The sequence below is a fragment of the Hirundo rustica genome, chromosome 5, assembly GCF_015227805.2.
Source record: "Hirundo rustica isolate bHirRus1 chromosome 5, bHirRus1.pri.v3, whole genome shotgun sequence".
Classification (NCBI taxonomy): Eukaryota; Metazoa; Chordata; class Aves; order Passeriformes; family Hirundinidae; genus Hirundo; species Hirundo rustica.
The window spans coordinates 26,390,044-26,445,060 of NC_053454.1; the positions used below are offsets into that span (position 1 = coordinate 26,390,044).

General features: G+C 38.2%; 1 protein-coding gene across 1 annotated transcript; it reads right to left on the reverse strand.

Annotated features, from left to right (window-relative positions):
- Positions 1-18,563: 18,563 nt before the first annotated feature.
- USP46 (ubiquitin specific peptidase 46) lies at positions 18,564-52,981 on the reverse strand. The gene is made up of 9 exons (XM_040064395.2): positions 52,473-52,981; positions 39,270-39,350; positions 38,299-38,512; positions 35,837-36,066; positions 32,381-32,457; positions 27,109-27,192; positions 26,630-26,827; positions 25,927-26,005; positions 18,564-25,011 (listed from the first exon to the last, which is right to left on the reverse strand). Exons 1-9 carry the CDS (start codon positions 52,506-52,508, stop codon positions 24,910-24,912), a joined length of 1,101 nt encoding a protein of 366 aa, XP_039920329.1. The 5' UTR covers positions 52,509-52,981; the 3' UTR covers positions 18,564-24,909.
- Between the last annotated feature and the right edge of the window lie 2,036 nt (positions 52,982-55,017).

Consider the following 55,017-nt stretch of genomic DNA (forward strand, 5'->3'; position numbering starts at 1 on the left):
TACATGTTTCCTGAAGAAAAATGTATACTACATGTTAACTATCACTCTCCATCTAAATAATGAAAATTTGTTCCAGAACTCTGAAAATAACATCAGACTACTTTAATAGAGAAGTGGTGTCTGTTTCTTGTGTATTACTATCCATTGTATAGACACTGTGATTACTTCCTCCATTCCATTTTGTGACAGTAATGTTTTATTTTGCTAGATAGATTTTTCTTTTTAATTTAAGTATTTCTTTTTAATTTGAGTATTTCTTTTATCTAGCTGTTTTTGAAAATCAAGTGTTATTTTTGTGATTCATGACAGAGAAAGAGTTCAACTTCAGAGAAAATGTCAGTAAAAATGTATAAATGATGTTAAAGTTCTCATGTAGAAAAGCAACAGTAAGCCCAGGAGATATGATAAATTCATGAAACTGGGAGAAACCAAAACCCAGATCAGATTGTCAAGAATCAAGCATAGCCCTGAAATTTTTACTCTGAGTAGCAAAGAGAAGATGAGAAATAGCTAAAAGTGGATTTGAAGGTGATACCAAGCCATGACATCTCTGTTGCAACATTTTCATGTTTCATCTCGTGTGTTATGATTTGCTACAAATGAGATATAATGATCTGGGTAAGACTGAATAAACAGAGGATGGTTCTCACTTCAGCACATATCAGCACATACAGCCCAAAAAATAGCTTGTCAGGGTGGGTGTTTCAGTTCAAAATCAAACACATGGTACAGTAAGAACAAAGATGTATATAAAGTTATTTGTGAATATGTAATGTAATGTGGAAGATGAACTTTTCATATGGAGACAGATGAGTGTTTAAAAATGGGCCTGGTATTTGACATCTTTGGCTGTAAGGAATATATAGCGTGTATGATATACAACACCTTTTTGCAGTGCACCTTGTGACCCTACCATTTGGGTGTCCTGATTATGAAACTCTTCACATAGCCCAGACCAGGCATCTGAAGCTTTTCATGAGAGCTCAGCTGTGGACTGCAGTTCGTGGTGTACAAAGGAGGATGATTTCTGTATTCTGTGAGGAATACAAAGTTGAAAGGAAGAAGGAGTTTTTATTTAAGCTCTGTTACGTGTGGTATGTTTGTTCACCAAAGTCTGGAGTATATTTTTATGCAGTCAAGCAACAGTCACGAGGAGTAGGATCCAAAGATATGAGCTGGACACAACTATACTCTTGTATACTTGTATACTCTTAATTTTTTTTTGGTTTGGTCTTGTGTTTGTTTGGGGTTTTTTGTTTGTTTGTTTTTGTGGTTTGTTTTGTTTTGGTTTTCCCTCTTGGACAAAGTTTAAGACTCTAACATCAAAGCACTGGGAGAAAATGGACAATCATGATGACACTGAAAGCTGTAAAACATCTCTAACCACTGTCTCTGGGAACAAAAAGCATGCTATGACACACTGAAAACAAAGATAGTTCATGATAAGACTAAGAGTGGTGCTTGAGGCCACTTGCGTTAGAAAGTGTATCCCTGCAAATAAAAAAAGTTTGATACACTCTGGTCTTACCCTGCCATCAGCCACAAGCACTTTGCAATGTAACAAACTGTCGGTGACAGCTGAAAAACTAAGGCGTGATTGAAAGTCCAAATTTAGGCATCTGAAAATAAAAATGTCGCAGCACAAGAACAGTGGCTTAGCAGTAAAATTATGCCAGGTGTCCTGTAACATGCCATGTGTGGCTTGCACTAATCTACACTTCCAACTAACTATCACCTGATTGCCCTTGTGGTGCAGAAGCTCAAGAGTTTGATTGCTGTAGTCTAGGATCTCCTGCTTATGGAAACAATCACTACTTGTCTGATTTTAATCTGATCAGATGTCTGTGGCTGCTAGTCAGTGCATTTCCAGTGGAGAAGAAAGTCTGAATGATAAACATCTCCCCTCAGCTTACACTGGGTTATTGCTGGGACTTGACTGCCTCAGCTCCTCCATCTACGCAGACCTGGACCAGGATTTTGTGACTAGGTGTGCTGTGCCCCTGGATGTAACAATTATGTGCCTCAAGGAACCTTTCTTCATTTTATACCCAACCCCTTTTCATGTTTTTTACCTAGCAGGGTTGACCTGCAGTCATTCCATTTACAGTGGAAGGTATTGACTATTTCAGTGTCTAATCAGGCAGCAAGTCATGCTAATACGTTGCCTGTTTGGGACTTAGAGGATTCTTTTTCCTTATCCTGGCTCTCGTGTGGCCTCACTACTGCAATGCTTTATTTTATGAGGCTAATAAATTAAAACTTTTTTTCCATGTTCTGTAAAAAGACAAGAAGTCGTTACTTGTCTTGCAAAACCACATTAAAGAGAAAGCAACAGCAACTGGAGTATTGCTGTCATTGCTTAATGAAAACCAGAGCATTGCAGTGGAAAACATGCTGGGAAGGACAGCTTCAATTAGAGGAAAGAGGAGATTAAAGACCTCTCTTTTATACAACCTAGGGAAGGAATGTGAGAGAATGAGTTTGAAGAAGGCTCTAATTGAAGGATAAATGGAAAAGGTAAACGGCTTGTGATAAGATCAGTAAGCAGAGACAGTGAAGCCAGTATTGCTAGGAATATAAGTAGAAGTTCATAAACCCCTCAAAACCCAATTCAGTGTGGAACAGGCAGATACAGAGGAAATACCCCAGGAATTGTAAGTATGTAGAAATCCTATTGGACAGGGACAATAAGTTTGAAAGGGAAGAATGTAAACAGTTTGAAAAACAATCTAGTGCTATTTGCATTAAAAAATTATTCACTGAAATAAAAGGTGAGTCAGGAAGATCAAAGTCTTTTCCTGAAGGAGGAATGAAAGAAATTTGATGACAATTATGCACTGAAGATATCCCTGTAATCACAGAAAATTGGTCTTCTCAACAGGGAAAATCTGCATAGTCGTAAAGGTAAAATCTCTTAAACTTGAATCTAATATAACAATGTGCAATATTTCTTCTTAACACATGGTATAAAAGAGCTTTGATTCAGACAAGTGTGTTTTTAGTTAATTTGAATCCTTATTTCAGCCAGGCTAGGAACAAGGTGAGGGAGAGAGGAAACCTAGATGAAGGAAATTATTTCAAATTCAAAGAATGTTCAACTGCATTAACATGAGCAAGAGAAATGGGATACCAAGAAGAGATTTTTTGCAAAGAAGTCTTCATTCTCCCTAGCTTGCCTGTAACAGCTAAAAATTTTAGCCTGTTCTTTTGCTGCTTTTCTGATTTTAAGGCAAAGCTAACCAATCTTGTTTTTGCTCCTCTACTGATCCTCTGGAGAGCAGCTCCACCTGGGCAATCTGCCACTTGTATGTGCTGTCTTTTTTTCAGCAATCCCCAGCTGGCACTACAGGTTAAGTGCTGTTACACCTTGTGGTTAGCACTGCCAGCTGATACCACAGACCACTTTGTTTATTCCATCAAGTGTCTGAATGTGTCTGTCCTCTTGAGAGGCCACAGATGTCCCATTTCTTTCTGCTCTTAGCTGCCATTTGCCCTGGCTTCATACCACACACTTGATTTTGCCACTTGGTCCTTTCCACGGTCTGTGCCTGTTCCACCAAGTTTCCTTCTCTCTCAGCTGTTAAAAGCCCTGAGGCTAGCCCAGTATGTGTGCATATGTAGGTATGTATATGCACATATGTATATATTTCACTTATCCAGGCCTTGCCACCTCCCTGATCCTTTGTGAAGGCAGGTGTTTTGGGGACAGTTGCTGGCACATGCAGACATCTGCCATGATGAAAGGGAAGGAATCAGCCCTTGAGAAAAATGGCTGCTGCAGGTCAAGACTTAGGGACATAAGTATGTGAGGAAACTTGGCTGTTCCCTGACTGTACCATATCTAGCTCTTTCCAATGCCCTGGGTCCATTAATTTCATCACTACTTAAAACTTCTTTGAAGTATTTATAATTTTTTATTGGGTGTTTCTAAGAGACACACATAATACTGTTGGTCCAACAGTAAATTTGCTATGATGTGTTTATAAGGCAGGCTTTAGAGTCTCTGGAAAGATTAGTATATTGAATGATGCAGATTTAGACCAAGACAGAAATGTGAACCTGAAAATCTAGGTCATTATGGGAGAGTGTCTATTTTTACCTAGGATAGATGAACATTGACTGGCATTCTTATGAAAAGATGACATTGTTTTACTTTTGACTTATCTTCACTGTGTTTTCCCTTTAGCTTACATTCTGCCCTGGTGAAGCACTAAGGAATGTTCCTGTTGCAGAACCAGGGCTATGTACAGCTGTCCCAGTTTGTCCTGTTATTGAACAAGGTGTTTTATCCCAGGCTGAACAGTACCCTGATGGAACTTTCAACTCAGCTGCTTTGCATCCTAGGCACAGCTCTGTGCCATGTACACAGGTTTGCATTGACAAACATGTTATGCTTGGTGACTGGTACAATTTTTCCCCAGTTATAAGTGACCATCAGGTGTTCACAGTTGGAACTTGTGAGCCTGTGATCCTGGCCATGAAGCAGAAAAGGACCTGGAGCAGCTCTTTATCGACAACCACCTCTGGTCAACTCAGCTTAACAGGGCATGCCATCCCTTACCTCCACTCCAGGCAGGTGACTTTTTTCTCCTTTTATTATTCGGCACACACAGCTTTGTTAGTGTTCAGAAAGGAGAAGTATTGCACTGGATAAAGATGACCAAAATTTAAAATTGCTGCAGTTTCTGCAGTCAGTCTCCATTCAGGTAGACAGGTCCATCTACCACCAAGAAACAGGAATGGGCAAAGGCTGGACTCTTTGTCCACTGCTATGGCTGAGCAAGCCCAGGGAGGTGAACAGCATGTTAGTATGGGCACTAGTGGTAAGATAGGTTATTAGTCTTCCCAAAAACACATTTTGTGCTTTTCTGACTGCATTACAAGCTAGAAAGTCGTCAAAAGTTATTTGTAAAGGAACAGGACAATGCCTCCATTTTAAATTTTCATGGGCTAGAGAAAGCCATTTTGCAGGCAGCTTTAATTAGGAGGATGTCACTGTGGCCTTTCCATCATCTCCATCCTGTCACACCATGCTGCACATCCTAGAGAAGGATGGGTCCATAATGCAAGATCCTGTGTGGGCAAGCACTGTTACTCATGAAACCTGTTTTTCTTGGGACTGGGACTAGGGCCACAAAGTAGTTGCTTAGTGGTGTTCTAATGCCAGCTGCCTCAACCAACTGTGTGGTTGTAGGAAGAGCACTGCCTTGTGCCCATGCTTCTCTGAGAGCGTTTTTCCTTTTTGATGACCTTCAATCACATCCTGCACTTTTCTTGCATATTTTGTGCCGAACTGTCATCAGGTCAAATAAATCTCAAAAATTGCATTCGGCTTTAAGGGAGTTGATCTATTATTCTCTGTTCCTTAATCACAAAGAAGATGCAAATCCAGCAGAAGAGAGACAATAACTACTACTTTATATAATAATATGTGTATATATCTGTGCTTACTAATTTAAAGGGACTGCTCTATCTACCATGAGGAGAAGCTTCATTGTGATAAAAGTTTTATATATATGCCCTTTAGAAATCCCAGTTAGAACATCTGACTTCAAAACTGCAGAAAACCAGATTCTGTGCCTATTTTATGAGATGATCCTTCAGCTTTGCCTTGATTAGACAAAAAACTGCTAAAAGTGCCTTTTGACATAAATCAAAGGCAGTGGAAATGATCGCCTTCAAATGCACCAGGGTCCATTAAAAGAAAAAAAAGAGTTTTGGGTAGGGTATTTACCAGTATGAGTAAGGCTGAACTGGCCCCAGGTATATTTGCTCCTGTGGGTAGCATAGCATGTGAAGTCATTAGCATCACACTAGTTTTTCTATTTTTAATTAATTTAAAGTATATTTAAACAAAACTGAAATTTTTGAAACTTGGTATATTTTTTATGATGTTATAAAATGTAGTCTGAAATTTTAAATAGAGAATAATCTCTGCTTAAGGTGAAAACTAAGTAGAAACCAAGGAAATAAGATGTAATCAGGTGCTAAGAAAAGGAGGAGAATGATTTGTGACATGCATTTTGAGCAGAAGTGGTGGTTTAGGGTAAAGATGACAGTGGCATGTGTGAGTAGTTTATTCCCTAGTGGGGGCAGAATAGCAAAGATATTAAAATCCAAGACTAGTGCAACTCTGGGCCTCCCACAGAGAACCACAGTCCTGCTTTTGAGGAATGAGCAGAAATAAAATCCTGTGAAGCACTATGGCAACCATCACCCGGGAGACCATCACAGATCTCAAACATGTTTATCCAGAGGAATTACAAGTCACAGAGTGAGATGATATACATGGAAATGGTATTTTAAAAGTAAAAACACTGTTACCTGGTAATTGCAGTGGTATGGAAATGTGACACTTTGAGTTCTTAATAAAATAAATCTGTTTTTAAGAGATATTGCAGTGAATATCTCCTAGAAACAGCGAAGGAGTTGTACTCGCAAAATATTTGTACGTGAGAGAACTGGTCATTGTGCAAGAAGGGACAGCAGACCAACAATGTCACTACGGTAGATAGGTAAAGGTCTTTAAACAAGATAGAAGTTAAAAATAAATGAAACAAATAATCAAAAAATATTTTATGGTCCTATGGACAAATACATACTGATATTCAGAGGTGATCATGTTTGTGGGACAAACAAATTCCACTGAGTGCAATGTGGTCCTCATAGATAGGGTTCAGATGGACTTTGCTCAAATTTGGCAAAGATGGAAAGCTCGACCAGTTGTGTGCTCTGTTTTGTTTTAAAGAGGGAAATGGGAATTGTTGCATTCTGGTCCTGGTTATACCACTGATCTATCATACTGGGCAATTCATGTATTTGTTTCAAGTTTCTGTCTTACAAAGGAAGATAGAAGCTTGCTAGAGTGTTATAAAGATGAGCCAGTTACCATTTATGCAGAGGTTTCCATGTATGAAGTGTTGGTTTATAAAATGCTGTATGACTCAATTTGTTGGCATTCTTCACAATTGACCTTTTTTTTCATGTCTTGAAAAATTTTCACCTATGCTGCCCATGAGCCACCTTGTTTTTCCAGGAGTTTTCAATTTCACAAAGTTCTTGCTGGCTTTGTTCACTCACATCTTCTGCAGAGGTATAGAAAGTGTTGCCCATTACTACTGCTGAATTAATGATTGATTCTGTAAGAACAATATCTAATCGTAGCAGTCTGCGTAAACATGTGTTTCTGAGCAAGAGTTTCTAGCTGACAGGCATGGTTTGAATGTGAAGTTAAATTTGCTGGTAGTTAGATGGTTCCAGTCTCCTGTCCCATCTCTCTGGGTATATAAATATCCACAAACCTTTGCAGATGATTCAATTAATAAAAGATAATATTAAAAAAATCCAGTATCCGACAAAGCTCTCAATCTATAGCAGTGATGCCAGCTGGTGCTGCTTAATTACCCCATGGAGGAGGCTGGTGTCCAGGAGCAAGTCTGGGTGTCCCTGATGTGGTATCTCCATGTCTACTTTTACCCTTTGCCACTTGAGAGGGAAATAATCAAGACTGAAATCATCATCCAGAAGATATAAAGCACCCTAAATCAGAAATATATATATAATGTTTGAGACTTGAAGGAAACAAGTAATGCTTTTGTAGCAGGAGCCTGATTCTGATTTTGAATAACAAAAAACTGTTTCTGAGTAACATGAAGGATAAAAGGAAACGATTATCAGAGACATATTCCTTCTTAGTCTCAAAAATAGTCTCATCTCTGTATTTCATTTTGCACTTTTTTTTATGCTGATATTCAGTGCAGTGTTTACCTCCCAATACGACATCAAATAATTTCTCACTGCGTATGTCTTGGCTTATGTCTTAAGAAAGGAGCACTTTGTTCTTCTGCATTCTTTAATATTCTTCTTCACTATTATTGGCAGAAATATATTACTGTCATTCTCACACCGACACAAATTTATTCTTTCAGTGAACATCTTCCCCTGATTAAATTGATCAGTATGCATTTTATTAAAACATTTCAAGACAAAATGAATGAAGTCAGTCAAATAACCAAGAAGTCCAATGATTCATTACAGCTGATATCTTTAGTTATATCAGTACTGTATCTTTAACTTCTTTTAAAGGCAATTCATTTTTCTGCAGCCCTGATTTTCTTACTGCTAAACACATAGGCCTTTATGATTGAATTTTCTTGGAGTGGGGAGCTCTATGACTTTTTTGCCATCTAACTTTTTGTCCTGTTTTCAAGGGTGGGAGAATAGTTGCTTGGTCTGGTGCAGGCTGCAGCCACTGTGTGGGTCACAGAAGCACTCTGGATGGCACCCACATGCTTCCCACTGGGGAAATTGTTTCTTCGCCACTTGTCTCAGCATTTTGTCAGCATTTGCAAACCAAAGGCCACATCCTCATGGATCACTTTATTCTAAGTTTTGAGCCATTCAGGTGGTTTTTTCCCTGGCATATGAAGGCTGAGAAAGATAGTATAGCATCTCTTAATGATTCAGTGTAATATTTTAAAAGGTCAGGGCTTATTTCTAGATGGATGTGGTCATAGTTTTCCCTTTATAGGTGCATATGCCAATTAAAACTAGACTGTAGTGCCGTACGAATCAGAAGTGTCTATGTAGAAATCTGCTGATGGGGGAGTTTCAGGCATTCTTTAGCAAAGGGAAGCTGTGACTCTATCCTAAGCACATTTTGGAGGACAATCTCATGGTCTGTTACAAACAGAAAAAACAACTACTAGCACTAGGTACACAACACAGATACTCTTTGCTTTATCTAACATGAAGAGAGGTAAGACAGAATGTTTTTTCACTTTGTAGGAGTTCCTGCGAGGAAACCACAGAGCTACAGTTACAGGCTTGCTTGCAAAAGTGTAGTTTAGATACTTGGATACTATCTGTTCTTGGCAATTAGATAATCCACTTTTATAGCAAACTATATAGGAAGGGGATTGATAAATTTGCTGTGGTATTATGTATCAAAAATTCTAGGGCTAAGAATTTCATACAGCAGCTCGCCCCTGCCCGCAAGGCTACACATATGAAATCAGAGCCATTTGGTTGAGAAAAGACAGCAACAATTAAGGATGGAGGGTGGTTTCCATGTAGTGAGAATCAGTAAGTTTTCACAGCTGCAGAGAACTTGTCTCCTTAGATTCCTACATGCTTTTTGTCAAAGATGACTGCTCTTGGAGATGCATGCCAGAGTCGGCAAGCTGCTGGGAAGCCCTAGAGCAGAAAACACAAGACTAAAAAATCTCCACACATGTTAATACTGGAGCAAAATCTCAGGTTTTTGAGTGCCTTCTTCCTTACTCTAAGAACTAGATAGCACTGATATAATGCCTATTTTCAAATAGGAATTTGTGAGTGTGTTCGGTATCAGACACTTCTGAATTTAGAGGTTGCTAATGGAATATAAGAGACATAAATTGTCCTGCCTTTAAAAACAGGCTTCAAACAGTGCAATCTACATACAATCTCATAGCTCTCTGATTATTTCATCTCATTATTTGGTTTGATATATTTCCTTTATGATGAGACTGCCAGCTTAAGTACAGTGGGATTGGACTGTTTAATTTAATGGCTTCCATTAGGTTATAAGGTTCCAGCTGAATGGGGAATTGTGAGCAATTTAATTCATGAAGAGCAGCAGTGAGCAAAGACTGAATCTGAACTTACAAGGAACAAGAAATATTTTTATTAACGTTAAACTGCTGTTAAAATCCTCATGAGATCTATGGTTAGTAAAGAAATCTAGAATCTGAACAACTTGATTTTTTTTTTAATTCAATGCTTATTAATTAGTCATAACAGTCTCAGATTTAGAAATGGCTATATTGAAATGTAGTGTTTGAGTAGAGCAACTTTTGGCTAGTACATTAAATTTAGCATCATTTTCATTGAAATAAATGGATGTGTAAGACCAAAGATCATTTTTCTCATTTTCCCATCTCCAGCACTGACCAGGTCCAGATCCTCCACTTTATTAACGCAGCCTTAATTCAAAATCTATTGCATTCAAAGGAAAAATGTCCCTTTGGACTTCAGAAGAAGTAGAAGCAAGCCATATAAGTGGCAATTATATCTCTTTGCCTATTTTCATGTCAAAAATCGGAACAGAATATTTTGAATTTCCACAAAATATGGAAGTATGCTACATAATTCTAAGTTAATACCAAAATAACCAAAAGTTGAAAGAATTATACAAGGCTTGTAAAATCATTCATACTTATTACCATAATATTTGTCTTCCCACTGCTGTGCTTCCCAGGAATCACTTTGGTGATGTTAGTGGTGTTAATTAGCAGAGCTCCAGCCCTTTTCAGAACCACATCACTTGCTGCTCTTTACTGGAACTAGGGCAGATAGTTTACTGGTGGAACAATCAATCTGGGTAAATATCTCAGGGTGGTACAGGTGAGTGGGAAAAAGGACACATTGTCTGGAGTGTGGATGGGTGGCAAGGGCACCCTGGGGGGCCCAGGAAAATGTAGGAATTAGGAGCTCTGGGCTTTATTGCCACACATTATTGGCGTGTTGTGCTGCTCCACTCAAGGACTTTACCTGGATGAACACATATAAAGGGCTTTACAGACTTGCTCCCTCTCTTGTTCCTAAAGGTATAGCAGCCTTCTTGAAGGGAAAAAATAGAGTTAATTAAGTAAATAATGACTACATATTATGTCAGAATCTGTAAAATGTGGGTTTATAACTTAGGTACATGGTAAACTAAAAATGTTTCTTCTTGATGTGTTGCTATAGCAAATCATAAAAAAAGATCTTTGTAGGAGAGATTTTAGACAGCTTAAATGCAAGTGATTTATGTGAAAAGAATAATAAAATAATTAAAGAGTAGATGTCATTTTCAATTTAACTTGTTTTCTCTGATATTGGAGACTGGAAATTTATTTCCACAGAGACAAAATACATAGTGATCAGTGACTCAGGCAGCAAAGAATATTTTTGAATATTTTCTAAGGTTTAGCACATGGCTTTTTTGAATTCTCTTTGCTCCCAATACCAGAGAGAACCCTCTGTCAAACAGGCTCCTGATCAAACAGCCTAGAAGATGTTTTCATTCAAGCTCCTTGTTTACAAGTTGTTCTTATACAAGTTGTCAGTTTAAGCCAGGGACTAAAAGAGAGAAAAAAATACTGGCCTCCAAACCCTGCTGTTCCATGACGAACCACTCTCCTGGAGCTGATGACTTGTCCAGAAACCTGGCTTTTTTGGTTTTTTCTGACTCAGTTTTTTTGGAAATTGTCCTAGAAAGCACAGGAAAAACTGTCAGAAAGCTTAAAACAGTAGGCAATTCATCATGGACTGCTGAGGTTCAAGATCCTCACACTGTGTCTGCAAGCACTGTAACATCCACTCAGTTGAGAGAATTATTATGCACTTTCAATTAACAGACACCTGGTTACTGGCTGTCCTAGACAGCTTTCCAACACAACACAATAAAAACTGCTCCAATTGACTTTAGTGAATGCCCCAAAGCACGCTGAGCTGTAGCATGCAAAAGGCAGGATTTCTTCCCCATCTGTTCATGTGTATCAAATATTGCACAAAAGTAATGATGATAATTCATGCTAGTTGAGGGTTATTTGGATAAAGTGCTTTGTTTTGAGCTCATCTTTTATCAGACCATGTTCATCAGTGCCTGGGTTCATCAATCCACTGGCAGTTGGGGTTTTTCTTGAGATACAGAGGGTTTGCTTTGTTAGGTTTTTTATTAAATTCCAATTATGGAAGGATGGCAGGTAGGATTTAGGAGAAAAAAAAAAAAAAAGTAGTGCTTTTTACAGGAGGAAAATACAGGTCCAGTGTGAATGATTTCAGTGTCAGAATTCATCTGCTGCAAAGGAAACAAATTTTATTTGAGAGATAAAATCATAATTTTCTCCTACTTCAACTTCTGTATTTGGATTAATTTCTGTGCTACAGTCCAGAGGAAACAGCAACTGGAGGAGACGTTTCTGTTGCAAAACAACTTGGTGGAAACACATGGTGTTAAGAATAATGTTTTTTACAAAGTAACAGTGGGATGGTATTTGGTGTTCTCATTAGCAAGGATGCCCATGCCCTGAAGCTTATGCCTGAGGCAGTCATCCATCTCTTCTCCCATCAGTCTCAAACAGATTTCCAACCTGAGCACACAATGTTCTTTGTGTGTGAAATTGTCTTTGACCGGGAAGCAAGTAAAAGGGGGTGATGTTTTAACTGTTTGGAAAAAATCCTTGCTGCTTATATTAGTTATCTAATCTGCTGTGTCACCCAGCAGGAAAGTGGGCACAAGCTAGCCAGCCTTCACCCATGTAAATGGATTTGAACCACATGGCTTGTAAAACACAGAACTGTCCTAACAGTGAGGTTAGTTGGGTGTGCTGCTTCTAGAAAAAAGTATTACTTATGTCTTCACATTAAATCAACCTCAGAACTGGATCTTTGGATTTCCCCAAAATTTGGGAATGCTGAGGTGATTAGTAGACAGTTAAGTAGAAACCAAAGAGTACAGGCAACACTTGGTAAATGTCCCCAAATGAAAGGACTAGGGAGAACAAAACATTTTTGTTCCACGTAGCTGATATGGCTGAAACCAAGGGACAGTGATCTTGTGGTGTAAAGTCCTTGACTTCACTTATTAGTTGTCTGAAGTGTCTCTCAGTCGGGCAGAAAAGCCACCCAAAGACACAGCTTTGCTTATTTGTTCAAAGAAGCTCCAAAGGTTTCGTAGAGTCCCGTCCTGGCTGTGTGCTGGGTGTGGGGAGGAAGCAAAAAGCAAATTATTCTCCTATAGCTGGACAGCATTGTAAAATTAGCATTCAGCTAAATTAAATTTTCCTCTAGAAAAGATCTTACAAGTTTTGCCTTTTCTTGTTTGGTGACCAGTTAAAAGGGTCTGATAGAAATGGACATTGGGAATGAACAGCAGCTTTTTAAACCACCAGCCCATCACAGTGACAGCTGAGGGAGGATGTTCACTTCTGCATATTGCACATTGTTTGTTCCAGACTCAAAACGTGGGTTATTTGATCTGTGTGAGCTCCAAATGCCCATGTGGGCAGGGAATTGCCCTTTATAAAGGGAACATAGCATTTCTTACTCCTCTTCATGGACATTAACCACCTCCTTCCCAGAACATTGCCATGACTTAGCTGACTTCTCTGCTTTGTAGATATGAGAGATAAGATTAAAATGAAGAGCACAAAACCCAAGAGTAAAATAATCAAAGGACAAAGTTCTGGAAAAAAACGCTTCCATAAAAATCTTCACCTTTTTGCTACTTAACTTTATAAAGCAATTAATGGGCTGCTTCTCTTTTTTTTTTTGTTTGTTTTTGTTTGTTGGCTTTTTTGGTTGGCTGGTTGGCTTTTTTGTTATTATCTTATGCTTGCTAGGTCAGTTTTGTTGATATTCATGTATCCATGTAATCACTCCAAGGACCTAAGATAAGTAATAATAAGTAATGCTGTAAATAACAGGATAACATTTTATTATCTAAGGCATACATTGAAAATTATTATGAATAACAAAATATTTTAGAGGGAAATTAGCTAAGCAAATACATGAAGAATGAGGCCATACACAGCACATAACCCATTAGCTTAATTAGTATCTGTAAAAAAAGCAACCATAAACTGAGTAAGCTTGGATAGAAAGATTTTTTCCCTTGTAAACTTCCATTACATTCTAAGGAAGTGATCTTTAATGGGCAAATTATTTCATATGCTGTCTGCAGTAGATTTTTCTCCCCTTCCTTTGAAATCACTAGATATGGTCATAGCAAGAGACAGTGAGCTGGACCTGATTTTTCTGCACTGTCATTTGTTGGGCTTATGAGGGGTATGTTGCTTGGAAATAAAATCCAATAGTACTGACCTTTTAAGACAAACTTGGAGCGCATTTGTATCACTGAATTAATTCCTGCCACCTCTGGACGTTTGTTTGTTGTTTTTGTAAAGATCTTCTGTCAAATAGTTAACTACTCTTAACATCTACAAATCTCCCTCCTTGAAAGGATTTGCAATTATTAACTGATGACCCTCTGAAAACAACAACAAAAAAGTGATAACCTAATTATTGTGCATGTAAGAATAATTTAAGTTGTAGCTTCTACTTTCCTGATCTAAGCTCCATAGTTCACTGATATATATATAAACATTGGCTAACTCATTTTCTAATTGAGAAATAGAGGAAGAGAGAGGTTGCATTCTTTGTCCCATGTAATACAATGAGTTCTTAACAGGGATAAGAATGGAAAGCTCAGACTTGAATATCCAATCTACAGCCCTCACTGCTTTCCTGAACATACTCTCCGAAGGATGAGTCCTATGAATGTACCAAATAATACAGGCTAATAAATAGTTGCAAAGTTCACTGAAGTTGGTGGACTGATATTGCAATCCCTTGAAGAAAGAGAAGATAAGTACTCTTCCATTCAAGGAGAGCTGGAATAGTAGATGATACTGTCCAAAATCACAGGAGTAATAGGAAAAATAAAGAAGCCCATACATAATGGCTAATAAGAAAAAAATGCTAACACTCTAATGTAAATGGTACAAAATGTAACTAGAGAACTGCCACTGGAGCAGGACCTGCATCTTGGTAATTTTTTTCATTAAGAAATGGTATAACAAATTAAAATTTAGCACAGATTCATGAAAAAAAAAAGTCACCTGAGAGATATGACTCATTATAATATTACAGGGATTTTGAGTAAAATACCTTTGAATAAAAAAAGTTCAACTGTATTTAGAGCATGGTAAATGAAGTAATTTGTTTTCAGTTTAGTATCTGGAGGTGGGGATTGGTTGCACAAGAGTGAGGGCAAGAGATTCACTATATTAAGGAATCACATTCTCCAGGTACATTACTTTTACAAGTGTCATGACAACTAAACAGAGACACTAAACACTGAACCTTTATTCACAGCTGTTACCACACCAAAGACTGGCGGGGCACAGTCTGTGCTCTGCAGTGCCACTTATTTTGGGGTCAACTAATTGTCTTTCCTCATCCTCTGTAACTGCATTTGGGAATAATAAATAAGTATGAATGTGTAACATTGCCATAAAAGAAAGCTTTTATTAAACATGAACCATGTTGTTTAAGTCATGGTTAAAATACGATTTAATATAAATATTGAATACTACTCTGAAGCATGTTAATACAAAAGTTTGCTTGATTCAATGTTGGTTGAAACAACATGACAGGATAGTGATGCAGTATGCCCAGACATATCCCATAAATGTCAACAGTAGGATTAGCAACCTGTGCTTGAGTATTTAAAAACATCATAGTTGTAAAGGTTAGGGGGAAGAATTCTGTTTACCTTTTGGGCTTTATGTTGTCCTCAAGGCCATATTCTGATGGGCAAGAGAGTGTCATGCTGCTGTCTTAGTCATTACTGGTCTCTGCCTGAACTGCTCATCTTGCAGAATTAAAACTGCCTGTGACTTCACCTCAGAATACTTTTGTTCATCTGAAAATGTGTATCCAGAATGAAGAAAGAGAATTAAACCATAAATAAATGACGTCATCCTTACTTTACCTAATATTTTCTGCTAGTGTGTAATAATTAACGATTATTAAAGGGGCAAAGGAAAACCGATCCATTCCTTGGAGAGTGCTGTAATGACAAACTTCCTGCGGAACCTCGGAGCGTTCCTGCCCCAGTGCATTCCAGGCAAGATGAGCTGTGTCAGAGATAGCAAGGCATCAGGTTATGCTGAAATGATGTGCTACAAGGTCTGCACTTTGAACTGCATCCAGTGATGCCTTAAGTTTTAGCTTTTATATTCTTTAGTGTGGAACTCTAAAACCCCATAGCCTGTCAGCTACTGTTCTCCAATTTTGTTCAGAAAAACCAATTCCTCTCTAGGCCTGAAACTCAAGGATACTTTCCTGCCTCAGGCCCTGAAAAAAATGTAAACCAAAAGTGAATTGGAGGCAGCAAACTGGGGGAATGTGATTACCTTACCTGAAGCTGCAATTGGACAACTAATGTCTGATGTGCAAATAAACAAAACTTACATCTGTCTGAAAAACTTGTGGTTATTGTCCATCTTGGGTGAAGCCTCTGTGAGACTCCTGCACCGCACAAGGTGTACCTTGTGAAGGCCTTTCAGTAAATACCTACCTTTATCCTTTAACTCTGTCTACCCTCTCTTCCAGGTAGCCTCTCCAGGCATCACCAGGGGTCATCAAGGTAGCTACAGAGGAGCTGGTGAAAATGTTCCTACAGTTCAACTGTTCTAGCTGAGTGGGGGCCAGATTCAGCTCGAGTTGAAGTTATCTGAAATACATGTGGACGTTGGCACACATTACCCAACTTCTACCATTTTCACAAATTAGGAGTTGGAAAGTTACTGGATTATCAGGTAAAATGCCTTGAGGATGAAAAATGCTTCATAAATGAGAGTAAGAATTACATGATTAGTGAATAAATAAAAATTTTATTTGTGCTCCTGAAACTTGTTTTCAAAGAGCAGAGATAATCACACCTTCAGTAGTAGTGGTAGTAGTCCTTCTCCAGTGTTTAAGGTGTACCACGCATTACCATGTCTTACAGCAGCACAGAAAACACAGCTCTGCACACCAGAATTTTTGTGAGGATATTATGAGAAACTTTATTCCAGATTCTGTTATTACTAATCCCACTGTAAAGCTGCAAACCTACCTGGAGCTTCTTTACAGCTACAGTGAAGTGATTGATGCTAAAATTTTCTCTCTAAGCATTTGTGATGTCTGGTTTGCAATATTGGGTGACATCTGTATCTTCTCTTTCGACATCTTTGGTTTTGCTCTCTACATGACTTGAATATTTTTTCTCATATGCGTATCAAATGAAATCCAAAGGATCTTTCACTCTGTCTTATTCCAAATTTCATTCAGCATTGACCTCTTTATTTCACCCTTGCAGTGATTTGTAAAAAAGTCTCTATCAGCCTCCACCTCTTGACTTTTATTTGATCCTGGTAGGTCTCTCCATGCTTCCTGGGACAACCTGCAAACTCCAGGGTGTTGACTCCTCTGGTGAGATGAAATGCACTGTTAGCACCAGGTGAAGTGCTTGTGACTCGTTGAACTGCGTGCTGTGCAGTGAGGGTGAGTGAAATTCAACAAGGCAATGGAGTATTCTCCAAGTATTTGTGAAAAAAATTAATTAGAGGAAGTTTTTTTCAGAACAGATAATTAAAATGTTCTGTTACCATATATATGTGTGTGTATGTATATGTATTGAAAATACTTGTCCTATTTTATTTCTTTACTAGAATTTTACTAGATTTTTAAGTTGCACACAAGCATTCAAGGAAATCGATATCTTCAGAAATGTGGAACGTGGTTTTCCATGCCATGTATTTAGTCATGTCTAATAAAAATTGTTTGAAGCCTGGTGAGTACATTTAAATGAGTAACCTTAAAATTTTCTCCTACCATACCTGACTTTTCAGTTCAGATTAAATTATATTTTGTGCATTTCTCCGGTTATCTGGTGCACAGAACATAACTCAGTCTAATGTAAAATGACTGATCAAATTCATACAAAAGAGTAAAGAACAGAGATACAGCTTCTAGCAAAGTGCATTTCTGAAGTGAGAGAAATTCTAGTGGAGTCCATGTACAGTGATTACGAATACTGCCACTGGAAACTTTTTCTTAGTTTATTTGTACACTGTAAATTCTATTTCTTAAAAACATTTTAAAAGAATGGATTTGTGATTATTTATTTCAGCCATCTCCTGTGTTTTAAATTTCTGTCTTGATCCTGCAGTCAAATGCTTATGTCCTAATAACCCAGGAATACATTTGAAGGTACTTCAAATATTTTTGAGAGGAAATATGCCCTGTAAGATATGAAGTGTTTTTCAACCCAGTCCTTTGATAATCTGATGTGCCATATATCTTACAGTGTGTTAGCTATAAATATAACATGCAGTTTGACAGCTATGTTTGATTCCAGTTCCCTAATGTTCCCTGAATGATTCTGAAGGAATAAAGAGAATCCATTTAGGAGCAAGAAACTCCAGCCTTTTATTTACCTCACTTTTGAGAATGTTAATTGTGTTTGTTAATGAACAACTAAAGGAAAATCAGCAGACAACAGGAATCTTTCAACTCTTTGACAAAATTTTAGACCTCATTAGCAAAATCCTTTCCCACTCCATTAGTCACAGGTAAAATCCCAGGCTAAAAGGGCTCATTGTTCCCTGATGCAGAAGGCAGTTCAATTCTGGCTGATTTTTATTCTCTTCAGTTTTAGCTGAAACATTGAAGCTCAGAAACACAGACAAGGTCAGTGGTGTGTTTTAACTGGGTACAGCTCAGTCATGCAATTGTATATTCTACCAAGACAACTCAAACTACTTGCAAAATTTGTTCTCTTAAGACACTTCAGAGGTAGTCAGCCCACATGGTGTAATATTCTCTGAAGTCACTTAAAATGTGATGATCACATTAAATTAAATAAAAAGCAAACACCAGTTGTCTTGTCATCTGTAAGAACACGGGCATCTGACATTCAGATGTTGTGTAACAACCACCACCAATACTCAGCCTTAGTATGGCTTCAGCTGAAGTCAAAGCAAATTGAATGGAAGCGAGATCAGCCAGGGAGTTTATTTTATGTAAAATATAAACATGTTAACAGGAGAAAATACTGTTTTCTTATGTTACAACCTTAATAACCAACAAGATTTTTATCTTACAGTTCTGCAGGTGGCGCAGGGTTCAATTACATGTACATGATGATTAAAAAGAGCAGATATTCATCTGTACACACACACCGAGTATTGTACGCTGTACTAGAAATCCAGTATTTGTTTGTGTCCCCAATTGTGTGCCTCATAATTTTGCTACCTCTTATTCAATTTAAAAAACTAGCAGAAAATTAAAGTAGTTTTATTATGATTGCATTGACAAGGTTGAGAGAGAATGTATATTTACAAACAGATACACGTATTCAAAACCTCTGAGAAAAACCAATCCCTTTTATATTTCATCCTCTTCTCTTTCTTCCTCCTCTTATCCTACATTCATATTCATACAGGATGTGGTGTCTTTACTCCTAAAGCGTTATGATAAGTTCTGGAGCTTGTGTTAGGTCTTTTTTAATGAAAGCCACTGAGACTAGAAAATTGTCTCCAGGAAAAGCACTGGCAGCTGTAACATAGCTGCCCTGACGTTGCTCTTGCTGTTAGAATCAGAGTTGAAAGAGAACTACAAAACAATTTAGTATGTGGCCAGAGTCTGCTGTGGGACATTTCAAACATGAACACCATTGCAAATACAAAGCTGAGGTTTAAGTTCAGCCTCTTCAAGGAATGTATACCTATTAATAAGATCCTGGGGAGTGGGGAGAAAGGGGTTGAAAATACTCATTAATTATCTACTGCAGCAAGCAACATGTTTTGGTGAACTGCAAGATGTCTTCACGAAGGACAGTCCTGCCACTTTGGAACCCTATGAGAAGGGTCAGGATTGCCTAGAGGGAGGTTAGGAAGCTGCATGTCAGTCCAGCTTCTCCTACAGACCTATTGTGCTATCACAGAAAAGTTAGTTACTCTTTCATATTCTTACATACAGCGAAGTTGCTGCCTGAAACAGCCTTCATCAGAAGCATTAGGCTGTTAAATCGACTGCTGTGAATGGCACACACAAGTTAATTTATTTTACATAGTACAACAGTCCCAGCCTTGATAACCAAATGGAACATAATTTATTAAAGAATTATAGCAACTCTGAGACCATGAATAAAGGGAGTTATCTGCAGTTTCATATGAAATCAGTCAGGCACAGCCAGCAAGCAAACCTCCTAGAGGGTTAAGAACCAATAGTATCTAAAATGGTGTGGGTTTAGCCAGATGGTCCCATCAGGTGGGCCCATACCTCCTGATAGGTGTTATTTGACCCTGTATGCAAAAGAACTGTGTTGTCTGAATAGATCTTGTAGACAGGTTCAAGCAATCTCTTTAAAGTAATGTGTATTAACCAGAAAGAAATTAAATGGGTGTCTATCGAGGCTTGCCAAGGGCTATTTACATAGTAAGGGCCATGTTAAATTGAGAAGAAACACCTAAGTATCAGAACAGATGCTACAGGAAAATGTTCTGGCCTTTTCATTCATCAAAGAGAATACAATATCTAAAGCATTAGGAATAACCCTTGCATTAACAACGCAGAAAGTCAGTGACTTTCTGATACGGACACCACAGATGCTGTCCTCTAAAAACCATCATTTTACACAAGCACTTATCTTACTTCATTATCTCATTGCCTAATGTTGGCCCAAGTGAAGAGAAGAAAGTTGCAAAAATTTTCTGTCCTTGCCAGAATGCACGCAGCAGCCAAGAATGATTGTGGCTTGTCAGATTATTCACAGTTGAGACTGAACAGAGCACTGACAAAATGGCAAAGACAGCAATACCTCTATTATCAACTGATTGACAGCTGACTCTGTGTCTGGTAAAAGAGAATTCTCCTGTAAGAATCGGAACTTTTCTAAATTCTAGTCATTGCTAACTGTGTCACAAATGGAAGTGTTACAGTCATCCTCAGATGGGTTAGCCAGCAGAGAACACAAGAGGCTGTGAAATGTGCAGAGGGTGCAGCTCGTCAGGTACACACTGACGTACGTAGCAGACACGTGGCGAGTGCTCTGTCCTTTTGGTACATGAACAAATATGTACGAAAATGCTTGGGCCTTCCAATTTTACAAATTTGCAGTTCAACCAAGCTAGAACTGCAAGCCTAAAAATGGAAATTGAGCTGTAACTAAAGACATTGGATCACAAGCAAACAGCTGCAAAAGCAGTAAGACAAAGAAAAAATATTAAGCTGATTGGAATTTCACAAGATTGACATTGTTGCTTAAAGTGCTTGGATTGATTACATCTAAAAAAACCAAACAAAATACATAAAAATTAAAGCAAAACAAATAGTATTAACCAAATAAATTATGATACAAATAGAGTAACAGACCAAAAAAGAAAAATAAATTAGAACAAACCCTTCTAGAAGATACCAGTAAAGAACAGATACACAGCTAAAACTTATTAAAATTTCTAGTATTCATTCAGCTGTAAGACACTGCTCACAACTATCAGCCACATGCAGCAAAAAAAGAGATAAACCAAGAAGGGTCTGCTGTTGAGAGGCATCAAATCACTGGCAGCTGCAAGTTGTCAGTGCAGGTGTCAACTACATGATGTTGGAACAAATGAGGGACTGAAATGTAACGTCTGAAAGATAAAAGGTTGTGGTAGCACTTTAGGACCCATGGTGTAAGGTGAATTTCAGTTTAATTTTGCTAGGTCTTTAATATTTTTATTAAACTTGATATGAAGGAAACTCATATTGCTTTGTTTTCTTTATTCCATCTGCTAAAGGAACAAGACTTTTCATACATAATCTAGTACTCTGGGGTAACTAAATTGTTAAAATAGAATTGACAGGAGTAATTTTGGGACCTAATTTCCAAAGGGTGTTCTGTTTCATTGGTATGGCTTTTCCATCACTCCACTCTTCTGCCACCCTCTGCTATGTCACCAAATTAGAAATTCCATAAATCCTGACAGTCTATTCTTGGAAATATAAAAGGTGAGTTCTGAGCTCATCCTCTAAGGTAACTGATTCACCAGCACTGTAGTGGTGTGGAAACACAGCACAAGACAATTTGGTTTTTTTCTTCTAAGTAGAGAACATAGTATTTATAAATAAACAATGCATCTCAGCAACAGCATAGGAAACAATCGGAAAACTTCAGTTGCTGTTAGACCTAATATACCTAGAACCTGACACCATAAAATATAGTCATTTTAGGGAAGCACAGACTAGTATTACAGATCTGCGCTAGCATTTTGTTTTCTAGCTGCTAGCTGAAAAGCTTTCATGGTTTTAGGCATTTTTCCATTCTTTCATAAGGGACTGGCAATCTGTGCATAAGTATAAGAGAAAAGGGATTAGGCTTTATTTAATCAACTAAAATACTTTACACAATATGATCATTCCTGCGGGGATCCCAATCCTGCAAAATTTGAGTGTGCTTAATTTGACAAAGATCTCCTCTGCCTAGACCGGCACTATTCATACAGCTGTGACAGACAGCTTTTGGACTGGAGTTAAGACATTCGGCACACTGGAGGACTGGATCCAATTTACAGAATTGTGACTGCAACTTTGCAACTTTGCTAATCAAAAGAAAATGCTCCCCAGTTTAGCTAGTGTTAATATGAAGTGTGTATTCCACAATGTTTCAGAGCTGATGTCAGACTCCTGATGCTGGACTGGTGTGATACTAGTGCTGTGATCTTTTCATGAACTAGCATGAATTAAAAATGCTTTTTCATACTTTATGAAACAGTTAATTCTAGTAATTTTACTCTCGGTAACTTACTGCAATGATCTGCGTTTTACAATCTAAAGCTGTCTTGCAGTGGAGAAAACCAGATAGCATAAACCTGTTGTTTAGCACTTCAACATTAATTCAAACTATTAACATTTTAAAAACCAAATTTCACATAAGTCTATTGAAATAAGAAATGTTTCCTAAAATAGAACTGATTTAAAAATTATTTTTATGAAAAATTACTTTCCATATCAACATGAGCCCTGAAGATTCAAATGATACCTTAAGAATATCTGTTTTGCTGAATCTTTTAAAACTAAAGAATGCTGTAAGAATGTTTAGTAGTAAACTGCAAAATACAGATCTTTGGACCAGCATTGATTAATGCTGATCTAGAAAGTGATTTCATTCACAGTGAAGAAACCCTTTCCATTTTAAAAGGCCAGTAATTTTTACATTTTACTACAGAAATTCTGAACGTTTATAAAGAAATCAATTAAAGAGGGATTTGCAGGTTTAGCTTTTCAGTGGAAAAGCTCCTGGGTCTCAGTAGGAGTTGAAGTCTGCTGTTAGATGTCTATCTTCTGTGTAAGAGACAGAACATTTCATTCTAACATCAATAAAAGAGTTAAGAGCTGCATCCTAATTATGGTTGTCTTGAGCCTGCATACATGTGAGTGATCTCTGTAGACACTACTATCATTCACTTAAGCCCCCTAAGGTTACATTCTACGTCTGTTTTCTTGCATCAGTATAATATCATGATAAATCACAAATAATCTTAGCTGAAAAGTCCACTTCTGTTTCTCATTCAGCGTAAAGTGCTACATTGCCTTAGTTTACAAAATGGCCATGGATAAATCCAACAGAACTTCAGATGATGTTACAGTAGAAGCTACTTCATCTTCACCAATATTTCACAAAAGATATTTCACGTTCACAGTAGAGTACAATGAAAAACATTATTATCTTTTCTACAGAAGATTAAAATATGAGATGTAGCTGCACTTCAAAAGCCATTTCTTAAAACGGAGTGCTGGCCATAAAGTGTCAGGCAGGCTTCTTAAAGAAAAGGACAAAAAGCAACATTGTCTGATAAATATATAATGAGTGAATCAAATATAACAGGTAGAAATATATTTTGTGAGATGAGAATATGTCCTAATAAATACTAGAACCAAGTGTCAGTCCCCATGAAGACAAGAAGAGTGTTTTTGGTGTTGATGTCATTGGAATAGGACTTTGGCTATAGAAGTTTAAGAATTGTATAATGGAGTGAAAGTGTCAAACTGAACAAGGCAGTTACCCAGCATTACCACTGACTCAAGCCACTATCAATCCCTTCTCAAACCCTATTGATACTTTCTTCAACATTTATTCTTTGCCAAATTCAGGTATTCAGGTGAATTCAGAAATTTTATTAGCCAGTACATGGCAAGTGCCAGCCAAATTCACCCAGAAAAATCAGAAACTAAGCCTTTTACTGTACTAATTTTGAAATCAAGCACTCCAGATCCCTATCTGTTTCTGTGGTGACAAAACTCTGTCAAATATGACCAAAATGTTAAGGATGGTATATAGATGATAGTGTGTACACTAGTGGTTGCTATGTATTATGTTTCTCAGAAATAGACTACATCTTGAGAAGTGAAAATGGGACCTACATATATTTAGAAAATTTCAGGATCAAGCCATGTCTTACGCTTATTTAAGTGGACTGGATAATTTCATTTCTGATGGATATGTTACATGTGAGCAGTGTTGCAATCTTTGCAAACTCAATCAAAGTAAACAATCTATGATATCATTTTAACAAAAAGATCAGCCTTTACAAAAGCAATTTATCTCTGTATCATATGTGTGATCTTTCTTTATTCCAGTGCTCTGTAAGTTCTGAAATCTCACCTCATCTGTACTATCTCATGACAAAGTGACTGAACATACAGAATTACTTAATTCCAGTGTAATTTAAATACCCCTATGTGAATTTTAGGTCCGTGGTTATACACTCAAAGTTTTGTACAACCAAAATTGAAATGATTTTGGAAGAATATCTTTTCTGCAACAGAGTAACATGTTAAAAAATCCCCTATACAGCCACAACTCAAATCATCATGAAATTGATTTTCTTCCTTAGACTCTAAAGGGGTAAGCATATGTCAGGATGTATTTAAAGGAATGCTTTGTAAATCAACACACTCCAAAACCATCTAGAAAATTTTAAATAATTTTGCCCTAAATGTAATGAACACTTTCATATAAAATACTACTCTAGCTGGATAGGGTTTAACAGTTGACATCCAAATCTTATTATCTGTAAATGTTAGTCTGTATAAATTCCACTAAAATCTGACTTCAATTAGCTCTTCAATCAGCCTTAAAAACTACAAACCACCCACCCCCCACCCCCCAAACCAAAGTTCTGAATGTGAAAAATGGACGGTTAGAGTCAACATCACATGGACCACTGAATAGGAGACAGTGTACTGTTGTTCAACCATCCGAGATGGGGTCTGCGTAAAAGTCAGTTCAGGGGAGCCATCACCTTCTTTTGTGTGCAGCATCCTTGTGCGCAATTAGCATAGTTTGCCAAGTCACTCTCTTGACTGATAGAATAAAATATAGCCAGACTCAGAATTTTTCGATATATCAGAGGTCAGACCATAGAATTCTTCAATAGCTTGAGCATCTATTTTCTGCAAAATAAATATTTTTTCAATATGCTGTTAGATAAAACGAATACCAAATACACATTAAATGACTGTATGAACAGGAAAGACAAATTCAGTTACGTTTAGAGGTAGCATGCCATTTAAGCAGTGAAAGGGTAAAGATTAGGGGCTGAGCATTGCTGATCTCACTCAAGAAAGTCATAGGCATGTTTCTGTCACTGAACCTAACTGAATTAGGCTTTTTCCAATAACAGAGAGACTCCTTGGAATGCAGTAATGAACACTGTTAAAACACACAAATGTGACCATGTGATCCCACATATTTCTCAAGTTTTCAGAAACCTTCTTCAAGAGTTTCCCCATCCAGTATCCCAGCGCTTACTTTCCCTACCTCTTGGGAAATCACACTTGAAACCTCAGTTTTGCCAGTGTGCCACAATGAAATAAAGGGTTTCTGTCAGAATGAATTTCAGAATGCTTAGACAGAATCTGCAACAGCTGTGGGACAGATTCTACTCTAATCTACATTCAGGCAATCCCAGATCAACAATACAATTCAGACTTTCTTGTAACTTCCCTATGCAAAACTGAAAATTCTACAGCAATGCTAGCTTTACCTAGTTCAATTTTACCAAGTGATAAGGTTTTAATGAATTAAATTGATTTTATTTGATATAGAAAACATTTAAAATTAAACTCAAAGTCATCTTAAAAACATTTGATGTTTTTAAAACCCTCTGACACTGACAGAACACAAACTACCAGATTAATAATTTTGTTTACAACCTTTCTTCCTAATGAAGTTGAAATAAACATTACAACCAAACGATGGCTTTGCAGACTGGTAATCTCGACCTAGTTCTGGATAAGAATTTTAACCCCAAGTAGGGAAAGAAAAATTTATACAAAAGTTGTGCTCATGACCTTCAGCATACTGACCTCTACGATGTCATCATCAAACAAGAGCCAAAATCCATGACTTTTCACAATAGTAATGTAATGTCCCCGATTCGGTCCACTAGAAAGAAAAACAACCCCACAAAACATTAGAATATACTACTGAGTCCATTTTGATAAGTCACATTTCTTTATGAATGAAGAATTATAACTAAATGTTATGAAAATACATGGTAAATCCACCTGTGGGGTACACTAGACATTTAGTCCTTTCACCTTTTTATCTTAACTTGTTGCAAAGCTAATCAACTGAAAGCTAAAGGTCGTTTTCATCTGTGCCAGGACCATTTAGCAAATTATCCTACAGAACACTTAACAAGTTGTTCATGGTAGGCATCAAATCCTTTTAAAACTTTAAGAACTAAGTATAGGGCGGAAAATAGACCAAGGTGATCTGTTGTGAGTCCCAGCTCCCAACTTTTTTAAGGGGTCTTAAGAGGAAGGAGATAGTTTCATCAATTTAAACTAAACTTGTGATTTTTGGAGACCTGAGACATTATTTCTTAAACAAGTACTGATTTACTATGAGGGAGGTTGGCTAAATGGTTCAGCCCAAGACACAGGAGAGTCGGTGCAGCAGCAAGCTCTTAGCCCTGCCTCCCATTCTCCCCACATTTTGTCAGGGACAGCTCTGCCCTTGGCAAACATCTGGCAATAGCTTGTGACACACACAAAAGCACATTACCTTCCACAGTGAACAACAACAGCTACCAAGTCGTACATCCGATCTAAGTTGACGGCATCGCCAGATGTGTTGAAGAGACGTAACTCCAGAGGAAACACTACCCGGTAAGACAGCTTCGTATACCTGTGCAATTGCTCCATGTACTTGAATCTCTTGAGGTGTAAGGCAAGAATCATCGGCAGTTTCTTTACTCTCATCCTGTGAAACCATTAACAATGACATGATAAACACCTGGCCAGTTCAAAGCCATTCTCTCTTCCCTTAATAAGCAAATGCCTGCATTATAAAAGTGCTTTGTAAGTAATAATTGTCAACAAGAAGCAGCTTCTTGACTAAAAGACATGCCTTTAAATCTGTCTGCAAGTTCTCAGGTCCACACAGAGAATGCATTTGGGAAGTAAGGTTTCTAGGTATTTAAACAAAAGAAATATCAAGGAGCCCAGGAGGGGCATGGTGAAAACAGCCTACTCTTAGCTTACCTCTTCTGTGCCTCTTGTTTGCTGCAGCAGGTTTCACAGTAGTATTTCTGCTCACTACATAGTGTTTCTGTGTTACTGAAGTCTCTGTAAATGGATACAATCATCAGTTCATTACAGATATGAATACATTTGCCCCACTTGGTCTGATGAACTGGGACCCAAAAGACACCAGGATGAAATCTTCACCCATTCCAGTTTTCTAAAACATCTGAAGCAGATGTATTGGGGTTTGCAAATGGAATGACGGTATCTGGCTGCTATGACAAATTGTATCAGGAGCTGAGGCCCTCTACATGATACAAATGAAAGGTCAGATGCCTCAAAATGGGACCTATATCTGATCTCTCACATAAAGGGGCTGCCCAGACTTGAGCATAATCACTCAATTCGTTCTGTTTCTTTTAAAATTACTTGCAGCATGAAGCAACTTTCGGTGCACTTCTGCCATCCCCAAATATCTCACATTTTATGGTGTTCTTCCATAAGAGAGGTGTGAATCCTCTTACAAACAAGAAATAAATTGAACGTAGTTTCCTACATCCTCTGGCCTTTCAAACAATCATCCAGAAGTTTTTAGATAATACTTTTTAATTTTCTAAAAAAGGAAAGAGGCAGCTGGTATAGAAAATTTTGTAAATCCTGATCAAGTAAATACACTTGGAGATATTTCTAGAGCTGGAGCTTTTGAAGTGACAAAGGCAGTGGAAGGCTGGTTTGAGAGCATCTCAGTTCATAGAAAAGATCTGCTGGAAGTCACTGTGCTGATGCACCTTGGAGCAAAATTTTAGGTACCTAATATCACTTAATAGTAAAAAAAAAAAAAAAATATTTTTGTCAGTCCTTGTGTTACATTGCAGCTGAGCAGGTGTTTTGAGAACTGTGAATGCAGGTATTAGCACCTATCTTCCATTTTAAACACATGGGTTTTCCTGTGAATTTGGGCCATAAATAGATATATCAGAATTCCAGAACTGTCTTATTGAGTGCCCCTACCTTGTACCTGGCAGGCTTCTGAACTCCAGAAAAATTCAGACCCATTCAGACCTAAATAAATTCCCTTCTACCACTGCAATTCACATTCATGAAGGCTGAATCCACACTGTCTGCATCTTCAGCCTGCTCTCAGAATAGGCAGCATCAGAATTGTCTTACAAGGCAAAGGGAGGATTTTGGATGATTACTTCTTCCTGACATCACTACAGGGGTAGGTGGGAGAGATGAAGATTATATAGTTTGCTAGGGCATAGATATTAGAAGTTAATTACGTAACCTCATAAAAGTTTAACACTGACAGAGCACAACAAAGAAGCATTTCATATGACTACACAATATTTTTAATAACAGAGAATACTTTTACTGATTTATTTTCTTTATAAGGTCCTAACATTGAGGAGAAAGTGCTGAAATTTAGGAAAAATACATCTTCTGAAAGATAAGTTATAGCTAAACTTTGATCACAAGTATTTTTTTTTTTTATGTAAAAGAAAATGAAGCATTATTACTGGGAAGGATTTGCTTCAGTGGCAAACACTGATCTCAATATCTGATTTCACATTTGAATTTAAACACAAAGTTAACTGAATTCAGCCAATTCCTCTGAAAAACACGGTAACCTTTCAGGGAATTGTAAGTGAAGAGCCAAAACTTTAGAAAATATTAAATATCAGTTATATGCACAGAGAACGTAAGACTCAGTAGAATATGCCTGTGAAAGTTTTAGGTTGGCTGTTACAGTCTGATGTTTATTTTCAAAGCCTACAACCTCAATTTTAAAAAAAGCAAATTTGGGGAGTTTATTAGTTTTCTTCCCATCTCAAAGTGAAGCAAGGAAATAACGTTTTTCTAGCATGAAAAAACATGTGCAGATGGTAGAAATTTGATAGACACTGGATTGTTCTATGCCAAGTCTCCCATGAAAGTTAATTAAACTCAAAGAGTTTCTGAATTCCTTTTAAAATGTACTAGTTATTCTGATCTATTAATATCTATTTTTAGTATTTAGTCGTAGTAGTAATAGTAGTATTTATTTATTTATTTATTTATTTATTTGTAGCATTATGGTATCTATTACTAGTAGTATTAGAAAAAAAAGTTTCACTAAAAAAATAGTTATGCATTGAAATAATTGCAACTCAGTAACTCTTTCAGCAATCAAGAATTTTTGGCATGGCACTTCTAACTGATGCTGAACAATCAAAACAACAGAGAAGCAGTTAAAACAACAGATCACTGGCTGGAGTTCACCAAGTTTGCATGTGCAGGACCCACAGCCTTGCAGAGCTCTTCTCTACACCTGCAAAATTAGTTTCAAGATATGTCCAACTCTCTCCTATTCCATTAATATTCCAATCTGCATTCTGCTTATATGTTATTTTACGAAGAAAAAGAAATTTTTAAATACACCTGTTCAAGATGTACTAACTTATCACTGACCTTGTGCTCCTACAGCCTCTCTGCTGCAGTGTGAAAGATGCTTTCTATTGTTTTTATGCATAAATAATATTAATTTTATGTTTTAAGAGATGAGAGAATTATTAGTATAATATAAATTATTACACAAGTCAGGATCAAACTGACTGGTAAACTTTGCAAGTGGAAATAAAAGCAATGGATATATACTGTATTTGTTATTGGACTTCTATTGCTTCAGGCCCAACTATCTATCCTGTGGGTTTAGACTATGCCAGTGGCTTGCATTCTTTCTGTTCCTGGACATCTTGTGCACACAAGGACTATCTCCAAAGAAATTAATTATACTTTAATTGTATCTTGCACAGCTTTTCTATATTTTATCTTTTAAATGCAGCAGCCCTTAAAGCTATTAAGACACAGCAAGGCAGTTGTTTAAAAAAAAGGAAACAGCAAAGATTCCAGAAAGAAAAATAACTTGAATGTTCCTATTGAAAGAAACCACAAAAGCACTTACATTTTGCATAATAATACATAATACCAGACAGCAATGAAAGGAAATCTATATTCTAAGTGAATATATGTTTTTAAACAGAGGTAGAAATGTTAACATAAAACACAATCAGAACAGATGAGAGGTGATAACTCTTCTCCTGTTCAATCTGTAAATGATAGCCTGTACCTCCACCCCAAGAAAAGAAAAATTGGGATTTTGCTTTCCTTTATTTCCAAAAGGAGCAATGGGTAAACTTCAAAATGCATGGCATGCTGTTGGAGTAAAGGCACTACACTGGAATGCATAAAGAGGCTTATGGCATCCACTCTTCTCAGGATTGCATAGATCTCTGTTGGAATATTATGCCCTGCTCTAGACAGCAGCACTTCAAGAAACAGTTCAAGAGAGAGGTCTAATTCGAGAGAAGGCTGAAGAGTACTGAACATGTGTAGAGATCCAGAGAAGATAGCCTGAGAAGGAGAAGTTGAATGACCTTAGGCTGTTTAAATTTAATAAAAAGTGATGACATTCTTGTAAGTAGAAAGCTACTATTAAGGGGAATGGGGGCAACCCTTGGTTTATATCTAGAGTACACAGGGCAAGTAGAAATAGGCTTGAACTGAAACACTAAAGACTCATATTAGACAGCAGGAAAAACTTATTAGTAGTAAATAACAGCAAGGACTGAGATAGACAATCAAGATAATACTGCTAAAATGATATTCTGGAACAGGTTGGATAAGCATCCTCTCTGACATGAAGGTGGGGCTAACCTCTTTGGAGTCACTTTCAACTCCACCATTCACTTTTTGGTTGCAGTTGTGCAGATGCAGCTCTTCCACATCTTAAGCTACAGCCATTGTCTGTTCAGTAGAAGAAATGCTGTTGGTATTTTTACTGAAGTAGTTACTCTGCCTTTAAATAAAATGGCCAATCCCAACAAAACATTTTAAGAAGATAAAAGATCAAGAATGTATATTAAAAAGTGGAGAAAGCTGAAGGACAGATGGTAACTTCTATACAGCAGCAGTTTATAACATGCTCACCAGACTCAGCTGTAAGAAAATGTCAGAGGTCAGTCTCCAGTACCACATAACCAAATAACAATTCAGATTAGAAAGGACCTCAAAAAGCACTGCAGCAACCTTGCAGCTCAGTGGGATTTCAAATTGACTTTGAACATCAGAGGTAAAGGTAACTAATAGTGGCAAGTTCAGGGTAGTGGCTACGGAGAAGAACTCAAAAGTGTGCAACAGAAGTTTGTACCAATAATGTACTGTAGTACCAATAATGATTCAACTACTGGTTACTGTGAAGAGGCAAAGAGACTATACGAGAAAAAGAGAATGAACTGCTTTCCAAAGCTTCTCTTTGGTTTGCTCACTTATTACAGGGAGGCTATGTACTACTTGAGGGCTAAGAACGGCTACAGTATCCTACAGGAGACTGAACAGAAGCTGAGAAGGAAAAAAACTTTAAATTGTAACAGAAGTTACTTAGTACAGTTGTAGTATTCACAGAGAAGTCACTGCTCTCTGATTCAGGAAATAGTACCTCACATTCTTTCTCTTTCTGTAACTCTCACCTTGGGATGACACACTAGAATAGGTGTGTCATCCAGAAAACTGGCATTCCAGAATAACTGATAAATGCAATTTCAACCTTGATAGAAATTTTGGAGTTTGAAAGACTTTGACCAATTGATAATCATTACCTTAGAACATCAACTTATTGATCTTAAATACAGGCAGCAATTTATTGTATTAATGTCAAAATTCTGGATATTTTAAACCTCTCAAAATAATCACCCATAAGACTGAAAATGTTTTTGATGTCTAAAGTTTTTAAGTTCAGACTATACGAGGAGCAGAACAGAAAATTAGAATAAAAGACTTCACAAAATTTTAGGATGAGACACAGAATAAGAAATTTCGATAATAAAATACACTTTTGAAGTATTTTGCCCTCTACAGATTCTGGCACTCATTCTGCAAAACACACACTTAACTTTTAATATTCATATAAACCCTAATCAACAAAGCACTTGAGTAGAAGCTTAAAGCACATTTAAAAGTCTTTGAACCCAATTATTATTCTGCAGCAATTCTTCTAGACAACACAGTCAATTATTTTCCCAGAAAGCTGATTTATTTTCCTCTTTCAAATGCATACATTGAAAGAGAAAGTAAGTAAAGCAAAGTATATTAATGTAATTTTTGTCATTAGAAGAAATATTCAGTTTAAAGTCTTTTCTCCTGCTTAAGGTAAGTTCAAATCTAAATATTATTCTACTTTTCTTTTCTACACTTACTACATGTGAAAAATCTAGCAGCTACAACTATCTGCCAAAAAGATGTATTCATTTACCTTAGACAGTGTGTAATCGATGTGTTCTGCTCCACATCAACAGAAAGGTCAAGAAAATCTTCATCTTTGCTACTAACCTGTTGAAAAAAACATATGTGTAAAACAGAGATGCCATATAACTAAATGCTATTTGTATCTCTAGCAAATGCTAAAGATATTTATTACTGTAGCAATTGCTCTTACATAAAAATATTAATTTTAATATTTAATATTTAATTTAATATGCCTTCTTTTTTTTTAGTTCAGTGTGACTAATGTTCAATGTGATATTTATTAATTCTAAAAATCCAGCTTTCATATAATTTAACTTCTGCCTATTCCACGCATCCAATCCCACCAACCATGGACTATTAATGACAGCCTACTGCTCAGTAAAGATGAACCATCCGCCCCAATATCATCTGGGATTGGTGCATTACACGTTTCCTTGTTATGTAACACAGTCTCCTTTCTTTTTTAATCAGAAATTTGTTTACCCTTTGTATAACATATTACAATATACATTCACATTTTATTCTTACATAATTATTTCCATTTTCAAGGATGCAATAAGATGATTTCCAAATATGTTTCTGTCACAAGAAATTATACTTAACTATGTTATTATTTCTCTCTAGTGTGTACTGAAAAGGGTGGATTTATGCTTCTGGTTTACACAGCCACATTTCCCCAGTGGATATTGTTCCTGGTCAATATTTTGATTAAAAAAGTTTAAAAGATTATAGGTAAAAATGTCTCAGTGATAATATTTTGCAAAATCATTTTGGTATTGCCAATCTTTTTTTTAGACAGAACAAGAGGAGAAAAAATATAATGGAGAGTTTTTATTTAAAAGAATTAAGTCCAAATATTTTCAGAATGACAGATCCTGATTTTTGCATTGAAAATTATTTTTCACTGAGTGTTTAATCTCAGATGTGAAGTAATAACAAAAAAATCATCCAAATGGCTAATGCTTGTAATACTTCAGCTGAGTCTAAAGACTGCAGAATTACTTACTGTATATGAATTCAGTGATATTCATAACATTTTTTAAATAAAATATTGCATGAACACCCCACGTTTTGCCTCCTATGACTGCATTTCCTTGGAATAACGATATCAGATGGGAGAATAGTGAAGTCCAAATCAAGAATTTCTGTGAGGGGATGAATTCATTGTTCTGGTCATAGTCCCTCATGTTTATAGATTTTCGCAATTCTGTGGATTGTGATAGTTATGTACTACCTTGAGCTCATATTTGTGTTATGTCAGGGATCCTATAAGCTTGGTGAATGCAGCCCATATCAGACCTGAATGCAGAGAAACACCTTTGGCTGGATTAATTTTGATATATCAAAGATGTACAGAGGCATAATGCACACCCAACTGAAATGAACAGCAGTTCTTAAAAAAAAATCCTCCCTGAGACATGATTTGACCCACAGAGGACAGGAAACCACAAAACTAGCAGCAATCGACTGCAGTATAAATATACAGCTAAAATTTGAAAGATAAAGCAACAAAGCTCCAGAGAACATTGTGTCTCTACAGCTGGAACTAGACTTCTATCAGACACACTGAATATCATGAGAACTTAAACACTTGAAAAAGTCCATGGCAAGTATAGTACTTCATCTGAATGCCTCAAAGAAGCTAGGAACTGTTATTGATTTCTGCATGTCAAATATTTACTTTAAGGGAAAATGAGCTACTTAGAGCAAGAATAACTAAAGGTAGCTGGAAAACCAGATTCAAACTGCAGTCTTTTGTGAGAATAAGAACTGCTGAAATCTGAATGATTCTTCATGTACTACTTATGAATATTTTAGTAAAGGAATAACTTTTAATCTGTTTTACTATTTTCCTAAGATTTCAAGTTGCACTAATCCAAGGAAAACGAACTGGAAAAACATCCTGAGTAGGATACAGTATTTCTGTATTCAGAGGAAGCTACAGACAAGCTACATTTTTCATAAAGCTTCATCACTTTGAATTACAAGTAGGGAATTGTGCAGTTATGCTGTTACCCAAGGACACATCATCACTTCACCACAGTTTCTCTGAGTAAACACTAGATTTTGATTTGGAATTAGGCCACAACTATTTAGTGAAGCTCATCAGTTAAAAAATAATTCTAACCTTTCACTTCTTTTAACTTGCTATTACCCGAGCTTTTATAATTGAAATATATTAAATAATTAATTTTCAGTATCTCTCTCATGTGTTCACTTATACAAGCTTGTTCCAAACTTGCTCCAACGTCTTTTTTCACGTTGACTATTATTGTATCTCTTCTCCTCACCATCCTCTCTGGAAAAGCCATATATATATATTCTCTTGGAATACAGAGCTATTCTTTATGATCAGAAATATCAGACTATGTTCTTTTACACATCTGGTAGGACCTGGGTAGAGTTTATCTCACCAAACTTTAGTTGTCTAAACCTCAGTTTGCTGTCTGAAGATACCTTCTCTGGGCACCTTCTCTCATCTTAATGCAGCTAATCTAAAGTTGTGTTTTCTTTGTGGAAGCCCATAAGTAGCAGCAGTGATCTGAGTAAAAGTACATCATTCTTAGGCCAGATCAGTTTGTGGGCCCAGTTCTCAGCACTGCTGCACCAACAATTGCAGCCGCCTAGTAACACCATGGAGCCAGGGTGAGCTGTATGGAACAAAACACTGGATACTGCTAAAAACTTTGTTTTGTGAAACAACCTAGAGACAGATAGAGAGAGTTTCCTGCACAATCTTCATCACCTGCAGTTGAGAAAACTAGCTCATCCCTGATGCCTGTCAACTTTGCTTTACCAAGCAAAGGTTAGGTGATGTTAATTCCAACCTTTGTGGAAGGTGTCACTGCTCTCCCCAAAGATTTTTTTTCCTGTGTTACTCTCATGCAACCTCACAGGAACAATTTAAAAATATTATTTCTTTTCTCGTTCAATAGGAGCATGTGTTTGAAAAAGACAGTAATCAATAGGAGACCTGCAATCAGGTTTCCCAAATAAAATTAATTTTTACTTATAGATCAAACATAAGACATTTCGAACTGACATTCTCTAGAAAATACTAGGAAGATAAAAGAGTTTGTTAACAATGAACCCTCTCTATATCTGTCAGACTCTTAAGATGGAATTAACACAAATTCATCTTAACATTTCACTTTTTATATGAATATAATGTGAACACCTTCTCTCAAAATTTCAGTGATAAGGAAAGGTATTGATTCACTAGCAAGGATTTTAACTGTAGAGATTTGTATTAGGACAGCAAAACCTGGCAGAGATTAGCCAAGTAATGCTTAGAAAAATAAATTTTTAGAAAAAAATATACTCACTTCAAGAAGTAAATTCTACAGGAATATCCACAATTCTCAGATGTCTGAAAAGATTCATATATTTATATATACAAAATGTATCTATCTATTAATGGGCAATAACCAAAAAAAAAAAAAAAAACTACTCCAATGCTTACGGTTTCACAGTTCAAACATCTAGTTTCGTTAGTCAGTGTTCCCTGAAAAATCTCATGCACCCAGGTGAGTTCTTGTTTATTGCTCTCTTCAGCTTCATTCATGTTGCCATTTTTCAGTTTCCCATTTTGCTTTTCCTGTTTCTTCTCCTCCTGCAAAATGTCTGCAATGGTGTTCAGCAGGTAATTTAAAAACTCATGTGCATCCTGCTGCATGTAGTTGTCAAAGAGATCTGTGAAGAAGAGAGTCAAGATTTGTACAGCTGAATCTCCTTTCCTTCAAGAAAGAAAATATTTGTTTTCCAAATACTAATACTGGCCCTTGCCCAGCAAAGTATTTGGAATCATCCCAAAAACCAGTTTTGCAGCCAGTCACTCTGCCTTCAGTGAAGCCACTGTGGGGGAAAGTTTCATGTCACCTAACTTGAATTGTCTAAAAAGTTACACTCATTGGGGTTGGTCGTGTAGGCTCCCATTACAGCCAATGAAGAAAGCAAGAGCATGACTCATCCCAAATGATTTCCTTACACTAGACACTGCCTAACTTTAGTCAGCACTGACTTCCATCCACATATTCCAAGTCCCTCAGTCACTTAGGAACATCACAGAGTTTTGACACTAAGCCACATAGCTGGGAAAAGTGAAGCCGTTGGATGCTGACACGCACTTGTGCACTGTGTCTGGGCTGGAGTTACCTTTCCTCACAGTAGCCCAGAGGGGGCTGTGCTTTGTAGGTGTGGCTAAAATGGTGGTGATGATGTAGCACTGTTTCAGCTGATGCTGAGCAGCACTCACACAACAACAAGGCTGTCCCTCCAACTCTCATTCTGCCCAAAGGCTAGTAGGCTGGGTGTGAAAGAGGTTGGAAAGGGAATGTAGGTGAGGCAGCTGACCCAAACTGGCCAAAGTCATATTTTATGCCATGTGACTTCATGTTCATCACTAAAATCTAAGAGAAAGATGGGCAGGTTTTCATTATTAAGATATATATCTTCCAAACAAACTTCTACACATGCCAAGGCCTGACATCCCAGGTAGTAGCTGAAAATCATCTGTTGATGGGAGGTAGAGAATAAATCTCCTTTGGTTTTCCTTTGTTTCTGCATGTACCTTTTGGCTTTTTGTTTTTGTTTTTAAATTAAACTACTTTGATCTCAACTCATGAGGTTATTTCTTCTTATCTTCTCCCCCTGCCTGCTGAGATGAGGAGTGAGAGACAGGCTTGGTGGGCACCTGGCAGCCAGTCGAGGTTAACGCACTTCAAGTAGTAATAACAACATCACCTAAGAAAGCTCATTTTTCGCACACAAGTCTGATGAGAAAAGACTCGTCCTGTTCAATATGATATGCTTGCAGGAAGAGGGGAAAATATCCCAGTGAAGATTTAGTACAGACTTCACCAGTAAAGGCTAAACTTGCCCACCATGTCAAAGAAAAAAGAATGTGTGTTCCCAGAAATGTGTATTTTTATCCCCCTGCTCCTGAAAAAGTTCATGTGGATTTCCTCAGAAAATACTGTACAGAACCTTGGCTTTGTAGTGTCTAGCCTGGACATATAAGCAGGGTAATACACACTGACTCTGGCCCTAATTTAAAAAAGCTGAAAACATAAGATCCAGTCTTTACAAGTGATCCCCAACAGTGTGGGGTCATTTATCACAATATGACTCAGAGTTAACTTTTTCATGATTTCAAATGTCTGCTTTGAAATGAACAGTCTGCCCATTTATATGCTGTCACCAGGAAGCAATTTCTTCCAGGTGTTTGACCCATACTTTGTCTCTTCATTCAAAGCCTCTTTGTTTCTAGGCATACCATCCACAGCAATATGAATCCAGGCCAAAATGGAGCTGTGACAGGCTTCTCTATCTCAAGACGTTCCTCATATCCCTTAGATAGAACTAATACAAGATTAGATATATGCTTTTGGCAACTTAATGGTCAAAATGGGTCTGATGCTTCACAAAGACTGTGTCCACCACTTCCAAGAACCAGAGCAGCAGCTGTGTAGTCCATTGACCACCCCACACGTACCCGGTTCCTGACCCTCCAGGGTGTTCTGGAGTTGGTGGTGCCTGCAGCCTTCCTAGGTCACACAGTTTCTATACTGCCAGCTGCCCTCAGTGTTTCTCTCTGCCACACGCCACAGAAAAACAAATTGAAAATTACAGCAGGGTCACCCTATTCCCAGGCCTAGTTCACTCTACAGTAAGGTCTGCCCCACCATGCTGTGAAAACATCACTAATTCACACACCTCTGGAAGCCTATGAAACCTGATATGGTTATTTCAAGCATAACTCCATACACACAGATACTAAAATAATAATACATCCCACAAAGTACTAAAAGCAATTTACAAAGCTAACCTGTAATTTCTGATTAATATGATTACATTGCTCAATATTTATTTATACTTTTTTGGTCAATGCATGAATACCTTAGAGGACTTGAGATTCACACTTACCATTCTCTTTTCGTAACCGTGATATGAACTTCTTTGGTGGAATAACTCCAACTTTTTTCTTCTGAGTAGCAATACTGTGGAAAAGATCTGCCAGGCAAGTCAAGAGGTTTTCCTTCTTTTTCTGTTGGGCCTTGTATGATAATACATTTTCCCGAAACGGCCGGCAAAAATACAATGCCTGTAGCACGGAGTTACAGTAGCAGGTGTTCCCAAACTGCCATGCAAAATTAAAAACAAGCTTAATCCCTGTGCATCACAACAAAACTAGCTGTTCATTCAAATTCTGACTCTTGTCACTGTCACAAACCAGCCATTTTGCCATGCAGTTGCGGAAGAAATATATTTACATACCCACCATGACACTTCATGGAAAAAAAACTATGGTGTTCTAAGTTAACTAGGGTACAAAGGAAAGGCTTTGACTTGTAAGGAAAATAAATTTATTGCAGTGGATTTCATTAAGTTTATTTCCATATCTGGGCTCTATCTTACTGCTCACTAGCAGAATGACTTATGTTTTCAATGGAAAAAAATTACTGTATCTATATAATTTCTATGGGAACAAACAAGTGATTAAGCACTCTTCTCACTCATTCTCTCCTTGGCCAAATAAAAAAGCTCCTCCTAAGAGTCATCAATGCAGAATGTTATACCAAAACTTGTAGAAACTTTCATCACTTCCTCCCTCCTATTTCACAGCTAAAACAGACTTTTAATTTTATTTAAGTGTATGTTCTAATCCCTGGAAATATTCATAGAACTGTTCTCTCTGGGGGCGTATGAAGCCATCTTCAAACATCTGATACAGTTTCGCAACCCACTTTGCCTAAAACTGCAACATGATTAGCACTTAAAAAAAAAAAAAAGACAATCCCGCATTAGAATAAGATTGATAAGGGTATGGGAGAGAGAAAAACAAAACAAAAACAAGGACCAAAGCAAATTTCAAGTAACATCAAAATGGTACTTACATTGACCAATCCAAAGTAGTGTTCATTGATTGGAAACTGCTCTGGGCCAATGTCTTTTTCCAGAGCAGAGGCATTGGTGCCCTATACAAACAAACAAACAAACAAACAAACAAGGTCAAAACCCAAACCAAACCAAAAATTAAAAAGGAAGAAATAAGAAATTATTTAGAATATTAAGATTCTAAAGTAAAATTCAGTACAGTATCACAACAGAAAATAATTCTTTCCTTTTTGCTATGATTAGCCAAGCTGTCTTACTGTTAGGCAAGCACAACAGTCTCACAAGCCACTAAAAATATATGCAAATCTAGATTGTGGAGAGCTGGCCTGACATGGACCCTCTATCAATAGATGACTAGAAGTGAACATGTCACAACAGTGGTTCTTCCCATATCCACCTCCCCATTATTTTTACTGTGTACATGGTCATCTGGACCCCATTACTCTCTGGTCTCAAAAAGACAGTAGTTGATCTTAAGTACAACCCTAAAAACCAGTTCCTAGATAGAAGGCAGGTTTTCTAAGCATTACTGAAATTCCTCTGAATCCCTCTTAATTAATCATCAGCCTGAAACAATACTTTGGCGTCAGACTGACATCCAGTTCTAATAACATCACAGATGCTAAAAGCAAGTATAATATACCTGTTGTTTTGTCCTATGTAACATGAAAGAGCGCATAAATCTAAGCACTGTCAGATCTCTTAGTCACTGACCTAGTGTGGTTATGTTCAGCTGTATCTTCACTCGAACACCAAAGTTGTTTAGGTAACTGCTGGTCTGTAAGTACAACCATTTTTTTGGTATGCTACCTGTCATTCTGCTATATTAAAATGCCCATTTGTGAACAAGCTTAAATTACTAAGCAAGTAAGGTAGATTGATGCCAATACACATTATAAGCTTGGCTCCATCCTCTGACACCCTCACTTCAGATACTTACAGACATTGATGAGTTCTCTCTCAATTGTCTCTTCTCCAAGCTGAACAGGCTCAGCTCCCTCGGCCTTTCCTCACAAGGGAGATGCTCCAATCCTTAATCCCTTCATTGCCCTCCACTGGACCTGCTCCAGGAGCTCCATGTCTCTCTTGTCCTGAGGAGCCCAGAGCTGGACACAGCACTCCTGATGTGGCCCCACCAGGGCTGAGTAGAGGGGCAGGATCATCTCCCTCAGCCTGCTGGCAATGCTCTTCCTAATGCACCCCAGGACACCATCGGCCTTCTCATCCACAGGGGCACATTGCTGGCTCATGGACAGCTTGTTGTCCACCAGAAGCCCAAAGTCCTCCCCTGTACAGCTGCTTTCCAGCAGGCCAATCCCCAGCCTGTGCCGGTCCATGTGGTTACTCCTCCCCAGGTGCAGGACCCTGCACTTGCCTTCACTGAATTTCCTTTCTGTCCATCTCTCCAGCCTGTCAAAGCCCTTCTGAAGGGCTGCACAGCACTCTGGGGTATTGGCTGCTCCTCCCAGCTTTCTGTTATCAGCAAACTTGCTGAGGATGTCTCGGTCCCTTCATCAAGTCATTAATGAATAAGTTAAACAATTCCCAATATGTACCCAATATGGGTACACCACTAGTGTCAGGCCTCCAAACAGACCCCGTATCACTGATAGCAACTCTCTGGGATCAGCCAGTTCTCAATCCATCTCACTGTCCACTCATCCAGTCCAAACTTCTTGAATTTTCCTATGAGGACATTGTGAGAGACAGTGTCGAAAGCCTTGGTGAAGTCAAGACAGACATTTGCTCAGACTTCATCAGCTAAAATCTTCAAAGTAACTGGTAATCAGATTTAGAATTCTCATGTCCCTTCCCCATCTTCTCCCCAAGACCTGATTTCGGTTTCCTCACTACACCTACCATCACCACTGCTTGCCAAATTCGATTATTATTTCATGCCAATTCATTATAAGAAGATCTAGTCAACAGAATTAGCAGTGTGAAACTCAGCACAGGTGCACTTTGAGAATTTGCAGGCCTTGAAAGTAAAACATCTCCTTTAAGTTGGCAGGTTCCAGAGAAGCTCCAAAGATTTCATATTTCACAACCCCTTCTCAGATCATTTTCCATTCTCTCCCTTTCTCTCACATACACAGAGTTCACTGCTCAGACCAAGTGTATGGTCTAGAAAATCTCTTTGAGACTGAAATACTTTAAAAGCACAAGTCTTCATGAGAAGCTTCATAAGGGATATATGTTCTCACCAGACTCTGCTAAGCCTTGGTGAGAAACTTGGAAAAAAAGATTGATACAAAGCAATTATTGGCTACCATTCAACAGAGGTGACGGCATGGTAATTACGTAAGTCTCATATGAAGATTAGTTTCATTGCTTGGAAAGTCGGCTTTGCCAAGGATGCACATATTCTGCAAACCATTCCAAGAGGGAAGAAACTGCTAAATATTTGCCTGTCTGATACTAGCAGTGAAGCAAACAGCAACTGGTGCCCTCAAAACCTTGTCTGCTACAAGAACAACATGACTACAGAAGATTAATGCAGCTTCTGAGTAAAAACATCTTCATATTAATACTCATTGTACAGTATTCAGATCAAAGCAAATGTTTTCCTTGAATACATTTTTAACATTACAGTCAAGTCCCCTAAAATAAAAATGAAATGAGTGCGTTTCTAGTTCTGTAGGAAACGCTGAAATCCACACTGAAATAAATTCTCCCTTTATAGTTCATGGAAAATACAATCTCTAAATAGTAATCTCCTACTCTTCCATAAACTACAGGTTAGTGTATTCTGTTAGACAAATATGATGCAAGTGCTCTGCTAACTAGTCATTACAAATTACTCATCTGCCTTTCCTCCAGGGTCAGGGTTTCTTACTTCAGAGGATGGCAGATGGTTGGACAAACCCTTTCTTCTACTTAAATCATCTTGTAAATATTGTGAAGAGCAAAAATCAGGATTAAAAACAAAACAAAACAAAACAAAACAAAACAAAAAAAACCAAAAAACCCCCCCAAAAAACCAAAAACACCACCACCAACAAAAAACCCCCAAAAAACCCCCAAAACCCAAAGAAACAAACAAACAAACAACAAAACAAAAAAATCACAGAAAAGCAAACAAATTCATGATGTATACTAACCAATCTTCATATAAAAACTCTACATTGTGCGTAAATTTCCAAAGTATCTGCAGTTGAAAAAGACACATGCTTAGTAACATCTCATCATGGAGCTTTTTTACCTCTCAAAAACCAGGCCTTGGCTGTTGCAATATAAAATAAAGTACAGTGTGCCAGTGACCCAATGAAACAGTGAGGCAAAATTAAATCTTTGAGCAAACTGACATAGCTCACTCAGACTTCATTAGGAGCAGGGCCTTCTTGTATCAAAGGCAATTTCAGTCAGATTTATTCTGAGGTCTCCAAAAAGATACTATTAAATCTATTGAAAAAGAAGTCTAGAAAAAATGGGTAAGAAGCACAGAGACTTGATGCTTTAAAGAAGGATAAATTCCTCATATGGAGAAAAAAATGTAGGCAGGCTTAGTAAAACTCAAACCGTATCTCATTGCATATAAATCACTTGTTTTGCATAAGTCGTCTCCTCAATAAGCAGTTGACATGAGGACAGAAGAAGGAAAATTTTCCAAGTATACCAGAAACTGTACACCCAATCCAGATTTAAACTGGAAAAAATATATTATTAGGGATGTGTTAAAGATGGTTCAGAATACAGTTTAAATCAACCATATCAAATGGAAAACATATTAGTTAGTCTACTGATGTTAATCTACAGCAAACATCATCCATGACTATTTAATGTGGTTTTCAGCATGTTTGTGTTTGTTCTCAGTCCCAGCAAGTCATTTTGATTACTTCTACAGCGAAAACCTGCTCAAACATTTTAATGCAACCACTATTCATGGTTTTACAATTGCTTCAGCTCAGAGAAATATCCTACCACAGCTGAATCTACTGTGGCTCCATAAAAATCAGCAGGAGCAGCAGTGTAGCTACAGAGCCTGAAATGAAAAGAGGCTGCATAAGTCCAGGAAGTGGGATCTGGGAGCATTAAATAAGTCAGTAAAGGAGACTGGCTCCTTCCCAAAAGAATACACTAGTGAGGAAAATGCAGCGGAGTGACTGTGGTATCCAGACCTTATGAGAGTGAGAACTAGGTCAATGTGGAAACTCCTGCTATGTATTCTGTGGTGTTGGAACCTTGATTTCTCAGTTTTACCACTTAATTCAACAATCAGTATTCAGCCCCCGTAAAATGGCAGAGACATACAGCTGGACACATAGCCAAGCACACGTCAATTCAGGCCAAAACCCCTGCCAGAGCACGACTCCAAAAACATTTGGCCCATATGACCTATATTTTTCCCTCTTGTTATTTTGCCCTAGACCTTCCAAAGAGTAAGACTGCTGTTTTACTTTTCAGTTGAAATTTCTGAAAATGTTGCTAAGAGTTTAATTTGTGCTTTGCATCAAGTGAAGCAGATTAGGTAAAGAAAACCCCTGCTAATCCTTTACACTTTAGCAGATATTAAAAAAAAATCAAGAGAAAAAAGAACTCATCAAATTAGTTCATTAAATCACATGTAGCAAAGTAATCTAAATACAATTATTCAATGGGGGATGAGAAATGGACAAGAGCTAATATGAAAGATAGTGTCAACAGAAGACAGCAAATCAGACTAAACTTTGCACTGTGACAAAGCTATAAAAATGGTATTAACTTTCTAGAAACATGCGTTTCATTTAAAGTAAACAAATACAGTAAAGAAACTGGGACTTCTCATAAGCCACCAATTAAATGTGTATCACTAAATAAACAGAAACACGGTATGAAAAACATAAAATTAATTTTTTTTTTCTTTGTACAGAAAAATATGTCTGTACAAAGACAAAAAAAAAAGAAATAAGAAGAAATCTCATGTTCACAAGAAAATCTAAAAAATATAAGGGAAAAACACGTAAAACCGGAATAACTAAAAGAGAATCTTAACACAAAGAGCAAGAGATCAATGAAGCAAGATGGCTGGTCCATGATAAAGGGCTTCGGATCATATACATTTATAGACTAGATTTCTTTTTTCTTAGTGTTCAGGGAAAGTGAAAGCAACACAATAGCTTCCTGAAGGGACAAACTGAAGACTTAAGACAAACTAACAGTGCTGTTTGGGCTGGTAGAGGAGAAATTAGAGTAAAAATAGAAATGGCTTCAGGGTTCGGCAGCCTGAGTTTAAGGATTTTGGAAGGCACAGCACATGGAAGAGAAGAAAAAAAGAAGATAAAGCTGGGGGAGGCCTCCTGGCCAACAAATGGCAGTGATGGATAACTCAAAAGAGAGGAGGCAACTGTAAACAAAACCTGAAATTAGCTCCCAGGAGCAACACAAAGAATCAAGAGTAAAAGGAGAGCTAGCAATAGTACAGCATGCAGCATACATGCAGCTGCTTTCAAAAGATGCATCACCTGTCCCCAGTGCTGGACTTCGGCTATCTTCAGGAACAACCTCAACGTTCAGAGACATATGGTGGGTAACTGAAATAGCCAAACCAGCCTTCTGAAAAACTCATAGATATTAAATTTTTCTGTATATTTCTGTATCTAAATATTTCTGTAATATTTTAAAGTGTAAGTTCCAGAAGACGGTTGAATTTGACCAGATTAGCTCTGTCTTCATTCTGTGAAGAAATGCTTTTTTTCCTCCAGCAAAGCTACTTTGGATTTTTTTTTTTTTCCCCAGAAGAGGAAGAGGAGGAAAGAGATGATTCTATGAAAACACACAGGGGATCATAGTAAACAGCCAGAGAATCTTGACTGACTGAAAAACCACTGTGTATTCAAATTTTTTTAGGAAAGATGATTTATCAAAATGTATCTAAATAAACTAATTTTGCGTGCTTTTTCCAAAGAGTCTTCTGATCATTAAGGCAAATTATAGGAGCTTGAAAGGAGAGGCCTAACCTTTTTTCTTGCTGGGTACACTAAACTATCTCTATTTACAGATCTAAGTATAGCATATACCACAAATAACTTCAGCCCTTTACTGTGCGGTTTCCAAGAAATGGATAAAAATTGCAAGACCCGAAATCCTGAACCACTTAAAACCTTGGACAGAGTTTTTTGAGTACTCAGTCTTATATAGCCAATAAACTTGGTTTTCTCAAAGCACAAAGCAACCAAGTACTGCAAGTGAGGTTCTAGTGAAGTGCTGCAAGTCTAGTGTCTATCCACGGGTAATTTTTAAAAAATATTGACCTTTAAACTTTTCCAGGATTAGCTTTTACCGAACTGTAACTCAATATTCTCTTGTGAGTCTGTATTCCCAGCTTAATTGTTCTTGGATTAGCGGCACCCAGGCTTTTGCTGGAAGTAGCAAAACCATTGGTTTTGGCCAGTTTCCCTCTTCAGAACGCATAGCATCAAGATGATCTCACGAGTCAAAACAAAACTAAGATTTGCTTACAAACTATTAACTTCAGTAACATTTTTGTCCAGACCACCTAGAGTGCATATGTGGTGCCTCAGAGCATTTTAAAAGCAAGGCACCTTCTAAACTTCATCACAGCTGCACCAGCTGGAATGCCCTGATAACCTGGAGTGAGAAGTAGGAATACTTTCCTTAAAGCTTCATACAAGGTGACTAATGAGGGCTGTAGCTATGTTGCAGGACAGGTTTAGAATTAAAAAAAAAAAAAAAAAAAAAAAAAAAAGGCAGTATTTTTCTTTTAGAGAAATTCTCTAAGGAAATGAGACAAGTGCGAGATTCTGCAAGTGAAGAGAAGAATCACCATGTACAAAATGGGAAACAGCTGACTAAGGTTTTAGGGGAAAGAAAAAAAAAAAGGGAAGTCTCTGTGTAGTGTAAGATGAATAAGCCACAAGTTTGCACTGTTATTAAAAAAAAAAAAAAAAAAAAAAACCACAAAACTACAAAAACAAATGCTGACAACCTAATGAGTTCTTGCAGGTGGTAGTCTATAAAGATCTTAAAGTAACTTTCCTGTTTAACTTGTCAGTGGTAGCACATCTTACATCCAGGTTTGGGGCCTGGTTTCAAGGAAGATAAAGGTAACTGGAAAGAATCCAAAAGAAGCCAGTCAAAATGGAAGACTCAACCCTAGAGAAAAGTGACCTATAAAAAAGGGTTGAATGGGGTTGTGTTGTGTAAGACAGAAAAGGCTGCATAATGCAGGAAAGGGCATGACTACACTTTCAACTCTACAGCTTCTTACAGAAAGGAATTAGTTTGTTCTTGGTCTCAGCAATGGACAGGATGAGAAGTACGAAGATCAAATTATTGTAATGTAGATTGCAGCAAGACATTAGGAAACGTGATGCAGTTCCTATCACTGGAAATCTCCAACTTTGGCTGACCTACATCAGAAATAACAGGTTTATCACATTCAGTGGACAGTTGGAGACTTTATGGTCCTAGGATACTTTACATACAGCTGTTACGAGGCCATTAATTGTGAAATCAAAAAATCAAATTAAATAACTGAAACATGCGATATCCACTAACGGCTGGTTTGAAACCCTCATCACAACAGCTTTTTCTGCAAGAGCTGAGCAGACCCAAGAACATGCTTACAGTGGAGTTCTGATAGTGGGGATGCTTCTTCCCCAGAAGCACAGACTTTCTGGGGTTTTAAATACATAATGCATGTAAATATATGTAAGTTTATCCACAAAACAGCCAACCAAGAACAAGTTTCTGAGGCTAAAAGAAGGTCAGCAGAAGACAATTGGCTGACTGCTTCCCTGATTGGGAAGGGACTTAGACTTCACAGACTGTGGCTCTTCAAATCCATCAGAACCTCACCCTCTGTGTGGCACTTGCCCACCACACACAGTTACTCAGGATGTAGAGTCTGCTTTTAATGCCATCTCTTCCACAATTCAGATTCAGTTGCTGAACTATAACTAAGAAGTTCCTTATTGAGGTGTTTAGCAAACCACTGGTTTACTCTTAATTCATGAAGCCAAAGACTACATCTAAAAGAAACACACTGTACACTACACACTGTGTTCATGAATTGTCCTTTGGTGCTTGCTTTCCAAACAGTTAGTTAGTACATAACCACTTTAGCCATTAAAAAGTATTCATGCAAGACAAGCCTCAGCCATTACTCGAGGTTATACTTTGGGAATGACATATTAGGATGTTTCCCATTTTGCATATGCTTCTCTATACCTTTTGTGGACTTCCATTCATCTTTTGATGGAATGCACACTTTCTGTCTGTTAGTCTAGTACCTATTTGTCAGTCATACTCTCAAGTTTCTCATTACTTCAGAAAGTTAATTCAATGATTAGAATTTAATATTCTCCATACTTTTCATATTTTTGTTTCTATATTTTGTATGTCATATTGAAATTTTGCACTCTTGAGACTATGCTTCCAAAACTGCATTGCTTGAACTCTCTAATCTTATCAGATGTAAAAAATAATTTTCCTTTATCAATCTAAATATGCCTTCAGATAACTGTTTTTATTGTCTGGCATGTATTATTTTGCCTTTATCTGTATTTATGGGAAGATATATAAGATATGAAGAAATATACACTGCAAATTGTCCAAATGAATAAATCCAGTTGAAAATCACAGTGATCAGTTCTGTAACCAAATAATATTCTTATTATTCCTGTATGAAACAGGATTTTAGTATTACCACAGCATTAAAATTGTAGGGGGTTTTTTTGGTATAAAGCATTTTCCAAATCTGTTTGTAGTTTGAGTCTTCAGTCTGCCAATGCCCTATATACAAACAAATCCTGCAAAGAGTCTCTAAAATAATGCTATTAAACAAACAACAACAAAAAAATCCAACATTTATTTTTATCTGTTTCCTGAATATAGAGACACCTAGGCTTGTATGGTTCTTCTCTACAACCAGTGTCTAGGAGAGAAACTGTTTGTTTAAAAATGAAATTCACAGGTGTTCACATAATTCCTGATGAATTGTATGAAAGTTTTCATGTAGAAAACCACCTATTTTTCTGAAACTCATAACCATGAGACTGTGAGAAGAAAGACTAACATGAAACTCCAAAATTAATCCAAGGAACTGCAACTTCTTTTCCCAAGGCTATCTATACGACAACTACAAGGAGTACCTGTGAGGTATCTCAGACGATACCTCGTATCAGAAAAATCTGAATGTGTTTAGATAATTCTGTCTATTAATCGTCAGAACATGATAAAGTTCTAATCGGAATATTTGAAATACTATTACAGAATTATGAAAGGGGAGGGAATTAATACCTGTTCTCAAAAGAATTATAAAAGAAGAGAAATATAGTCCACAGAGCTTATTAGGCAGATTAGTATAAATGTATGCCTATACATTCTGAAATGGTTAGATGTCCTTCACTGCACATAGGTAATATCCCTAGGCCACAACTGCAGCATGAGCTTAACTCAGAACCCAAGGGTGTACCTAAAACTCATCAACAGAGAAACACTGCAGAGGATTTCAGTAAGCATGAAATGCCAGCATGCCTGTCTACCTTTGAACCAGCATTTGGTACCTGGTTATTTCAAAGAAACAATAACTAGAGAGAATTACAGCATTGTAGGGGCTACATCACATCCCTAGCTGGTGCCTGCAGTCTACAAGTGTTACAAGGCACTGACTGTTGTTATTCCCTCAAATAGAGGGTTTTTTTTTCAACGTATCAATGCTTCTTCACATCTACTGTACCTGTCCTATATAAAAGATGACAACTGCCTATTTTGTGCATCCCTCAGTGGAGAACATGATGTGCAGACAGAGTAAATGAGCTTTTACAGGGGCTGAAGGGCAGGTAAGTTGAACATCCTGGGGACAAGACCGCTCTTCTCAGTGAACAGGGCCATCATGCCCACATAAGAATCCCACCAATTCCTTCAGGCACAGTTGCCCTCATCCCCTCCACCCATTCAGAACAAGTTTTAGCTCTAAGTTCTAATTAAGCAAAACAGAGATTAAGAACTAGAACTATTGCTATTATTATAACTCAGGGGACAAAACTGGTAAAAGACAATAGAGGAATTTTGTTTAATTCTAGAAAGTTGTGCATTTAAATATTTACTACAAGTAAATGTGCCAAGTGGAAACTTCCCCTGCCAAATATTTCTCTCTTACTGGCTAGCTCCTACTGTGTCTGTCTCAGCATGTGAGAGCTTATCCAGTGAATATATAGCACTGAGTATCATTTGCAAGGGAGTTAAATACTGTCCCTGTCTTTCTTGCTTCACTACACTTGTTTTGATCCCTCTTGAAAAGACTAACAATCTCTACCATCATTAGGAGATCAAAATTACAAGCCAAGATACCAAATATCAGGCAGTTAACTTAATAGCAAACATACATCCAAAAATGCTGGCTAGCCAGGTTTTTAAATCAAATCAGCTAAATTTCAGTCATTTTTTCCCTTCAGGACATGAGAGCAAACATTGGACAAACACACACCAAAAACTTTGTCAAGAAAGGACTACCATCATTGAAAACATAATCTAAGTGGCATTCAGGGAGGGACAAGTATTTCAGGACCAATTGCTGCCTCTGCCTCTCTTCCCCTACTCCCCTCACCACCCCTGAAAAAATCAACCAGACATCATTGTTTGGATGTTTGGATTTTTGGGGGGGGGGGGTGGGTGGTTTCAAAAACCAAAAATCTTCTGTGAACATTCTCAAGTGGTCAAGTGGCATGGGAAAAAATAAAGACCAGAACACCTTTTTTTTTTTTTTTTTTAATTACTGAGTTCAACCAGGTTAAAAAACTTAGAAACCTACTGTTATGTAGTATTATATAGAAAAACATATTCTATTACCTAAGAACTACAGTTTTTTCTTATTGTTAGCAGCTCAGTTTTCAAGCACTATAGTGCAGGAATAAGGTCTGGGAATCAGCATCTTAGCATCTTTCTAGACAGATTTCTACAGATGTCCTAAACCAAACTAGCACTGCAAATATTTAGGTTTTAAAAAGGCAAAAGGCTTACTTTTATACCTCTAGCCTCCTGGAATGTTGTCATAGCTCCTTCTACAAATCACTGAGTTCGAGTCCATCACCTCATCAGAGTGGACATATTTTTGGAGGAGCCATAATGCAATGTTGCCGATACTTGCAAGAATTTGTATTTCTCTTACAGCAGCAAACTCTTGTACCTGTTTGAAAACTCCATTGTTTTTGCCTAAAAGAACTTCCAGTCCCTGAGGGTTATCCAGAGAGAACTAAAATGTGACCAACACAACATAGCATCTCTAAAAGCTAAGTACAAAGACCTCAAGGAATATGTAGACTTGAAACATCATTAATATTAATATTAAATCAATGGACCTTCTGTCACAGTACCATGAGCTAGAATTGCCTTGAAATATGAATCCCTTTATGCCTTTTCTGCTTGGGAGTCTCCTTCTTCCCTTCAGTCTCTCCATCTCTCAGATGCTACTTTTGCAGGATATACTGGCAATGACAGCTGAGCAGCACACCATTACATCAACTTCATCAGTTCTGTTGTGAATCTGTTCAGTCTTTGGGAGAAGTGTGCTGCATACAAGTGCATCTGTCTGAAGCACATGAAAAAATTAGAGTTCCTAGTACGTTATGCCAAGGTCTTACATCCACCTACCTATGAGTCTCCAGATCCCCTTCACGTGGTGATCTTTTATACAGTTTGTAAAGCATCACATCAGCAGTAAAAACTGGAGCCTGCCTCAGAGACAAGGTAAGTGCACCTAGGTTTTCTCCTCAGTTCTGTACCATTTCCTGAACCTCTCTTTGCAGTATTTGTGGCTCACTGGATTGGAAATCATTAAGAACAATGTAAATTTCAGAGAACTAGTTATTGTTGGTGAAGAAAGGTGAGCATCCAGGTTATTATACCTCATATCTGGATTTTGTATGAATTCTTTTAACCCCAGAACCAATTCACCCTCTCTGCAGTTCAGAGAAGGCATTTCAAAGGGAGGACTGAGGTTCAAATTAAAACTAGGCATCTCATTTGCAACAAAAGAGCGATCCCACTTAAGTGGAAGCGTGGACACGTGGAAGGGGAGCAGGCTTGCAATCTGCATGCCCTCACCCAGACCCCGCAGGAGCCAGGCCTCTGGGGCTGAGCCCATTGCCTTACCCTAGAGACAGGCTCCACCATTCTCCAGGGCAGATGAACGGTATGTGTGGCATCAGCAGCACAAGGCATGCTGGGGCACCACATGGAGGGAAGCTGGCAACTGTATGTAGCTGCTCTTGAAGAACCTGGAAATAAGGGTGAAAAATACAGAAAAAAACCCCAAACCAACAAACAACCAAAATGAAGAAAAATAGGATTCTCTTCTGTTTGCATTGGGATGGTTAGCATGCAACCATTTCTTTGGCAAGTTTGCTACTGTCTCACTATATTAAAAAGTCTTTGACAAAGTTTGAGCTTTTCCTCTTCCCGCTAAGAAGTTTCAGAAACCTAAATCACATTAGGTGCTCCAAGTTTGTTAGAATTAAAATTAAACCCAAACACAATGCAGAAAGCATAGTTTCAACTGTTCCATGGGGAGAAAAGTATCAAATTGAACATAACAAACAAAAATATAAATGTTTATTTCCTCCTTATTGCCTTGTCTGATTTAGGGAAAGCTAAGTGATTCGAGAGTACTTTACAAACACCAGTCCTCTTTGAGCAGCATGCATCCAAGTTAGACCCTGTTAGCTTTAAAGACAAGACTTCCTAGAACAGGCAACTAGCATCGGGATCCAATGGAGTGTTAACAGGCATTCAAACATCCTCCTTTTCTGTGTAATTTGGAAGCTCCTGGCCCTAGGAGGCCACGAGGTCCCTGCCTGAGAGGGTTAAACAGGATCACTGATTTAATGTGGATTCAAAACCCAACTTTCGTCCTTTCGCAGTATTATTAGGGCAGGAGGAAGGGCAGGCGGAGGAAGGGCGGGCCACGGCCCCGTCTGCAACGCGCCTCGGCCGGGGTCAGACCCGCTCCGGGGGGCCTCGCACTGGTTCTGCATCTCCGTCCCTCCCCGGCCCACACCCCGGCTGCTCCAGGAAAACTCCTCGGGACATCGTCACTCTCCGTCGGCCAACCCTATCCCAGGCACTTCCCGGCGCAGGCTGCCCGGCTCCCCCGCCGCCGGGGCAAGGGACGGAGTGGCGCGGTTGGGCTGCGCCCCTGGGGCAGCCCCCCCAGCCGGCCCCCGTAGGGGCTGCCGTGCCGCCCGCCCCCCGTCAGCACTCACCATATTACAGATGGAGGCGATGTTTCTGACAGTCATTAGTCTAAAGGTTGCAGCGATCCCACACCGCCATCTTTATAAGGTGAAAACAGCCCCGCTCATGGTGGGAAGAGCGCAGGAAGGGATAGGGGGCGGCGGCTGCTCCTGCTCCGGGGCTGGGATAAAAGCAAGAGGAGGGGACTGCACAGGCACCCTTTGCGCCTGCAGAGCGGCGAGAAGGACGGACCTTCCCGGCCTCCCTCCTCCGAGCGAGTGACCGGGAGCTTCAGCAGCGCGGGGAGAGCGGCCGCATCTCCGCTCCTTCCGCCTGTGCCTCCCGCACGGTCCGCAGGGCCCCGGGCTCCCGCTGGAGCGCTCAGCCGCGCCTCTGCGCCAGCCGGCACCGCGCTAATCTCTCCCTTCCTCCTCCTCCTCCTCTTCTTCCTCTCCCGGCGGCTGCCGTTGCCGCTCGCCGCTCCATCGCAGAGCCGCGCCCGCTGATCCGCTCTGACAGCGCCGGGGAAAGGAAGGGAAGGGAAGGTCAGAGGCAGTGCCCGGCACGGGGCACCCCAGCGGGCCCAGCGGGGCGGCCGCCGCCGCAGCCAATGCGCCTCGGGGCCGAGGGGCGCGGGGGAGGCTGCGCCCGCTGCCGCTCCGGACGGGACCTCCGAGGGGGACCGCGGTGCTATAGTCGCCGAGCCTGGAATGGCCACGGGGCTGAGAAACCCGGCCTCAGTGCGCACACAACTACACCGGCAGGCAGCAGGGTGAAGGACAAGAAGGCAGAGTGCGGGCAGGAGGACGTGGATCTGTGGCGGCACTGTGCTTTGGGACATGCTCCCCCCACCTAGTTAGAGGTACACAGGAGCTCTGGCACTTGCAAAATCCAGAACAGTAGGCTGGAATGTAATTTACTGCCCACAGTTGGTGTTTTGTATTGCCATTCATGCAGATAACATTTATCTTCACAAATGCTGGTTTGGGACTGTGTCCACACCATGTGTGCAAGTCCTCACAAATTACAACACGTGGCATTTATACAACATAGTTAATGTAATAATCTCGGTTTCTCTTCAAACACAAGCAAGCTGAGTCCCATGCCTTTCTCCAAGGTGAGTATATTAAATTTACACACCTGGTAATAGGCACAAGGTTGTTAAATAGCAAACTTGAGGTCATGTAGCAAATCTCTGAGAGAAACAAGAACAGAGTTCAGCTAGGGCAATCCTCATCTTAGAATTCCTCTTTCCTTAGAAGAATTTGCTGCCTTTTTTTTTTTTTTTTTTTTTTTTTTTTTTTCCCCAGCAGGAGCTTCTGGCCCATTTATTCCTGTTCTATGCTGAGAAAATCATTCAAATGAAGAGAGAACTACTAACATTTTTACAGAGACCTCTGCTCCTTACAGCACCTGAAGTGTGGTATGCTCATGCTTGGCTACGACTTTCATTTCATGATGCTAGAATAAAATAATTTTAGCCTATAGAGCCTGGATCCACAGGCTTTATTTACAGGAAACTGTAAATAAAGTTGGTGGGTTTTTTTTGTTTGTTTGTTTGTTTTTTGTTGGTTTTGATTTTTTTTAATAATTTCAAAAGAAGATCTATGATTACTAGTAAAAATCTGGCATCAGAAGTAACATCTAAAGATAAATTCCTGCCCTGAGAATACCGTTAGGTAAGTGGCCTTAATCCAGCTCACTGTGGAGAAGCACACACTTTATAAAAATGGTACCAAATTCGACATTGGTTAGTATCCAGTGACAGTGTGAGCAAAGAAACTCAAAATTGAGTTGTCACAGAGACAGAACTTTCCTCCGTAAATTGGATTAGTTATATTAAATCATTGCAGACATTCAAAATACAGGATTGAGAAAGATTTTTGGACATAATGAAGTCCTCAGGGCCACTAAACTGCTTCATAAATCCACAAATTACTATGCAAAAGAGCCATCAAATAACAACACTGAGAAAAAAAAAAGTCTTTGATATAATTCTATTAAGTTCATGGTCTTACATTATGTGTGAACTTGATCCCAAGTGTTTAATTTGCTTAAACTCAGAGGACTGGATTACACATAATATGACAGGTTTTCTCAACATAACCAGGGAAAATGGGAGTTAAGCAGATGTGTCAGGACTGAAGCAATCAAGGTCTGATTAGTTTCCAGTGCATTTCTAAGTAGCCTGCAGAGACTGGACAGTTCTGCACTGTACCTAGTTTTTAAACTCTGATGCCTGTTATTGCACAAGCCTAATCATGTATTCTTTTCTGCAGCTTGCTTATTCCAATTTACTGTGGAGACTCATACTTGCTATCAGTGAAAAGTTATGGAGCAAAACATGGATTTGAAAGGTGATTAAACATTTGAATGAAACAAAATGCAGTATCTAATAAAGCCATTTGCCTCACATATATTTTAATGTCAATAACATTATTTCCATAAATATGGACCTCAGAGAAATCAGAAAGTGTGAAATCAAGAAGGAAAAAAGTGGTATTTTCATAATTCTGTTTTACTCAAATGTCAATTACTTGACTTCAGGGTAAGTTTTCAGTTGATTCTATTCCT

Excerpts from the sequence above, each read along its gene's own strand:
- USP46 (XM_040064395.2), bottom strand. The coding sequence starts at position 52,508 with ATGACTGTCAGAAACATCGCCTCCATCTGTAATATG. Across the intron at positions 36,067-38,298 it reads ACGGTTACGAAAAGAGAATG|ATCTCTTTGACAACTACATG; the intron begins GTAAGTGTGAAT and ends TCTTCTTCACAG. Across the intron at positions 32,458-35,836 it reads GATGTTTGAACTGTGAAACC|GTTAGTAGCAAAGATGAAGA; the intron begins GTAAGCATTGGA and ends TTTTTTCAACAG.